At 56.5% G+C, this 69,123-nt stretch overlaps 3 protein-coding genes and 1 long non-coding RNA gene across 4 annotated transcripts; 3 read left to right on the forward strand and 1 right to left on the reverse strand.

Annotated features, from left to right (window-relative positions):
- Positions 1–7,920: 7,920 nt before the first annotated feature.
- On the forward strand, positions 7,921–11,823 carry LOC128834314 (L-gulonolactone oxidase-like). The gene is made up of 3 exons (XM_054022923.1): positions 7,921–8,117; positions 9,204–9,294; positions 11,415–11,823. Exons 1-3 carry the CDS (start codon positions 7,921–7,923, stop codon positions 11,541–11,543), a joined length of 417 nt encoding a protein of 138 aa, XP_053878898.1. The 3' UTR covers positions 11,544–11,823.
- Positions 11,824–14,127: 2,304 nt separating this feature from the next.
- LOC128835056 (uncharacterized) lies at positions 14,128–22,193 on the forward strand. The gene is made up of 3 exons (XR_008444563.1): positions 14,128–14,653; positions 21,260–21,497; positions 21,834–22,193. It is a non-coding gene; the product is annotated as an uncharacterized LOC128835056 (long non-coding RNA).
- Positions 22,194–25,099: 2,906 nt separating this feature from the next.
- Positions 25,100–34,789, forward strand: LOC128834317 (otoferlin-like; the record flags this gene model as incomplete). Its single annotated transcript, XM_054022924.1, has 9 exons — positions 25,100–25,428; positions 26,256–26,426; positions 27,969–28,129; positions 28,579–28,721; positions 29,417–29,505; positions 31,103–31,201; positions 33,162–33,403; positions 33,846–34,018; positions 34,637–34,789. Coding segments are annotated over 9 exons (1,512 nt in total), but the record flags the coding sequence as incomplete, so codon positions are not given.
- A 2,777-nt stretch (positions 34,790–37,566) lies between these two features.
- Positions 37,567–57,039, reverse strand: LOC128834669 (dynein regulatory complex protein 1-like). Its single transcript, XM_054023632.1, has 17 exons — positions 56,900–57,039; positions 55,407–55,494; positions 54,491–54,603; positions 52,920–53,103; positions 51,605–51,742; positions 50,601–50,687; positions 48,234–48,356; positions 46,787–46,926; positions 45,187–45,321; positions 44,584–44,819; positions 43,772–43,917; positions 42,423–42,512; positions 40,964–41,050; positions 40,385–40,581; positions 39,643–39,786; positions 38,729–38,831; positions 37,567–37,754 (listed from the first exon to the last, which is right to left on the reverse strand). Exons 1-17 carry the CDS (start codon positions 57,037–57,039, stop codon positions 37,698–37,700), a joined length of 2,208 nt encoding a protein of 735 aa, XP_053879607.1. The 3' UTR covers positions 37,567–37,697.
- Between the last annotated feature and the right edge of the window lie 12,084 nt (positions 57,040–69,123).

The following is a 69,123-nucleotide window of genomic DNA, read 5'->3' on the forward strand; positions in this document are numbered from 1 at the left end:
AAAACTTCAGAAAAACAAAAGTGTGGAAAGTCCGGGGGAGAGGAGAGGGAAGAGGTGGAAAGAAACCAATGAAGCCGGTCAGGTCAGTTTAAAGTACAGGCTCCCAGCAGCAAATTAAGTAAACGGAGAGAAAGAAGAAGGAAAAGAAGAAAAGGATATAGTTAGCGCTGAACCAAGAGCAGACTCCCCGGGTTGGAACAGTTGGGAACCCTTCCCCCCAGGTTCTCAGCCTGGCTCTGGGAGAAGAGTGGGGGTCGTTACCTGCTCCTGCAAACCCGGCCATTTTTCAGGTTGAAACCTTTTCTTTTTTCCTCCACTTCCCCAGGACCAAGTCCCAGCTCCTGTCTCTAAAGCTGGTCTGTTAACTCTGCTTCTGACTCTAAACCCTGATGGGCCAAATCATCTTTAACCACCCTGTGACAATGCGGTTCTGGCGGAACCCAACTGAGAGTGCCAACTCAGGACAAATTGCTTAAACAGGGCAGTTGCAGCCCAAGGCTGGGGTATTTTCCACCTCTAAGGCAAACCAAACCAGCCAGACTAAGGGAACTTCGGTCTCACCCCACTGGCTAACCGCAAGTCTCTCAAGCAATCTCCTTAGACACTCCAGTTTCCCAGTATAACCACCAGTGCCACTCGTACGGGGACAAATGGTTATAAAAACCAGTACCCAAGTAAAAGAAAAAGGTTCTCCTGATCCCAAAGGACCAAGCCCCAGACCCAGGTCAATATACAAATCAGATCTTTCCCACAAATCACGCTGTTGCCAATCCTTTAGAATCTAAAATCTAAAGGTTTATTTATAAAAGGAAAAAGATAGAGATGAGAGTTAGAATTGGTTAAATGGAATCAATTACGTACAGTAATGGTAAAGTTCTTGGTTCAGGCTTGCAGCAGCGATGGAATAAACTGCAGGTTCAAATCAAGTCTCTGGAATACATCCCCCGCTGGGATGGGTCCTCAGTCCTTTGTTCAGAGCTTCAGTTTGTAGCAAAGTTCCTCCAGAGGTATGAAGCAGGATTGAAGACAAGATGGAGATGAGGCATCCGCCTTATATAGTCTTTTCCAGGTGTCAGAATACCTCTTTGTTCTTACCATGGAAAATTACAGCAAAATGGAGTCTGGAGTCACATGGGCCAGTCCCTGCATACTTTGCTGAGTTACAAGGCGTATCTGCCTTCTCTCAATGGGTCCATTGTATAGCTGATGGTCCTTAATGGGCCATCAAGCAGGCTAGGCAGAGCTAATCTCAGCTTGTCTGGGATGTCACCCAGAAGCATAGCATAAGTTTGCCATACAGACAGTCTAGAGCCAATATTCATAACTTCAACCACAAAACTGATACACACATATAGACACCATAATCATAACCAGTAAACCATAACCTTGTCTTAGACACCCCATTTCACCCCCTTTATACAAGATTTGCGTGCCACTACAGGACCTTGGTTGCAACAATGATCTATACGGTCCCAGTTTATGTCAATAACGTCACACACCCGAACTACTCTACACCCCTTCAGCAGCCCTGGCTGAAACAGCACCAACCTTGAAAGTTTACTGGCAGCTTCCCATAATGCTGCCCTCACTTCAAACCTCTCACAAGTGGGCTGAAGTGCCTCCTTTCCCTGGAGGGCATCCAGTCCCCATGGGCAGGGACCTTCTTCCACTACCCAGATACCAAAGGAGGGGGGCTCCGCAGCCACCCCCATCCCTCTGGGTCCCCTAACACTGCATCCATTTCCTTTTTAATCTCCTCCCAGGCTGACCACTGCTCCTGGTATGGGCCCTGGTTCTTCCTGTGGAAGCAGAGAAAAGAACTGACAGAAGGGAACTGCAATGCATGATGGTTGTTAGCAAGAGTCAGGCTTCGTTAGCAAGAGACAGTCTTTGTTAGCAAGAGTCAAGCTAGCTGTGACCCTGATAACCCTGATAACGCGAGATTTGTAGAAGCGAGGATTGTGTGAGGATTGTGTAAGAATTGTGTGAGACGGGTGAGAAAGAGCTGTGTAAGAAGTCATTGTGACCTCAGTATAGATAAGGTGTAGAAGACCTTGTGTAGATAAGGTATAGAAACTAATTGTATGTAGGCAAGAGTCAAAACAAGTAAGGAAATGAGATATCAAGATGGCCTATGTATAAACAAAATGCAGCTGTCCCTCATTATTTCTGTAATGAAAGGTATAAATGCTTGCTGTAATTAGTTACCAGAGAGAGACCTGCTTGCTCTCTCCTCTGCACATGTGAGAGTTAATAATAAAGCCTCTGACTTGCTGTACCTAAACAAAATAGTGAGAACTCAGTTTTTCTCCGACATTCCTTATCCATTTATCCAAAAAATCCTTTTCCCTGGCTTGCCAGAACCTGCAACTACCATCACGAGAGTTCACTACCCCCTCCAAGCAGAGCTGCGTGGACTGTTTTGGGGGGGGCTTACAGGCTGCCACTCACCTATCCGATGCGATGCATCTGAGTCACGGCACCAAGATGTTAGGGGGCTTATTCCTTCACCCTCTCACTTCCCTGGTCCTTCTCGCATGAACAGAGAGCAACAATACCCGAAGTCCAAAGGTGCAAACAATTCGATGTTTATTGGGGTGAACTTCCAGCAAGCATGATTCCAGTTTCCTTCCTCAGTGTCCCCCTTCCCAGCTCTGACACCACAGAGCCATCCCTGTTCCCATTCACTGTTCCTATTCCCCCCTTTGCAAAACATGATTCCAATTCCCCCACCCCTATTCCCTGTTCCCATTCGGCCCCCCCCCTTACTTCCTGATTGACTGCAGACTATATAGTAAAACTTGAGTTGTGCTTAGCTATACCTTAACCAATCATGTTACTGAAATTTAACTAACCAATTCTAACATACTGTAACATGGTTCTTTAACCAATTATATCCCACCACCTTAACAAACCCAACAAAATTAATTATACAGCAGACAGAAACAATTACAGAACCAAACAGACCATGCAAATAAACATATAAAACAATACAGAAGCAAGAATTTTACACCCCAGCTATTGATAAGTGAGTTCTTGCCAGACAGGATGCTATTAAACGAAGTTTCCTTTTACATCTTCTAGGCTCTTCCCTTTCTCTGGAGGTGACAGGAATATCAGGACAGGATTGGATTCCTAACAGCACCTTATTTCCATGGGACTAGTCTGGGGTGTGAGGATGTGACCGGTCACTTCTCAGCGCAGGGCTGCCTCTGCTGCTTCGCCAAAGGCCTTACTTAGCCTAAGACCAGAGCCTCAGACTGTCCCTTACACCTAAAAAAAAGAATTAAAATCACTTTTTTTATACCTCTAGAACTAGCTAAGTGATCAGAATACACCTAAATTCTTAAAGTATAGGCCTTTGCAGACAGGCCTGAATATCTCTATCCTAACACCCAGCACCCCATGTAGGTACTTAGAGACTGTGACCGAGTCACCCCGTAACCTCCTCTTTATTAAGCGAAAGAGATTGAGCTCGGTGAGTCTCTCACTAAGAGGCAGGGTTTCTAACCTTTGAATCATTCTTGAGGCTTTTTTCTGACTTCTCTTTCATTGAGAACATCCTTCTGGAATAACAAGGAGTCTGGTGGCACCTTAAAGACTAACAGATTTATTTGGGCATAAGCTTTCGTGGGTAAAAACCTCACTTCTTCAACTGCATGGAGTGAAAGTTACAGATGCAGGCATTATATACTGACACATGGAGAGCAGGGAGTTACTTCGCAAGTGGAGAACCAGTGTTGACAGGGCCAATTCAATCAAGGTGGATGTAGTCCACTCCCAATAATAGATGAGGAGGTGTCAATTCCAGGAGAGGAAAAGCTGCTTCTGTAATGAGCCAGCCACTCCCAGTCCCTATTCAAGCCCAGATTAATGGTGTTAAATTTGCAAATGAATTTTAGTTCTGCTGTTTCTCTTTGAAGTCTGTTTCTGAAGTTTTTTTGTTCAATGATAGTGACTTTTAAATCTTTCACTTACTGGCTTATGTATGTTACCATTCCTGATGTCCGCCAGGATTTGGGGGGGGCAGCATTTTGCTGCCTTTGGCGGCAATTGGGGGGGTCCTTCCGCACTCTGGGTTTTCGGCGGCAATTCTGCAGCGGGTCCTTCACTCGCTCCAGGACCCGCCGCCGAAGAGCCCCGAAGACCGGGAGTGCGGAAGGACCCCCTCGCCGCAGAATTGCCGACGACGACCGGGAGCGTGGAAGGACCCCCGACTAGGGCGCCAAAAACCCTGGCGCTGCTCCTGGATGTGGACAAATTGGAGAGAGTCCAGAGGAGAGCAACAAAAACTGATCAAAGCTTTCGAAAACCGGACCTATGAGGAAAGGTTAAAAAAGGGACATGTTTATTTCTAAGAAAAGACGACTGGAGGGGTGGGGGGAATGGATAACAGCCTTCAAATACGTGACTGGCTGCGATAAAGAAGAGAGCGATCAATTGTTCTCCATGTCCATTGGCGGTAGGACAAGAAGTCATGGGCTTAACCTGTGGCAAAGGAGATGTAGGTTAGATATTCGGGAAAGTGTTCGAACTCCAAGGGGAGTGAAGCTCTGGAACTGGCTTCCACGAAAGGTTGTGGAATCCTCGTCAGGAGGTTTTTCAGAACAGCTGGACAAACACCTGTCAGGGCAGGTCTAGGGTTACCTGGCCCTGCCACAACGCAGGGGGCTGGACTTGATGACTTCTCAGGTCCCTTCCAACCCTATGTTGCTATGATTCTACGATAAAAGACGTGACCCCACAGGGGTCAAAAGCAAGGGCCAGGCTCAGTTGTGGCCTGCCTCTGAACTTCCACCAATACAGCTGCAGTGACTCCAGCGGCGTTATTCCTCTCTTACGCTGATGTCAGGAGATCAGAATCAAGGCCATTGTTGCTATTTTTCTCCCAAGTTGTTTCAGTTCCCTCAGAGCGTAAGCCGGTCTTGCACCCTCGCCTCCTTCCCCCGCAGTTCAGTATTGCTTCCATCTGGCTAGTGTCTGCCCCTTCCCTCGCTCCCCCTGGATTGTCTCTTTCCCCGGTGGGTTGCCCTGATGGCCTGCACCCTTTCTGACGCCTGGTTTCTCAGCGGAGGACGAGTCCTGAAAAGGAGCCACGCCAGGGCAGCCGGTATCCCATTGACAGGCTGAATAATTCAGCTTCAGTTGCAGATTGTCTAGTGTACATGACATGGGGGAGGTTAATTTCTCTTTGGCTTGTCTGAGTTATCCTGGAATAGAGTCCCAGAGACAGAGATTCCAAGGGCAGAAGGGACCAGCTGGGAGGGGTTGCAAGTGCTTTGGAGGACAGGATTAAAATTCAAAATGATCTGGACAAACTGGAGAAATGGTCTGAAGTAAATGGGACGAAATTCAATAAGGACAAATGCAAAGTTCTCCATTTAGGAAGGAACAATCAGTTGACCACAGGCCGGGTTGGGCAAAGCAAGCGTGTGAGCAATGCTGCCGTGCCTTTGTGCCTCCGTGTTCTCCTCTTAGCATTTGTCTATCTTGTCTATTTAGATGGTAAGCTTTTGGAGTAGGAACTGTCTCATTAAGTGACTGTGTGGGATAGCCTACCCGTGGGGAAAGTTTCCTCCTGACCTGAGTGAGAGGGTGGCTTATGCCCTGAAGCATGAGGGTTTCCCAGAACTACTGTGTGTCATTACTACAGGTGAAAAAACAGGGAAATGACAAAGCCTGTTAGCAGGCTCCCAGCTGTACTTTGTGGTCTCATTATACTCTTCGCTTTGTTAATCAGTAGGATCCCATGGTAGCTAGCGTGGGGACTTGCACAGCGATTGAGAGTTAAAAGCGCTGAGCTGTGCTGAGCTCCCCAGTGTTGCACAGAAACTCAACAGCATCGCTTCCCTGTTAGCCTGAGGGGCCGTTCTGCAGGGACCAGCTCTGCTGGTGGTGAGAGGCTGGAAGGTGGCTCTGGTCCCGGCTTAGCTCGCAGTATCTTCTCTTTGATAACGACTCCGTACATCAATCGCTCACAAAAGGGAGGGATTTTAATGCCAGCTAGAGCCAAGTATGGTGCAGGCAGCTATGAAAGCTTCCCCGCCCCTCAGCTCTGCCAGCGTGCCCCAGCCCCAACCCGCAGCCCCCCCTGACTCTTCCAGTCCCGCTCCCCCTCAGCTCTGCCAGCCCTCCACAGCCCGCCGGCTATTCCAGCCCTGCTCCCCCTCAGCTCTGCCAGCCCTCCACAGCCCCCCGGCTATTCCAGCCCTGCTCCCCCTCAGCTCTGCCAGCCCTCCACAGCCCCCCGGCTATTCCAGCCCCGCTCCCCCTCAGCTCTGCCAGCCCTCCACAGCCCCCTGGCTATTCCAGCCCTGCTCCCCCTCAGCTCTGCCAGCGTGCCTCAGCCCCAACCCGCAGCCCCCCGGCTATTCCAGCCCTGCTCCCCCTCAGCTCTGCCAGCGTGCCTCAGCCCCAACCCGCAGCCCCCTGGTTATTCCAGCCCTGCTCCCCCTCAGCTCTGCCAGCCCGCCACAGCCCCCTGGCTATTCCAGCCCTGCTCCCCCTCAGCTCTGCCAGCCCGCCACAGCCCCCTGGCTATTCCAGCACTCCCCCTCAGCTCTGCCAGTGTGCCTCAGCCCCAACCCGCAGCCCCCCCTGACTCTTCCAGCCCTGCTCCCCCTCAGCTCTGCCGGCGTGCCTCAGCCCCAACCCGCAGCCCCCCGGCTATTCCAGCCCTGCTCCCCCTCAGCTCTGCCAGCCCTCCACAGCCCGCCGGCTATTCCAGCACTCCCCCTCAGCTCTGCCAGCTCGCCACAGCCCCCCGGCTATTCCAGCCCTGCTCCCCCTCAGCTCTGCCAGCCCGCCACAGTCCGCCGGCTATTCCAGCCCTGCTCCCCCTCAGCTCTGCCAGCCCGCCACAGCCCGCCGGCTATTCCAGCCCTGCTCCCCCTCAGCTCTGCCAGCCCTCCACAGCCCGCCGGCTATTCCAGCACTCCCCCTCAGCTCTGCCAGTGTGCCTCAGCCCCAAACCCGCAGCCCCCCTTGACTCTTCCAGCCCTGCTCCCCCCAGCTATTCTATTCTATCACCTAGAACTGGAAGGGACCTTGAAAGGTCATCAAGTCCAGTCCAGTCCCCTGCCTTCACTAGCAGGACCAAGTACTGATTTTGCCCCAGATCCCTAAGTGGCCCCCTCAAGGATTGAATGCACAACCCTGGGTTTAGCAGACCAATGCTCAAACCACTGAGCTATCCCTCCCCCCAATGCCAATGGGTTTAGCTCTGCCAGTGCCCTTCAGCCCAACCTTCAGCCCCCTGCTATTCCAGCCCTGGGCACCCCCCGCAGAACTCTGCTGATCCCCTCAGTCCGAACCCACAGCTCCCTGCTATCCCAGCCCTGGGCACCAGGGCCGGCTTTAGGAAGTGCGGGGCCCGATTCAAACAGTTTTGACGGGGCCCTGACAGGGATGACTAAAAAAAAAAAAAAAAAAACCACGTTAAAAAAAACACGTGGGGCTTGTACTCACCGGCCCGCGCTCCTAGTCTTTGGTGGCGGGTCCTTCACTCACTCCGGGTCTTCGGCGGCACTGAAGGACCCGCCGCCAAAGTGCCACCAAAGACCCGGAGCGAGTGAAGGACCCGCTGCCAAAGACCTGGAGCGCCGCCGGGTGAGTAAAAATTAAAAAGGTGCCTCTAGCCAAGGAAGGGATTCTCTGCCACTTGCCCCCCACTCTGGGCGACCCTCCGACTGGGCGCGGGGCCCTCTTAAGCGCGGCGCCCGATTCGGGGGAATTGGTGGAATTGGCCTAAAGCCGGCCCTGCTGGGCACCCCCACACAGCTCTGCTGGTGCCCCTCAATCTCGACCCCCAGCCCCTGCCCTTCCAGCGCTAGGGGGAGATGTGGTCAGGCTCTGAGCTCGCCCCACTGTGGGGAAGGGCGGTTTGAGGCCCAGCAGCGAGATGGTGGCTCCAATGCTAACATGCGCTCTGGGGGCGGTTTGCACCTGGGCAGTGAGAAGACGAAGGAGGCCCTGCTGGAGCTGAAGGCCGAGCTGGAGAACAACCCCAAAGTGGTGGCACACTACCCAGTGGAGGTGCGCTTTGCTCGGGGGGACGACATCTTGCTGAGTCCCTGTTTCCAGAGAGACAGCTGCTACATGAACATCATCATGTACAGGTAAAGCGGGGGCTGGGCCGGGAGGAACGGGGCTCTGGCTCTGGCAGGGCCGGGGGCTGCAGCACAAGCCAGAGTTAACCAGCACATTGGAAGCTGGTGTTACCAGACGTCGACGGCTCGGCCGATCCAGATCTCACTGCTCGTGCTCCGCTCGGAGTTGGTGGGCGGCGACCCCAGAGTTCTCTTCACCTGCTGCACGGGGGCAGAAAAACTGTCCAGTGTCTTGAGAGTCCTGACTTATGTTCCCAGCTATGGGACCTTGGGCAGTCAAGTCCCCTCCCCGTGCCTCAGTTTCCCCACATGTCACATGGGGATTACAACACGGGCTGGTTCATGGGGATTTTAAGGGCTGAGTTGATTATTTATTCCCAGCTGGTTGGTTTGATCATGAACATGAGATTAAAAGAGCTGTCGGGTCCTGTCCCACTGGGAATTCTTATTGTTACTTGTTGTTAATTGTTCGTATTGTGGGGATGTCTAGGGGCCCCGTCATGGACCAGGACCCCGTTGTGCTGGACAAACACAGACCCAAAAATGTTCCTCAGCCTGTTCCCCAGGGCCCTGTCCGGTCTGATGTTAAATGTCCCAAGCGATGGGTCTCCAGCCCTTTCCCGGGGGACACTGCACAGCAGAGATCCACCATCTCCCTCCCAAGAAGCTTTTCCTGACATTCACCCCAGGTGCCCGTGGCTTAGTTTTAACCCAGGCTTAGGAGACAGAGCGCATCTAGTCTGAGCTGGAGCAGAGTCTACCGCAGGCCCTACCCAGCTGGGGTTAGTCCTTGAGCTCACGTGGCCGCGGCTGCTGCTTCTAGCGCCGACAGTGCCGGGGTCACACCCCACTGCTGGCCCGAGTAGGGCTGGCTGCAGAACTCAAACTCCAGTAGGTCCCATGAGCATCCCCCAGTGGGGAAATCCATAACCTCTGTGAAGGCGAGGGTAGCTCTGTCTCCCCCAGTGACCAGTCCATGTAAGAGGTGAATGAGTTTGTGTCATGTGCCCCCTTTGTGGTCTTAATGCCAAAGAAACCCCCTGGGAAGGGGGACGGAGGCAGCTGCTAGCCACTGACTCTGCCCTGTACCCTCAGGCCCTACGGGAAGGACGTGCCCCGGCTGGACTATTGGCTGGCCTATGAGAGCGTCATGAAGAAGGCTGGGGGGCGACCGCACTGGGCAAAGGTACCGCTGTAGCCTGGCCCGTGGGCTCAGGGAGGAATCAGAGCGCAGGTCTCTGAACCCAGCCCTTGCTCTTTAACCCTGTGAACTAGACACTGGGACTCACACTCCAGGCTCCGAGGGTAACAAGGAGGGTGGCTGCGGGGGTGGGAGGGTGGAGTAGGGCCGGCCTAGATGCTCGCTGAGGCAGAGTCTTGATCCGACTCATCTGGGAACCTTCTGGCCTGTCCTCTCTGCCATGCCCTATCTCCACTGCTGCAGGTTCCCAGCCCCCTCACTCACTGTGAGGGGCACAGGAGGCCATATACAGGGCAGTGGGGCTAGGGGCCGGGCAGGGGTGGGGTGGCATGAATCAGTCATTGTCCCTCTGGGGGCAGGGAAAGGCCTCATTAGATTCAAGGAGGGGCGGTAGGTGAGGATCGTCCTAGGGCAATGGGGCTGAGGAGAGATGGGGGAAGGGGTGGTATGGCTCAGCTTTCAGTCTAGACCCGTGAGGGCAAACGTGGCCTTTAGAACCTCATGGATGAGCAAAGTGGTCCCTTCAGACATAGAGGGTCTGTCTACACTGCACACGGAGCCCGGGCTCTGGTTCAGGTTTGAGACCAAGTCCCTCTTCCGTCCACACACCAAGCACTCAGAGCCTGGGCCCTAGGACCCTGCTAGGGGGTGGGTCAGAGCCCAGGTTCTGCTGTGAGTCGGGTCCAACCCCTGCCGTTGTGCAGTGGGGACCCAGGACAAGCTGTGGACCGGAGTCAGAAGGTCTATGTTGTGCAGCGTGGACACATTAGCACGACTGGAAGACCCAGACCCAGCAATTGTAAGCCCGGGTTTACCATGCAGTGTGGATTCTCAGGGCTGGGCTTGGAAATGAGCCGCAGACCCGGGTTTACAAAACGGGAGATGTCCCTAAAGGTGTCTGAGGCAGGGGGGTTTCAGGGCAGGTTTCACTGTAAGAACCACACCACCCTGTGCTGCTCCTGTCCAGATGGAGCCAGCCTGATTTGTAGAACCAATGTGAATGAAATTGTTTTTAAGTTATCCACTGTACCATTGTAACTTCTGTTACTACATTGTAACTTTCATTACACTTGTCATTTTGCTACATTGTAACTTCTATTACACTTGCCATTTTGCCTACATTGTAACTTCTGTGCCATATTAAGAAGAACAGGAGTACTTGTGGCACCTTAGAGACTAACAAATTTATTAGAGCATAAGCTTTCGTGGACTACAGCCCACTTCTTCGGATGCATATTGTAATTCAAACCCCATTTTAAAATGCTTACTCCATTTTGTAAGGGCTTGCTGCAACCTTCATTTTTGCAAACCCTGCTGTAACCTTATTAGTCTAGTTAAGATGTGTGAATGAGGGATGTATGGGTGATAGAATCAACCTCCAGCACCAACCCGTCCTGATGAGATAAAAGTTCAAATACCAACGGCTAAAGAACTAGACAACAGCCCTAACTCAAGAAAGAAGCATCCACCTTAAAAAGAAACAACAGAAGGAAGATCAAAGCCAGGTCCCAGGCTGACAGTCACGCCTGCAATTGACGGGTAATCAAGTCAAACCCAGAGGCGGCGTGACACAGCGAGACCTAGAGACTTTGAATCCAAAAACTCCTATAAAAAAGGAAGGGTGAGATGAGAGACTTTGGGTAACGTTCTGCTATCAACATCAAGGAGCATCGGTGCGCGCCCGACAGAGACCCGGCTCCCCCTCGTGCTCAGCTCTCCTGGCCAGTTAGCTGTCACGAGCTACGATCCCAAGCTGCGAACTCAAACTACACTCAGGACTGGTAACTATCCAGCAGCTGCAGAACATTTTGGTGTGTGTGTGTGTGTGTGTGACTGTATGTGTATAAGCATTGAGGTATTTGTTAATAGTTACAGATTAATAATAAATGTGGCATCTTTGCCTTGACCCCTAAAACGATCCTGTATAAGTTTGTGGGACAACAGATTGTAAAGCCTCTGGGGTCGGGACTCTGTTGCTTTGTTTGGCCCCAGGCAGTGAACGCGCCTGTAGATCTCTCCAGACGAACACACAGAGAGCTCATGTCTGCCGTTGTTGCTCAGTGTTCGTGGGCGGAGGGTTCGCTGACACAGTCACTCTCTTGTAGGCTCACACTTGTACCCGGAAGGACTTTGAGAAGATGTATCCCGGCTTCCGGAAGTTCTGCACCATGCGGGAGGAGCTGGATTGCACCGGCATGTTCCTGAACGCGTACCTGGAGAAGGTGTTTTATTGAGGGAGGACGGGACGCAGGAGAAGAGAAATGAAGCTTGCCAGCCCATCTCCCGTGCTCTGTCCTTTAGAGATGGACAATGCTCCTTGTGAGACTTGCTCCTTCCATGATGTCCCCCAGATTAGAACCCAACCATTATCTCTCTCAGCTTCCAGCACGTCCCGTCTCCATCTCTGAGGTTGGAAGCTCTTGAGTCAGGGACTGTCCTCATTTAGTGTCCTGTACAGCTCCGAACGCATTGTTAGAGAGAACACATCAATAAAGAACCAACAGTGAATGGAAACAGTCTGTAGGCTCTGTGCTGTCGGATCATGTGCTGATTCAGGGGGCTTGGCCAGGTGCCGCTCCTGGAGAAAGTGCTGGTCAGGGCGTTATCTGCATGCCAGGAGTTCTGTGGATTCTGGCCCGGGTTTGAAAGGAGACAGCTTTAGCTCTATTATACAGGTGGCTGGTTCTGGTATCTCAGAGCCTGGCTTCCCCAGAGTCCAGGGTGTTCGGATCCAGACCCATCTCTAAGGACAAGGTCACAGGTTCAAGCGTCAGGAGAAAATGGCCAGCATGGGGGAGAGCGAGAGTGATAGTGAGTGTGTTGAAGCACAGGACTCAGAGATCTAGGTTCTATTCCCAGCTTTGGCACAGACCGTCTGTGTGGCTTTGGGCAAGTGGCTTCATCTATGTGTTCCCTAGCTGCAAAATTCCTTCCCCACCTCCCCAAGGATCTGGGAGGCTCAGATCACTACTGGTTGGGTAGCAATTACAAAGCCAAGGTGTTGGGAGATGCAGAGTCTTAAGCATTGAGGGGAAAAGTGGTGGGTGCACATTTTTTCTCTGCATCATATGGCAGGGATTCCTGTACCCCCCTAAGGCTCTGCCACCGATCTGTGAGCCTCTCACCAGTCTATGAATGCAGCTTTCTAACAGTACACTGGCAAGGGGCACCCCAAGCTGGCAGAGGCTGGTACATCGCAATTTAAACCACAAACGGTAAGACAACTCATTGATATTGGCCAGGCTAGCAGTGGATTTGTTACAAGAGCTATTTTCCCCTTCCAGATGTAAAAGCTAATTGGGAAGGTGCTGTGCATGAAAACAAGATGAGAGCCCAAGCAAGTTAGCAGCAATGAAGGGGCCGCTGCTGTATAGTCGGGCAATTAGCCTGCTCGGCGATCGGGCGGCTTCTCAGAGACTGCTGTTGGGTGGCAGCACTTTGCAAGAGGAATCTCAGAGAAACAGCAGGAGAAGCCAGCGAAGGCACATCCCATCCAGAGAGTGGGTGGCACCGTTTCTTTGCCGTCAGAATCTCACCGCTGAGTCTCATGTTCCAGGCTTCTTCAGTAACAACACAAGGTATTTCTGTTCAGGATCAGGGTTGATGCAGAATCTGCCTAGGTACGGCAGTGATTTGCTAGGTACCTGCTCATCCAGAGAGCTGCAGGCACTTTACCACAGTGGCTGAGTGCCACTGTCCTCAGACTAGGGAGGGAAACCGAGGCACAGAAAGATGAGGTGACTTGCCCCAGGTTACACAGTGACTCAGCAGCAGAGCTGGGAACAGACCCCACATCTCCTGAGTGCCAGCCCAGTGCCCTTTCCACTAGACCACACTGCTTCTGTAGCGGAACGAACATTCAGCCTTGCTTTGCCAGAGGGACCATCACCTGTCACTGGCCTGGATGGGAGGGAGAATGTGCAGAGCCTAACGTCTCACAAGAGGGTGGGAGGAACTGGAGGTGGGATTTTAAATATCTCATTTTTTTGGGGGTCCCTCTTCATTGTCCTAAGAGGTGCTAGTGCAGTGCAGCGACCAGTGTCAGGGGATCCGAGTTCCTCTGTTGTAATCAAAGTCTTTGTTTGCTCAACTATAACAGTAAATAATCCGCTTCCCCGGCACAAGTGTTACTGTGTGAGCTAAAGGAGTCGCTCCTTTCGCTGGTAGATCGATCAGGCTGTTATCCTCTTCTGTGGACCAGCCACTAGAGGAAGACCCAACTGAGCCAGTGGGTTCCATTTATAGGCAGGAGAAAGCAGTGCTGCCCACAGCCATGTGCACGTTCAACACAGGGTGTACCCCGGAGCGGGGGCAAAAGGGGCAGGTTGTTCCAGGCCCCCTGGCTGAGAGGCTCCCCAAACCTGAATGGCATTGCAATGTGGCACACAGGGGTGCAGTGCCACTCACTGACCTCTGACCCGGCAGTGACCCTTGACATGAGAGCGGCTCAGCTGGACACGCCATGAGAAAAACATGGGTGGGGGGGACGGAGGTACCCCGGGAGAAGGCTCGCAATGGGGGCTCTGAATGCTGCTAGCTTTTGATTTATTGCTCTTTTCTGAATTGCCTCATTCTTTTCTTCCCGCTGTCAATTTTTATTCCCTTCGCACCTCTCTGACGTCTAGATCTTCCATCATTGTTTCATCCTCACGCATAATCCGTTCCCTGTGATTGATCTTTAAGGCTCAGCCTTTCTCCTCCTTTCTCTGCCTTCTGTGCATTTAGTGATCATTATCTGACCGGATCGCACAATTCTATCCCTCCGCTCTCCTGCTGCGCATTGAGAGTAACGCTCTGTATCGAGCTAAACCAGGCCCTGCTGCCAAGGCAAACTCTGCAGCGGCACGTGGGTACGGTCCAAGCACCTCCCCGGAGAGGTGTCGTAAAGGACGATGCGGTTAGCATTGACATGCCAGTGACCGCTGGCCCGGATCAGAGGGAAGAGAGAATCTCATGGATTTCATGCCGGGCTATTTCTTTACCGTCACGCAGCAAAGAATGGAGCGGAAGCGGCCGTGCACAGAGCAGGAGCTGCAATACGCCTGCTGGCTGAGGAGGCTTTCTCGGGAAATACACCAGGGACGAGAACAAGGTCAGAATGCGGCATCGCAATGATTTTCCTCCTGCAGGAGGCTCAGGGTTACAGACTAACATTTACCCTCCCGTGCAGGTGGGTTTTAAAGCTCTAGGGTGGACGCTGAGTAGCGGCAGCAGCTATTCCTTTGCACCAGAGACGGGTCAGATCCTGGTGGATCATGAAGATTGAACCCTCTCCTGCTCCCTCAGAGTTTGGGTCTAAACACTGTGAACCGTCCAATCTGGATCCAACTCCGGCTACTTCTGTGTAAGGTTCTTCCATAGCCCTTCTATTCCCACGGGATCAGCACGCCTGGCAATCTGCGCTGTGTTCATCCTCTCACCACCCCAGGGAGGCTGGGATCTCCATGGTGCAGACAGGAACTGAGGCACAGACACTCAGTGACCTGTCCAAGCACACACGGCGCCTGTGGTAGAGGAGGGACTCGAACCCAGGTCTCCCCCGCAGCCTCTGCTCGTGCTCTTCCCACTGCACCGTCCTTCCTGCGAGGAGCCAGCCGGTCTCTGCAGCGGTGTAGCCAGCTGTTCCGTGTTACAGGCCGTGTGCCAGGACACGTCTGACGGCTCCCGCTCCTAGCAAGGGCTGGGATTCCTTTAGCTCCAGCAGGGAGGGTCATGCTCTTGGAGCTGCCGAGTCTTGGTTCATGCTCTAGGCACGACCGAAATGCCAGGCATTACACCCACGCTCCCGGCTTCTAGGAAAAAGGGGTGGTTGTGTATCAGTCAGTCCCACCCCCTCTGATCAGTCCAGATGCCGGCACAGCTGGAGGCGCCATCAGCTTCATCCTTTTCTTTCCCTGTTAGTTTTCCATTCCCTAGTCAGGGCGTTGCATAGGCAGAGGGAAGATTCCTTGTCACGTGTATTTACTCCCTGACGTGGGGCTGCCTGGCTCTTGCGTTCCTTAGCAATGCCTGTGCAGCGTGCCACATACGCACCATGCTCTTAGGGATTGGAGAGGGGCAGCGTGGGTAGTTATCTGCCATGTACAATATCTGCCTCGGCCATAAGTATCACGAGACGCTGAAGGTTCAAATGGAGCCTCTCAAGGCTAAGGCAGAACTGGCGGATTTGCTGCACAGGGTTTTTTTCTGGGACATCCCTGGGGGACTCCTGGATACCTAAGACCATCCAAGACCAAACACATGGACCCTGGGAATAAAGCAGGGGGCAGGTTCCTTTAGCCTGGCCTCCCCTTCTGGTACAGGGTAGAATCACTTCTCATGCGCTAAAGCCTCTCTCCTGGCAGACAGAACCGACGTTGGTTGCAGTTGCTGGGTATAGAAGTGGGAGGAGAACTGGCCATCCGGGGGGTGGATCCCCGGGGCTGCCAGAGCCGAAGCCTGACTTGCCAGTGACTCCCAGCTGGGAGACACTGGATCTTGTGAGGAAGAGCAGGAACATTCTCCCTTGCAGGAACAATGCAGGGTCCTGCGATGTGGGTCTTTGTCCCTGCCTTCTGGCTGGCCCGAGGTTAGGGTGTTAGCCTGGGATTCGGGCGACCGGCTCTGCCACGGGTGACCTGGGGACAGTCACTCTCAGGCTGTCTCGGTGCCTTAGTTCCCTGTCTGTGCCGTGGGGATCACAGCACTGCCCTGCCTCGGGGGGCCCCGGGAGGATAAATACAGTAAAGACTCCGAGGTGCTCAAGTACTGCGGTCATGCAGGGGCTGGAGAAGCACCGGAGAGAGGCAGGTACTTGCTTTTTAAACAGGGTCTAACTCTCTGGGGGTCCCTCCGCCCCGCCGCACACGCAGCCACACCTGAGCGAGTTCGGCTGGAGCCGTGTAACGGCGGCGACGCGGGTGGCAGCACCGGCTAGCGCTCCAGTACAGTCGTGCTCAGGGCCCCGGGGACGTACGTGGGCTGCTCGCCCGGGCCGCAGCGGCTACCCCGCTGTTTTTAGCAAGCTAGCTCGGTATGCCGCCCCCTGCTGCCCCGACTGCAGTGCAGACAGAACCTACGATGTGCCACGCCATGAGTCGCCAGCCAGGCCCAGGCAATGGACTTTGCCTGCATTTACTCCATCTCTGTGGGCATAATTATACAATGTGATGCAAAAGAAAGTTGAGTATTTTATACACACAATAGCTGAAGACTTTGCAGAGATAAATAGATAAATAATAGCAGAGGGAGAAATACATAGGTCCAGGCAAGGTAAAATCTATGAAACTAAAATTGTGAGAGAGTGTGTGTGTGTGACTTTTGTGTGTGTGTGTATATAATATGTGCTGTTGTGTGCCTGGGATGTGTAATGTGTGCATGGATGGGCATTGTGTGGCTGGTATGTGTCATATGGGTGTTGTGTGACTGTTTTGAATAATGTGTGGGGCTGGGTGTTTCGCGCCTGCCATGTGTCATGTGTGTTGTGTGACGTGACGTGTGTATGTGAATGAGGGATGTGTGACTTTGTGATGTGTACCATATTCATGTGCGAGAGGCAGAGATTTGACGTACACGCATCTAGCTATACATATGGAAACGTTCCCTAAGGACACCGGTACATTTACCGAACTGAGTAATTCTGCACATCGCATCATTCGCTTTATCGTCTAGGAATTCCAGCTGAACTGTGCGTAATAAATCAGTACGTACCGTTTAGCCGCACGCCCTGCAGAGATCCTTTTCTTCACGGCTCGCCTTTAACAGCCAGGTTCCATTTCTCTTGTGTCCCTTGTGAGCAGGAACATTTGAGGATGCTTTCTCTGGACACTCGTCTCCTTTCCAGGCAACAACTCCTTGTCTTACGCAGCCACCTTGAAGCTTCCCAAACGCTCACAGTCTGGGGCCATTCTGCTTCACCTATAAATTAAGAGCCACATTTCTTTAGTCACTTACCTGTTCGTCTACCGGGTGTTTTATCCTAGGAGGGACAGGCTAATCATGGAGCTGGTTAGTTGTTGGATAATTTCTTTGATGACTTTAATAACATTCAACAACATCAATTGTTCAGTTTGAATAGTGCGCCCGTCTCTACTTCAGACAGGTTTCAGAGCGTGTGTGCATGTGTGTGCGTGTGTGCGTCTGCACAGAAATATGTACCATGAAGGGCTGTGAGCAGATGTGTATTTCAAGTGCTCCAGTGTAAATCTTATGAATGAAAACGGTACGATCGTGCGTGCTTCCTTTCTGCTAAAGATGAGCTCAAAGGCCACCACAGTACAGAAGAATAGCTAGGCTGGACAGTGAAGCAGATAGTTTGCTTCATTGGATATATCCATGTCTTTCGTGTCTGGATTTCAAAGGCGGCTGTAGGAGGGTTTTAAAAGGAACTTCACGCACCAGCAAGAAAACTTCCAGTCCCTTTGCTCTCCTCATCACTGAGTTTGCTGGCGAAGCTTTGCTCTGCTGCCCTTGTGCTGTTAAGCACATGCATATCACCTCCCTGGGCGTGCTCTTGTGAAAACAGCTTTCTCCTAGCGAACCTGCCAAGAGCAGAAAGAGACCCCTTCCCTGTCGGACGAAGCGCGGGGAGGAGGAAGCGTTGGGCTGGCTAAGGAAGATGCCAGCTGGAGCCCTGCTCAGTGTTGTCCAACCAAAGTTCCTTCGTGCAATCAGAACTGAAAGCCTCCCGCTCTGTCCACAGCCCCACCGCTCCCCCACCGCGCAGCAGGGGCTGATCAACACCCCTGTGAGCAGAATCACAGGCTCCGGAGCAAACTGATCTATTCTCCCCTTCTCCTCCTCTCTCCAGCTTCACTGACCAGTGCTCCAGGAACGAAGTGGTCCTAGCTGGGATCTCTCCAGTCCAGGCGGTTTCACGCCTTGGCTGAGTGGCCGCCTTGCTCAGGGATGCTGCATCTCAGCCAGCGCTGGCCAAAGTGATGAAGATCTCCCCAGCGCTCACACTAGACCCTGACGCCATGAAGGGAGTAGGGGGAGGAGGCACCGGCGGAATCATCCAGTTAGCGTTGGCTGCAGTGGGGGGCTCGGGGAGAGAGCCTGGGGGGAGGAGGGAAGGGAAGCAAATGTCCTGGGGACTTAAAATAAAGGGGAAGGGGCTACAATGCATGTACACACACACACACACACACACACACACGCACTGACACATACAGATGCAATCTCTCCCTGTGGGGACACACACTGACACACACACAAATACAATCTGTCCCTGGACACACACACACACACACACACACACACACACACATATAATCTCTCCCTCTGGACAGATTCCATTTGTCATCGTGGGAGTGAATTCCCTAAGGCTTGGGAGTCCGTCCTGTCCCTCATGACGGTCAGTGGTGTTATTATTTCATGTTTGTATTCAGTGGCTCCCAGCCAGGAATGGGGCTCCCGTTCTTTGCGCTAGGAGCTGTACACACACATCTAAAGAGACGGCCCCTGCTTCTGTCCCAAGGCGACCGGCCCACACTAAGCCTGTGCATGAAAGAGACAGAATCATGCTCCTCATGGGGGACAAACAGCCACAGGGGGCCGTCCCCCAAGCAGCTGGGGGCACGAATCTCCCCCTACTCACTCTGGTTTCATCGTCAGCATCGGGGGGGGGGTCACTTTTGATTTGTGCTCAGGGTCCGTGCGAGGAGAAATCAGGCTGGGTGCGCGGCGGCCCACTGCTGGGCAGATGGTACCTGTCTCTCTCAGCCCCCAGGGCGGGAGAAGTCTGTCTCTTGTACACTTCGGCAGCCCTGGCCAGCTTGCCATGGCCACAAGGGGTGTGAGGATGTGTGAGATGTCAGCATCAGATCTATATGGGGGCAGATGATGTAGGGTTCCCAGGGGCCTGGTTTTCGACCAGAAAGTCCGGTCAAAAGGGGACCGGGCAGTGTCTGGTCAGATGTACTGACCGGACACCAAGAGTCCGGTTACTGCGGGCAGGGGTCTGGGAGGTGCCGGGTCATCAACCCGTGTGAGCCCCTGCTCAGCCGGTTCCAGCGCCTGCCTGCATCTCATGGCCAGGCAGGCTCCGTGTCATGGGCTGCAGCTCCCGGCCAGCCCCAGGGCAGGGGGAGCCCAGCTGGTGGGGGGCGGGAGGTGGAGCGGATCCAGTTATGGGGAAGCAGGAAGGAGAGAGTGGGGGGCAGGGCCTGGAGGAAGTGGGGGAGCAGGAGACGGGGCCTTGGGGAAGAGGCGGAGCAAGGGGCGGGGCCTCGAGGGACAAGACAGAGCAGGGGGCAGGGCAGGGGGGCTGGTTGTCAACATTTAGAAAGTTGGTGGGTGACCCTAATTATCCCCCATCTGCTGCCGCAGGGTTTCTTACATCTTCCTCTGAGAGATCTGGGGCCGGCCAGTGTCCGAGACGGGCTACTGGGCTGGATGGACCCTGGTTCTGATCCAGCATGGGAATTCGTACGTTCCTCTGTGTGCGCGCAGGCCCTGGTCATGTTCTGAAGTTGCTTGGTGGGGATGAGGTTGAAAATTGCAAAGAAATAGCAGAAGCTTGTCCTGGGGGTGGGGGGGATGGGTCGTTAGATCTGATGTTTTAGGACATTTGCGCTTGTTGTAGCAAAGCTGAAGCTACCACAGCCGGGGCACGGGGAGGGAATGTGCATCGACCACTAGGGGACGCATGAGTCACCCGAAAAGCCGGCCTTGGTTCAGGGAAGGACCAGAGCTCACAAGCCGTCCCACATTCGGTAGAGCCGGGAATCGCGATTCGTCTTTCTGGGGCCATCCGCGCACAAAGGAGGACACAGGAGGGACTGGAAACCAACCCTGAGCCAGTGAGGCCATGGGGAGTTAGTTTAAAAAACTGCAGTTCATTTTAGAGCTGTAAGAAACGACTGATTTCTGGCAGGGTCGGAGCTCGAAGGGCTGGATACAGAATTCCAGGGGAGTGGTGAAATGTACAGGGGTGTGTATGTGTGTGTGTGTGTGTGTGTATGAGTGTGGGGGGGGCAAGAGGGGGCGCTCTTTCCGCTGACACCGGGAGCTTTCCTAGCAGGGTTTTGACTGACACTGCAACTTCTGTGTCCTTCAAAAACGACCCTCGCGCCCGCTTGTGCCGCGGGAATCCAAGGCTGGCAACTCGAGGCAGGTCTAAAGAACCATGGGAGGGGAATTCACCCCTGGGCAGAGGGACAGGAATAGCCCTAGGCACTCCCGGTCCATCTAACGGTCCGATGGGTCCCTCAGGCCTGCCTCCATCGCCAGCGTGTTACGTTTTCCAACGAGCACCTTCCTGCTTTCTCCCCCGGTCGTCCACAGAGCTACCTCCTTCCCCTGCTTCGGGCCCTGCTTCAAACTCTCCATGCAGGCAGAGCCTTGTGCCCTCACAGAGCCCTGGCACCTCCTGCTGGGGCTGTCATCAGCCTTCTCCTGCTTGCCTGGCCCCCGGCCCACTGCCTCTTGGGGCATGTTTACACTGCAAAAACCGAACCACCCACAGCGGCAAGTCTGAGTCCAGGGCTGCAGACTCGGGCTCAAACTCAAGAACCCGGGTAGATTTTGGGAGGAGGATCGGAGGGAATGAAAAGGCCACTAAAAAAAGGTTAAAAAAATGACAGACTTTTGCTTGGGCTGTCCACTGGGGTGGAATGGGAGGGTGTACGGAGCCTCCCCCCCCCCGCGTTCTTACACGTCTGGGTGAGGAGGATATGGAACATGGGGAGGGGGGAGGGGGGTTATACAGGGGCTGTAGCGGCACTCTGTTATCCTGCTGCCGTTCCTGAAGCGCCGGAGCATGTCTGTTTGCTCACACAGCAGCCCCAGCATTGCATCCTGCCTCCTCTGATCTTCCTGCCGCCACCTCTCATCTCGAGCATCCCTCCTGTCCTCACATTGGTCCCTCCTGTCCTCACGTTGGTCCCTCCTGTCCTCACGTTCACTGGCTTCTTTCCTATACTTTGAAACCGTGTCCTTCCACTCATTCAGATGCGCCTTTTCACTGCAGGTGGATTCCATGATTTCTGCGAACATCTCGTCTCGTGTCTTCTTTTTCCGACGCCTTATCTGAGATAGCCTTCGGGACGGAGGAGGGAAGCTTGAAGAATTTGCAGCTGCTGGAGGGAGGGAAAAAAGGAGAGAATTTTTTAAAAAGATACATTTTGCAGAATAATGCTTATACTCTTTCACGGTAGAGATCACAGACGCAGGTCCTGGCAACAGAATTCGGCTTGCATGCGGCCATGGTAAGCCATTGTCTTTCGGCTTCTGCGCCCTCCTTTCCCACATACCAAGCAAAGCCCATTGAGTGCTGCGGTTTTCCTGTTAACCTTCAGCAGCAGAAAACAAACTACTCCCGCCCCATCCAATTCTCTGGATGATCGCTTTATCCCTCCCCCCACCGCGTGGCTGGTATCAGGGAAGATCCCTGCTAGCCAAACACGAAAAGCTCTGGGCCAATTCCCCCCGCCCCACCAACGCTTGGCTAACTGCAGGGAAGGATTTCTTTTCGGCCACAGGCAAACAGCCCAGTAGGAACGGCCACCTCTGTCCCCTTAATTAAATTCCCGTATTTCAGCCAGGTTACCATGAGCGATATCACTCTCCTGAGGATTACACAACAAGATAAAGAACGGATGTTGCTTGAATGCCAGCAAACACCGGGACCATACGCTGCCAGGCTTTGTCAGGCAATGATACCAGATTACTTGCTGCAAGCATGGCGTGGTCAAGTGTCCTACCATGGAGGAGGGAATAAGGATGCACTGCCCAGAAACCTTGTGGCAAGGCTTTCGGAGTACCTCCAGGAGAGCTTCATGGAGATGTCCCTGGAGGATTTCCGCTCCGTCCCCAGACACGTTAACAGACTTTTCCAGTAGCTGTACTGGCTGCGAATGCATCCCAAGTCCTCAGGGCAAAGTAATCATTAAAAAACGCTTGCTTTTAAAACAAGTTTTATATTTTAAAAGGTAAACTCACCTGAGGTCCCTTCCATGGGGTCGTGGTCTTGGATACTGGCTTGGGAGGGTGGGGAGGGTACTTCAGTCAGGCTGAGAAAAAGATCCTGGCTGTTGGGGAGAACGGAGTGCTGGGTGCTCTCCGCAAGCTCGTCCTCCTCCTCCTCCTCCTCCTTCTCCTCTTCCCCATCCGCAGAATCCTCAGGTGTAGCTGATGAGATTATCCCCGACCTGGAATCCACGGTCAGAGGTGGGGTAGTGGTGGCGGCCCCCCCTAGAACTGCATGCAGCTCGGCATAGAAGCGGCATGTCCGCGGCTCTGACCCGGAGCGACCGTTTGCCTCTTTTGTTTTTTGATTTTGGCGCTACTCTGCTCGTCAGGGTGGAGTACAGAAATCGATTTTAAGAGCCCTTTATTTCAAAATAAATGGCTTCATTGTGTGGACGGGTGCAGGGTTAATTCGATTTAACGCTGCTAAATCCGAATTAAAGTCATAGTGTAGACCAGGCCGAAAACTAGGCTGATATACCACAAATGGGACACATTAAATGGATCAAAACCTGTGACCTGATAAGACTCAAAATGTAACTGTAAATGGGGAATCATCACGGAGCGGGTGTGTTTCTAGGGGGTCCCCACATGACAGTGCCCACGGTTGTGGGGCACCTCACCACCACCTGCCCTTAAACATGAGGCAGCCTTGCCTGTGAATCAGCTCCCTGAATTCTCCAGCCTCTGGCAACACAAGCCCTGCTCTCTAGCCCGCTGCAGGTCTCGCTGTCTGTGTGCACACGCCAAGCCCCGGCCCGCTCTGAGCGTTCCCAGTCATGTCCAGCACCCTCTCCACTGGTCACACAGAGAACTAGCAGGGCTGCCCTCCCCAAAGGAACAGGCCAGCTTGAACGATTCAGCTCAGCCAGCTCGCTGCTGAACACCACAGCTCTGAGATACATTGAGAGTGACACAAGAATACGTTTATTACCAAAGACTAGAGATTCAGGGGATAGTGAGTGAGGAGATTGGAAACAAAGGGTTACATAGCAAATAAAAGCACAACACGCTTTCTAGAGACTAAACTACCAGGTTACCCTCCTGTCTAAAGAAGTTTCTCTCACCCAAAGTCTCCTGCAGCCAAGGTTGGCTGAGATCTGTTTTTCATTAATGTAAACACACCGTCCATTTCCTTCCTAGGTGCGGGATGAGGGCGGGGGTCTTCTTTGCCTCTCAGTGTACCCCCAACATTTCATTGTCTTTCCTCACAGACAGGATAACCACCTGTGACTTGTTTTTCCTGTGTGCCGCTTTCCCTGTTGACGTCACATCTCTTGGTTAACGTTTGACTGTGTATGTAAAATGAGCAACTGTTGTGTTAGATCACGCTGCTTAATCTACATCCCAACAGAGAAATACACATTTCTTACTTCCTGTCGTATGGAAAACCCGTTCTTCGTCTTTGCTGGTGACTGATACCTTGATGCAGACTTTAGAACATATGTCCTGTATATATTCAAATTCCTCGCATAGTATATCTATATACATCTCTAACTGATGACGAGGACAGGTCTGTTCTGCTCTAGATTGCTTGGTAAGCTGGGTGCAAACAAACAATGTGCGTTTTAATACGGCTAAATGTAAATGTAACCATCTAGAAACAAAGACGGAGGCCGTACTTCCAGGATGAAATCAATGACTCGGAAAAAGATTTGGGGGAGGGGGATGGAACCAGCTGAAGCTGAGCTCCCAGTGTGACCCAGGGGCCAAAAGAGCTCATGTGATCCTGGGATGCATAAAACAGGAGAATCTCTAGCAGGAGCAGAGAGGTTATTTTCTCTCTGTATTTGGCACTGGTGCGACTGCTGCTGGAATCCTGCGTCCAGTGCTGTGCCCACCGTTCAAGAAGGAGGTTGATACATTAAAGAGGGTTCAGAGAAGAGCCACGAGACTCATTAAAGGGTTAGAAACCTGCCCTACAGTGATAGACTCAAAGAGCTTAATCCCCGGGGAACAAATATCTGACAATGGGCTCTTCAGTGTAGCAGACAAAGGTCTAACAGGATCCAATGGCTGGAAGTTGAAGCTAGACCGATTCAGACTGGAAATAAGACGTACATTTTTTACATGGTGGATAATTACCCATTGGAACAATTTCCCAAGGACCGTGGTGGATTCGCCATCACTGACCATTTTTAAATCAAGACTGGCTGTTGCTCTAGTTCAAACAGGAATTCTTTGGGGGAAGGTCTGTGCTATCCAGGAGGTCAGACGAGATGATCACTTTGGTCTCTTTGCCCTTGGGATCTGCGAATCGCCGAGAGCGTGGTCGTACTGTGAGGGGAAGAGCCAGAGGAGAGCCAGAGGTTACGAAGAAGAGAAGGGTGGGGATGAGGGTGGGCGCGAGGGAGCTCAGGAGATGAGATGGGATGGGCTCACTGGGGCAAGTGGCGGTGTTATAGGAGGAGAGTGGATGAAAAATTTCTGCATCTGTCCCAGGAGAAGGAAGCGAGAGTTGTAGGAGAACCGATGGGTCAACCAATGAAATGAATAGGCAGCAGATTTAAACCAAACATAGGGAAGTATTTCTCACACAACGCACAGTCGGCCTGTGGAACTCATTGCCAAGGGACATTGTGAAGGCCAAAAGTACACTGGGTTCAAAAAAGATGCTTTAGGCACAACAAATCCTGCCTCTTGGTGGGGGCGTTAGACTAGATGACCCTTGCGGTCCCTTCTTACCCTCTGGTCCTATGATTCTAAGAATTAGATATATTCCTGGAGGACAGGTCCAATGGTTATTAGCCAAGATGGTCAGGGATGCAACTGCATGCTCTGGGTGTCCCTTGCCTCTGACAGCCAGAGGGAGAATACTGGTCTAGATGGCCCATTGGGCTGACCCAGCTACGTTCTTCCGAGGGGCGGAGGGAAGTCAAGTTGCAGTTTGTCAGTTTTCTCTTGGAAGAAATGGAGGGAGGGGAGGTTTGAACAGCAAGAGACTTGCAGCCATGCTGCAGAAAGCGAACGTGTGGCTGGTGTGGGCCACGTGTGCCCAGGGCAACCACGCGGGGACACAGGGGGTCTCGTATCTTCCTCACAGGCCACTGACCTGCACCCAGCCGACATCAACGGGAAAGCCGATCCCTATATCGCCATCAAGCTGGGCAAGACGGACATCAAAGACAAGGAGAACTACATCTCCAAGCAGCTCAACCCCATCTTCGGGAAGTAAGGCACTGCAGCGTTATTGTGGCACTCAGTGGCCACAGCTGAGATTGCTGGGCGAGGGGTAGTTCGGACACATAGTGGGAGACAGTCCCTGCCCTGAAGAGAGCAAGCAGGGGCAGGAAGAGAGCCCAGGACACCTGAGCGCTAGCCCAGTGCTCTAGCACTGGCCCATCCTGCCAGATTGTCTCCAGTCCTGGCCAGCGCCTTCAGAGGGAGGCAGAGAACCGGGTCTTGGCAGCCAGGGAGGCTGGAGTATAAAGCCTAGGTAGAAGAGGAGCAGGAGCGCAGAAGCACTGAGAAGGTCGCTGCGGTCAGCTGCTGGGGGACGCTGAGGGATGGGAGATTTCCAGTCCTGCGGCACGGACCCAATGGAGATCAAGGCCCTGTTGTGCTCGGTGCTAGCCAAAGCCAAAGTGAGAGACAATCCCTTTGCAAAGGAGCTTGTGATCGAAACAAGCAGAGGGACAAAGGCAGGCTTGGCGTCCCCATTTCGTCCAGCGCTGGGTTTACAATGGTGCCGCTGACGCTGGGCCCACACTCAGAAGGGGCACCAGTGCCCAGACTGTAGCCCTGCCCCCACTCAGCCTCTCCGCCCCCTCCCTGCCTTGCCCCCCCGCTCGCTCCTCTCCTCCCCGCCTTGCCCCCCCGCTCGCTCCTCTCCTCCCCGCCTTGCTCCCCCGCTCGCTCCTCTCCTCCCCGCCTTGCCCCCCGCTCGCTCCTCTCCTCCCCGCCTTGCCCCCCCGCTCGCTCCTCCCCTCCCCGCCTTGCCCCCCCGCTCGCTCCTCTCCTCCCCCGCTCTTCTGTTCTCTGTCCTCCCCGTTCCCCAGGTCGTTCGACATTGAGGCCACCTGCCCCATGGAGTCCCTGCTGACGGTGGCCGCGTACGACTGGGACCTGGTGGGCTCTGACGACCTGATCGCGGAGACCAAGATCGACCTGGAGAAACGATACTACAGCAAGCACCGGGCCACCTGTGGCATCTCACAGACCTCCTCCCCGTACGGAAACACCTCCCGCCCCAGTGCCCCGACTGCGTGGGAATGAACCTGCCCCCGGGCCTATACCCGCCCCCCAGCCCAGCAGGGCACGTGGAAACGCTGTGTGCCACTTACCCCCGGGCCTGTCTGCGCCTGTGTGGGGCACCCCACGTGGAATAGCAGGAATGCAGGGCAGGATCAGGGGCATCAGCAGAGGGTGCATAGGCACTCCATGAGGGGACACGTAAGGCCAGGCCTGAGGGGCATTGGCCAGAACTTGATGGGGAAGCCCAGGACTGGGGCGCAGGGGGCCGTGGGTCAGGACTGAGGGGCACCAGCAGAGCTACGTGTGGGGAACCCAGGGCAGGGACCGCAAGGGGCGCAGTTCGGGATTGAGGGGCACCAGCAGAGCTACGTGTGGGGAACCCAGGGCAGGGACCGCAAGGGGCGCAGTTCGGGACTGAGGGGCACCGGCAGAGCTACGTGTGGGGAACCCAGGGCAGGGACCGCAAGGGGCGCAGTTCGGGACTGAGGGGCACCGGCAGAGCTACGTGTGGGGAACCCAGGGCAGGGACCGCAAGGGGCGCAGTTCGGGATTGAGGGGCACCGGCAGAGCTACGTGTGGGGAACCCAGGGCAGGGACCGCAAGGGGCGCAGTTCGGGATTGAGGGGCACCGGCAGAGCTACGTGTGGGGAACCCAGGGCAGGGACCGCAAGGGGCGCAGTTCGGGATTGAGGGGCACCGGCAGAGCTACGTGTGGGGAACCCAGGGCAGGGACCGCAAGGGGCGCAGTTCGGGATTGAGGGGCACCGGCAGAGCTACGTGTGGGGAACCCAGGGCAGGGACCGCAAGGGGCGCAGTTCGGGATTGAGGGGCACCGGCAGAGCTACGTGTGGGGAACCCAGGGCAGGGACCGCAAGGGGCGCAGTTCGGGATTGAGGGGCACCGGCAGAGCTACGTGTGGGGAACCCAGGGCAGGGATCGCAAGGGGCGCAGTTCGGGATTGAGGGGCACCGGCAGAGCTACGTGTGGGGAACCCAGGGCAGGGATCGCAAGGGGCGCAGTTCGGGATTGAGGGGCACCGGCAGAGCTACGTGTGGGGAACCCAGGGCAGGGATCGCAAGGGGCGCAGTTCGGGATTGAGGGGCACCGGCAGAGCTACGTGTGGGGAACCCAGGGCAGGGATCGCAAGGGGCGCAGTTCGGGATTGAGGGGCACCGGCAGAGCTACGTGTGGGGAACCCAGGGCAGGGATCGCAAGGGGCGCAGTTCGGGACTGAGGGGCACCGGCAGAGCTAAGTGTGGGGAACCCAGGGCAGGGACCGCAAGGGGCGCAGTTCGGGATTGAGGGGCACCAGCAGATCCATGTGTGGGGAGCTCAGGGCTGGGAGAGCGGGGGACATTGGTCTGCACAGTCCCTTCCCATATGATTCCCGGCTCCAGCCGCTGTGATTCCACCTTCCTCCCAGCCCCGGGGGAGCGGGGCCGGCCCCTTCTCCCTGGGCGAGTTGGAATCAGTGGGATCCGCAGCGGCTGTCCCTGACCCCAGCCCTTTCTTCACAGCCACGGCTACAACCTGTGGCGAGACCCCGGGAGGCCCACACAGATCCTCGCCAAGCTGTGCAGAGACGGCAAGGTGGACAGGCCCCACTACGGCCCCGGAGGGCGGGTGAAAGTCGCCAACCGGGTCTTCACCGGCCCCAGGGAGATGGAGGATGAAAACGGTAATGGGGCCGAGGGTGCGGCCCTCCCCCTGCTGCCCGTCAGCTGGCTGGAACTGGCTATGTGGAAAGTAGCCGCAGTGTCTGATCTGGGGCAGCAGCGCGGCTGGTCCTGTGCCGGGGGGTTTCTCTGCAGCTACCCCCTGGCCGGTCCTTGCAGACACCTACGCACACCTCCCCCGCTATGGGCACCCCACACACACATCAGGCCAGGCAAGGAGCGTGCCAGCAAATCGAGCGCCTGCTTTGCAATGGGGAGACGGAGGGTGTGGGTCGGCCTGCTCTGGCCGGGCAGGGGGCACTGGGAGGGGCCTGACCCAAAGCCCCCTGAAGTCAATGGAGGTGAGACAGCCCATGCTCCTTGGCCCTGCCCAGCGGGGGGTTGGTGTTCTCCTGCCTCGGGCTGGCAGCGGGGAGCGTGGCCCAGCTCAGCGCTCGCTCTGCGCACACAGGTCAGAAGAAGCAGACGGACGAGCACCTGGCCCTGGCAGTGCTGCGCCACTGGGAGGAGATCCCCCGTGTGGGCTGCAAACTCGTCCCGGAGCACGTGGAGACGCGGCCGCTGCTGAATCCCGAGAAGCCTGGCATCGAACAGGTACCGCCCGCCCGCCTGGCATCGGGGTCACCGGCTCGGTGCTGGGGGGGATGGCGAGGTGAACGCAGCACCCCTGTCTGGCCCTCGGGACCGCCAGCTCTGCTGAGCCTCATGGGTTCCCACGTGCAAGGCAGATCCAAGGCCATATGGACCGGCCCCATCCCATCCCCCCAGGTGGAGAATCCTGCAGGGGAAGCCCCTTCCCACAAAAAATCACCCCTGGGGAGCAATAATAGCAATGATCTCTGCCTCCCAGGTCCCCTCCCCCTTTCCATACTTCCCCACGTCCCCGTTCCCTTGGGCTCCCCAAGCCCACAGCTGTAGGTCTGTGGCTGCCTTTGTCATGCCTGGACCCTGTTCTCTACCCTCATGCGCTTGTTTCCCCTCCAGCTCCACCCTGCATCCCCGCCCCGTGGCCACGCCTCTCCCCGCCCTTCCCACCGTACCCCACGTCTCCTCGGTACCCCATCTATTGCCTCTCATCTACTCCCCGGGCAGGCGACACTCTGTGGGGGGCTGGGGGGCAGCTGAGCCCCCGAGCTGGCAACGTTCTCTGCCAACACGGCCTGCCACGGCCTTGTCGCTGTGCAACTGTCACCTTCAGGCTGCTGCTGCCAGGCGGGAGGGGAAGGACCCCAGGAAAGGGAGGGGAGGACACAGCAGGGGGAGCTAACTCGGTCTCCCCAACGTTGCAGGACCGGCTGGAGATGTGGGTGGACATGTTCCCCATGGATATGCCGGCACCTGGCCCCGCCATCGACATCTCTCCCAGGAAGCTGAAGAGGTAATGAACCGAGTGGTCGCCTGGGACCAGCCCACACCCCACATCGGTCGCCCCTCATGCTGCCCCTAATGGGAGGTTTCCGGGTCTGCCTTAGCACTCCTAAGCAGCCTGCTGGTTTGGGCTGAGATCTATAGGAAACCCTCGGCTGGATGGAGCCCTCCCCTGCCCCGCGAGGAGCGATCCCTCCAGCCCATGCTCCTGGCCCCTTGATTTGGGCGGTGGCTGGGAGTCGGGGTGTGACGTCCTCCGTCTCCTGCTCCCGCCGGCTGCCCACAGGGAGGCAGCGCACAGGGTCCCAACCAGGCACCGAGGCGGAGTTAGCGCCTGCAGGGCCTTGAACTTCCGTGGTCGCAGAGATAAGGGCCTGATCTGAAGCCCAGTGAAATCAATGAGGCTCCTTCCACTGGCACTGGGCCAGGTCTACCAGGGGAGCAGGAGAGATCAGGACCAGGGCGTGATCCGGCCGCGGGAGGGGACAGAGAGGCTGGGCAGGGAGGGCGATGGAGGAACCGGCGCTCAGCAGCACGCCGGGAACCGGTGCTGGGCCCTTCTCGCCATGGCCGGGGCAGGGAAGGTGTTCAACAGCTTCCAGCACCAAAGCGCCTTCTGCTCGCCCGATGCCGGGGCCCTGCCGTCTGTTCCCGATCGCGACTAGTGGCCAGGGCCAGACCGGAGTGATGGGAAACACCTGGCAAAGCCCCCGCCCTCTCTGTGCCCGCATGTGGGGGTGAATGTGCCCGGCCTGCACGTGAGCCAGAGATTGCGGCTCGAGCCAGGCCAGCGTTTTAACAACCCCGCGAGCCCCCGTCCATCAGCGACGAGGCTGCAGCCCTGGGGGCGTCGCAGCCCAGGGCGTGATGCGTATTATCATCAGCTGGGGTGGGTCAGCATCCCTGGCAGGGAACCGTGGCAAGGAGCCACCCCAGGTCACACCTGCTGGAGCCCTAAACTATTCGTTATGAATCTGTTACTCAGCAGCGTGCTGGGGCCTCGGCTGGGCCCTGCCCGAATGCGCCTACAGGAGAGGGGGCTCCCTAGGTAGGAAACCCACAGCCCGACCTAGGGGACATGGGCGCTGGCTGCTCCCAGCTCCCCGGACCCCAGCTGGGCCCTGGGGCAGGGCTGTGCTGGAACATCTGGGCTGCCGGGACGCTGGTTTGAGCAGAGAGGGGAAATTCTGCTCCCATTGGCCCCGGGGCAGCCCCAGGGACTTCACCTGAATTCTGCGCCGGTGAATTTTGTGGGCCCAGGTGCCAGCAGCTATTGCAGCAACCGGCTGCCCTGCTCCAGCCCCCAAGCTGGGAGCAAGCTGACCAAGGCCAGGAGCGGGCTGTTTGCCCAGGTCCCCCGGCCGGCGGCCAGCGGGACGTCAGATTAGCTGACCCTAACGGCTCCTTCTGGTCTGAAACAGCCTAGAGGCCCAGGACTGGGCTGCCACGAAGCTCACGGCTGAGCCCTCCTCTTGGGCCAGCACCGTGGCTCCCCCCAGGAGAGGGGTTCTGTCCCGGGGAGCCGATCCCAGCGCCCCACCGGCTCTGTGCCGTTCTGCCCCGGCTTTCCCCGCCGGCCTCGCCTCACCTCCTTGTCTCCCTTCCAGATATGAGCTTCGAGTGATAATGTGGAACACGGATGAGGTAATCCTGGAGGACGATGAGTTCTTCACTGGGGAGAAATCCAGTGACATTTTTGTCAGGGGGTAGGTACAGCGCGGCGCCGGCACCTCGCTCCGGGATCCTGCTGGCGCTTGGTGTGGGGGCCGTGGGGCTGACTAACAGACATTCTGCTTCTTCGTTTTGCCTCTGTGTGTGTCTCCCCCCCACACCCCCTTTGCCGTGTCTGTTCCACGCCCGGTGTGGCTGTCCCTGTGTTCCCGCCCCGCCGGTCGCCGAGCTATGAGCTGCGGGTGGTGATCTGGGACACAAACGAGGTGCTGCTGGAGGATGATGCGTTCATGAGAGGAGAGAAGATGTCTGACATCTATGTCAGGGGGTAACGGACGAGGCCCCCCTCCCCTGCGGGCCGTGCAGAGGGACACACGCGCCCGCTCAACCTGTCCCGAGTGTTGCTGGTGTTCCTCGCTGCCCCTCGGGAGCACCCCACCCAAACCCAGAGCGTGGGGATCTGGGGGGATCAGCCTGGCCCGTGGCGTGCACGTGGAGCTCAGGCTACGGGGCTGTTTAATTGGGGTGTAGCTGATCCACCAGGCTCTGGGACCCCACGAGCGGGCAGCATGTGTCACCACAGATCAGGGCAGTGCAAGCTTAGAATTGCCTTGGGATGGGGCTTCCCAGGGCGTTCTCCATCATTCTCCATCGCACTCACACAGGCCCGGGGGCGAGGGGTTGTTGCTGTTAGCTTCAAGCCAGGCAAATAGTTAGTGTGTAGATTTCTTTTCCCATCTTTGAATGGGGAATGCCCCCCATCCCGGCCACCGCTCTGCATGGACCCCTCCCCGCTGAGCCCTCTGCACGGGGCTGGGCTTTCACGCCACTAGTCTGCAGGGAGGGGTCCCCGGGATAATGGGGACACGTGGCATTGGGCAGGGGCGTGGGGGCTGGGTACAGATTTTGCAAGGGCTGCTGATGGGTGCAGGGCAGAAGGGGCCGCTTGGGTCGCTGAGAAAGTTTTGGGGGGTCGTGGTGGCTAATCAGCTGAGATGCTGAGGCCAAAGCCCTAACGCACGCCCGGGCTGCAGAACTGGGGACTCTGGAGTAGGAGCCGAGAGGTGATTTTGTGTCTGTGTTTGGCACCGGTGGAACCACGGCTGGAATCCTGGGTCCAGTGCTGGTGGATTCGCTGGTCAAGGAGGATGTTGATACATTGGAGAGGGGCAGAGAAGAGCCACGGGAATGATTAAAGGATTCGAGAACCTGCCTGATCGTAACAGACTCAAGGAGCTCGATCTCTTTAGCTTAACCAAGCGAAGGTTACGGGGTGCCGTGAGCCCAGCCGCTACCCGGGAGCACAGATTGAATCACGGGCGCTTTAGTCCAGCCGAGAAAGGGCTAACAGGAGCCCATGGCTGCAAGCTACAGCTAGGCAAAGTCAGACAGGAACTCAGGCGTCGGTTTTCAGTCATGAGGGTAATTAACCATGGGAACAATTGCCCGAGGCGCGTGGTGGATTCTCCAGCCCTGGCGAGTTTTAAGTCACGGTTGGATGTTTCTAAAGGAGCCGCTGCAGTTAGCCAGGAGGTCAAATGAGATGATCACACTGGGCCCCTGGGCCCAGTGACTCTGCAAACCCGCCCTGCCCACAGCCCCCTGGTGCCCCTCTGGGCCAAGCAGGCAGTCCACACACACACACACACACACACACACCTTCCTCAATCCCATCCCCCTCCTCCTCGTCATGTCCCATTGGATCACCCAGCTTCTCCCATCCCTCCTGGGTGTGTGGACCCTGCTGGCCCTTCCAGAGAGGCATTGGGGCCCTGCCCTTATTGGTCACCTGGTGAGCTCCACGCAATCTGCCCATTAGTCGAGTCTCCCAACCCACTGCTGCGGTCGTTGCTCCCCTGTTTTGTGTGTGTCTCTCTGGCCCGCATGCTGCAGCTGAGGGTCTGTCTCGGCACGGGGGAAGGGGGGAGTGTCTGGTTGTCCCGTTGCTCCCCGTGAGCAGCCCCGTCCCACTGCCCGACTGCCTGGTCCCTGCAGGTGGCTGAAGGGCCAGCAAGAGGACAAGCAGGACACGGACGTGCACTACCACTCGCTCACGGGCGAGGGCAACTTCAACTGGCGCTACGTCTTCCCCTTCGACTACCTGATGGCGGAGGAGAAGATCGTCATCTCCAAGAAGGAGTCCATGTTCTCCTGGGACGAGACCGAGTACAAGATCCCGGCTCGCCTCACCCTGCAAGTCTGGGACGCCGACCACTTCTCTGCTGACGACTTCCTTGGTGCGTAGGTGAAGGGGGCAAGGGGGTGACGCACTGCCAGGCCTGGGCACGAGGCTGCGGTGGGGCAGGGAGAGCCACCCAGGCGTGCAGCACCAGGTTGGCATCTGGGGATCCACTCTGGGTGCTGTCCACGGCCGGGGAGGCAAGGCTGGCGGGAGAGGGCGAGAGGATAGAGAGAAGGGGGGCGGCCCCAGGTGAGAACCTGGTGGTCAGGGAGGGAGAAGAAGCCACCAGAGGAGATGCTGATCTATCAAGGCAGGGGAGACCCCCAGGAGCTCAGAGGGGAGGGAGAGCAGGAGATGAGAGGTCCAAGGGACCGGCTGGCTCAAGCTCCTCTGGCACTTTCCATGAGGCTCAGGGTGTTGGCCCTGGAGCGGCAGCTCCGTGCACCCGGCGGCAGTGCCAGCACGCTGGGACGGCTGCTGTTGTTTCTCCCTGGCAGGGGCGATCGAGCTGGACCTGAACCCGCGCGGCGCCAAGACGGCGAAGCAGTGCAGCATGGACATGGTGACCAACGAGGGCGACCTGCCCCTGGTCTCCATCTTCAAGCAGAAGAGGGTGAAGGGCTGGTGGCCCTTCGTGGCCCGGAATGAGAACGACGAGCCGGAGCTCACGGTGAGGATGCCGGGGCGAGGGGCACTGCTGAATACAGCACCGCAGTGTGGGCCCGGCCTCAGTCACCAGCAGGAAGGGCACTGGCAGAGCTGGGCGTGGGGGGCCCAGGACCAGGCCAGCAGGGGGGCTGCAGGACAGAAGTGATGGGTGACTCATTCCCATCAGAGGTTGGGCTCCACAGGGCTGGAGACTTTGGGCTCCTTCTCTGACCATGCGGCTCTCGGGGCTGGGTGCTCTGCCCAGCCGGGTGGCAGGTGCAGGCGGAGCAGCCGATCAGACGCTGCCGGTCCCAGCTGTAGCCGGGAAGTGCAGAGCCAGGTGGAGCTGAGGGAGATCGGAGAGAACCAGAGGGAGCCCGACCCGCACTGCCTGGCCCTGGGCACACCCCTGGCTCCGTTCTCTGGCGCTGGTAGATCCTGGGAGCGGTGAGACCGTTCCTCAGGGTGGGGGGGTTACGGTCACCCCCGCCAGCTCAGGTGATGTGCGCTGGGAGGATTCGGCAGCTTTCCAGCCGTAGGCCCCAGGACGTCATCCCAGGCTGCAGGATGATCCCCAGCCCTGGGGGAGTTCTCAGCCAGGGCAGTCCCGAGCCCCAGCGCGACTCTCTGCTCCCCACAGGGCAAGGTGGAGGCCGAGCTGCACCTGCTGACAGCGGAGGAGGAGGAGAAATCCCCCGCGGGGCTGGCCTGCAACGAGCCCGACCCGCTGGAGAAACCCAAGTAAGTGACGGGGCGGCGAGGGGACCGACAAACGTCACGCCTGAGCCTGCGGGGGCCGGGGGGAGGCTGAGGATGTGGGGTAGGCAGTGGGGATGAAGGCTGGGTGGAGGGGGGGGGGTTAGCTGCGTGGACCTGTTGCTACAGGGCAGGGAGGGGGCTGGGCAGCTGGTGGGGGCACCCCATGATACGGGCTGTTCCCCCCCCCCATGCACGTCCAGTTCTCTGTGTCTGTGTCAACCTTTCTTTCCTGCCTTTCTTCACCTCTTCCCCGTCACTCTGGCCGCCCCCCTGCATCCCCCCAGCTGCCCCGACACTAGCTTCACCTGGTTCCTGAACCCCCTGAAATCCATCCGTTACTTCATCTGGCACACGTACCGCTGGTTCCTCCTGAAACTCCTCCTCCTCCTCCTCGTGCTCCTCCTGGTCGGCCTCTTCCTCTACTCCATGCCGGGCTACCTGGTCAAGAAGCTGCTGGGAGCGTGAGGCCGCCCGGGCCCGGGGCCACGCACCCGCTCGCCAGGCTGGAGCGGCGCCGGGACTGGCTTTGGGGAACGGCCTGCGGCTTCTCCTTGTTTGCGTTTTCTTCTTCGCGGCTCCCTGTGGTGTGTTTCTCTCCTGAGGCCGGAGGGAAGGAAGAGTTGGGCCTGGGGCGCCGGGCTCCCGTAGCGCTTTCCGTGGGTGAATGCAGCTGACCAGGTGGGCGAATACAGGGCGTCCGAGCTGGCTCTAAGATTACACCCCCCACAGCTAAGAGCCTCTTAGCCGTGCCCCGGTTCTGGCTTCCAGAGCCCCAGGAGGCCAGTCGCCCACGCTCACGGCCGGCGTGGCAGGGAGGGGGAATGCGCGGCTCTGGTTTGTTCCACTCCCTCCTTCCTCCACGGCCAGCGCCGCCCTGGGGAGCAGGTGCCAGGGAGAACAGGGGCGTTGCACACCGAGAGGTCACCTCAGAGAGTCTGAGGAGAGGAGCCATGGGGCTCTCCAGAAAAGCAGCCCCCTCTGCTTGAGTCCCCCGCCCCACGGGCCCACGCTGGCTCGGAGGCTGCCCATGACCAAGGCACTGGCTCTCCTGCCCCCAGGCGGGGGGCGACAGTCACCCCGGCGGCTGTGGAGAGAGCAGCAGCCCAGCAGAGCCGGGGAAACATGCCCAGGCTGTGAGGAGAGGCAGTTCTCCAGGCTGCCCACCGTCATTGTGTGGGGTGGGCCGAGACCCAACCTGGGCCCGTTTTCCAGCCCCCCCAGCACCTCAGCTGCTCTGTTTAGGCCGGTGCATGGCTTGCGTGGGAATCCCTTCGGTGCTGGCTGGACGGAGGGGAGGAGCCCTGCACAATGGTGCTGGTGGGTCTGACACCCCCCCCCCCCCCCCCGATCATTGCAGCAGCTCCATGTTTACATGGCGGGGGATCAGTGAGCAGCACATGACCCTGCCCTGAACCGTGGCCCCTACAGCAGGCATCGGGCCCTGGCCTGTTGGCGAATGGGAACGGTTTCGGAGCAGGGCCCTGGGCGGGCCCTGCCCCAGCTGCACTGCGGGTGGAGAGCTGGCTCCGCACCGGGCGCTGCTGGAGCAGCCTACGGCCTGGGCACCAGTAACCCGTCCGGGCGCCGTAGCCACCTTGCTCAGGGGCGTGGGGAAAACGCCAGCCCAGATGGACGTTTGTGCCAAGCTAACCCCCCTGGAGCCAGCCCTAGGGTGAGAGACGGAGGCTGCCACCCAGGGCAGTGGGTTACCTGTGGGGACCGGAGACCTCCTGTCAGCGTAGGGAGAGTCTGTGCTGAAGCACCACAGCCGTCAGGGTGAATCCAAAGTTCCCCCCAGCCCCTCAGATCGCAGAGAGCCAGACGGCTGTTTAGCCAGGAATTCACAAGTCACGGGGCTCACGCAGTTAATGGCCAAACTAGGCCCATGTGCCTGGGCCCCAGGCTGAGGCCTGCACGTCGCCCCACCCCACTTTGTACCGGTGTAACTGTAGCATATGGGGGGGGACGCCCCCGGCGGGGACACAGCTTTATACATGAAGGTGCCTCGCAGCGGTAGAGGTTAGGTCCAGCGATACCAGTCGGCTCGAACGACCTGCACCCCCCGCGTAGGCAGCGGGGGTGAAGGGGTGTACCAGTCCCACTTGAGCAGCCCCCGTTAACCAGCACAGCGCCGGGTGGCTTAGCAAAGCAGGCAGGCCCGGGCTTTGGGAAGAGGGGCCGCCAGCAGGTCTTTGGTTAAAGGGCCGGGCGAGTTTAGCACTTACACCCAGCCAGGGCTCTGCTGCTGCCCTGGCGCGTGAGCTTGGACCAGTCACAAACACTCAGTGCCTCAGTTTCCCCAGCATAGGCCCACCCCCACACACTGCCCTGCCCCGTGGCCATTGCTGTAGGTGGCCCTTTCAGCTTGTGTGGGGGAAGGGGCCCCCGCGGGACTGAGCCGTGTCAGTTAGTGAAGCAGGGATGTGCTCCCCCCAGCCGTGCAATGCACGTGCGTCGTGTCCTGCCTGCAGAGGTGGGCCTCGCTTTGCACAGCACATGCCCAGGCCATGCCGGGCACCATGTGTGTCTCCAGGCTGCGGCTGTTACTTCATGCGGGGGGGGGGAGTGAGGAGTGTTGTCTGCACACTGTTCCTACGTGCCCTTTGGACTCCACTGCACTGCCACCACTCAGGCTAACGGTCTCTAATTAACCCGCCCCCCAGAGCATGGCCACCTCCCAGCCCCACTGAGGGAGACCAGGGCTGACCCCAGGTTGGGCGGGAGAGGGGAGGTTCATGGTGCACGGGGGGCAGGGCTGATCAAGAGGCAGAGCAGTGTGTCTCCTCAGCAGTCACACCCCCGCAGCCCGGCTGTTTTAAAGGGGGGTTTATTCCAGTCGCTGCCCTCCAGGGAATGCCCCGGATCCAGCACCGAGGGCTCGTGGATAGGGACGTACGGCAACGGCCTCCTGCTGCCTGCCGGGGCTCCCGGCCCCCTACCGGTCACGGCGGCGTCAACTCGATCACGTGGGTGGGTGGAATCAGCAGCTCCTCGTTCACCTGCGCAGGACAAGCCGAGGCCACAGTGAGGGTGAGGGGGCTCTCGGGGGGCACACCACACCCACTGGCTTGGAAGAGTCCCCGGGGCCCTCACTCTGGGCGGGGACGCGGTGCCACTACTCTCTGCCTGCTGGCATTATACTCCGGTTCCCAGCCGCGGGAGGGAGAAGAGCTGCTCTATTCCCCTGCCGGGTCCAGGCGGACTCTAGTACTGGGGTTCCCCATTCCCATGGGAGGTGACTGCCGCTCAGCAGGGCTCAGGGACAGTGAGCATCCCCTGCTCATCCCCACCTGTCCTCTCCGTGTACAGCGCGTGCTGCGTCTGGGAAGGCGCCCGATTCCCAGCCCTGAATACTCACGTCGTGGAACAATAAGACACGTACTGCATGTGCCCCCCGTCCCCCAACCTGGCACCTTCGCTAACCCTGCACGCCGGGGACCTAGGACCTTTGCCCATCTCAGTCCAAACACTGCAGGGTTGGTTTCTCTCTCCTGCTCTGCTCATCTGTCCCAACGGCATCCTCTCTCTGCACTTACACGATCACTTCACCCCCTGGAGAGGTGTCTGCTGGGCCCACCCCACTACACAACCCTCTGCTGGCCTTCAGAGCCCCTCCTGGCCCTCTGCCCATCCCCCTGGCATCTCTCCATCCCTCCACTTGCCCACCTTGGCTGGCAGAGGATGCACGGGTAGGCCCTGGCTGCAGTCCTAAGGACCAGCCTGTTCCACCTCCCACCGCTCAGAAACCACCTCTTCTGCTTGCCTGCAGCCCGCGAGGTGTCAGCCGGGCCGGCTATACGCTGCATCACCTCCCCTCACCCTTGCTCACTGCCACAGGGCCATGGGGGCAGCTGCCATGCAGGGCCTCTGGCACCCTTAGCAATGAGCCCTCCCGTAGCGCTCCAATGGCCAGTGAGGGACACTCCCAGAGCCCGGGCCCTTGTCCCAGCGAGGTACCAGCTCTCCCACTCACCTTGGAGGTGACGTACTGATGCAGCAGCATGTGCAGCTCCGTGTTCTGCTGCTGGAGCCCGTCAAGATCGGTGAGCAGCTTCGCCCGCTGGCTCAGCACGGAGCTTCACAAAGAAGGGACATGGGTGAAACCTCCCGACGGCAAAGCCTCTTCCTCAGGGGCCTGGGGGCTTTTAATGCCCCCTTTGCATTTCACACGTACAGCTGTGGCCCCGCTTTTCTCAAGAGCAGGGGGTGAGCGGTGCCCCCGCCTGGCTAAACCGATTGTGTCGCCCACAAATTGCCCCTGGCGTTTCAGTTGGATCCTGTGTTCTTCCCAGCTCGCCCTCCATGGCTGAGTGTACCCCGGAGAACGCCACTGACAGCACGGTCCCCCCTGACTGCAGGAGGCCCAGGGACTGGGAAGCTCAGCTGGGGAGAGGGTTCTGTCTGCTCGAGCGACTGATGCTGTGAATGTCACTGGTGGAAAACCTCCATCAAAGGAGACGGCGCTGCAGAGTCACGCTCTGGTCATTTACAGAGCACTCGAAGATGGGAAAGAGCCAAACATGAATCATCCACATACAAGAAACTGATCTTCTACTATCCCACCACCAGGGGTCACCCTACCACCAGCCACCGCCCAGCAAGGGGTCTTGGTCCAGAAACCAGCGCTTCCCCACTGGGAGCTGGACTCCACCGGAGTTAATGAATGGCCAGTGAACCCTTTGTACAGACAGTGTCTGCAGGTTCCCCCAAGCTGAGCCCACGTGAAGACAAGCCCCCCAGGTGTGCACTGGCAGCTTGGGGGGCAAGGAGCCCAGAGGGCTGGTGTCTGCAGCACGTCTCTAACGACAAGCCCCTTCAGCACTGCCAGGCCTGGTGCCCTCACACCCGAGGGTAGGGTGGTTGGGGGCCCCTGGCTGGGGCACTTACTAGTATTTCTCCAACGCTGCCTCCAGCGCATCCCAAACTTTCAGCTTTGGCTCTGGAATGACGTGAGCCAGGGCCTCCCAATACTCAGAGTCCTTGGAGTTGTCCCGTTCCTCCATCACCTTCTTCACCTGCGGCCGCTTGTCCCTACAGGGGCAGAGAGAGGAGCCCTGGGCTCAGGGCACCGCTCTGCCCATCCTTTCAGTCACCCCGCCAGGTCTGAAAGGAGGGGCCATTGCTTGGGGCAGAGCCGGCATAAGCCTCACAGCTCCCTGCGGGCAGTGACTGGCTTCTCTCCTCCACAACTGTTCATTCACGTTTGCCTGCCCCACCACGTTCACCCCACCCGATCCAACCTGCTCCCCACCGCACAGCTCTCCCGTGCCGAGTGAACCCCACTCGCTGTGGGGAACCCACCCTGCCCCACCTCTTGTCAACGTCGCCTACAGAAACCAGTTGTGCCTGGGGGAGACGGCGGGGACCTTTCCACTGCTGAGCAGACCAGCCCAACCTCTATACCCCAGCACACCCGCCCACTGCATTGGCAGCCAATCCCCAGCCTAGATGCCCCTCTTCCACTCTCCCCAGCCTCACTCCCGCGGTTCCCGGGCCTTGCCCCTCCCCCAGCTCACACGCTCAGATCAAGGGGCTACTCCTGCAGCCCATTCTCTCCTACCCCTCATATTCCCAACCAGCTCCCCGCCCCATTCCCAGCTAACGAGCTCCGCGCACGGCCCAACCTCACCTCGGCTTCTGGAAGTCCCGGACAAATGCTTTGAGGGCCTTGAGGACGTCATCGGGATGGAAGAGCAAAGAGGACGGTGACGTCGCCGAGCTCTGATGGGCCGTGCCTTCCTCCTTCAGGGCGGCCGATCCCTCGTCGTTGTCTGCTGAATCCACAGCGAGTTCTTCAGGGCCCTGCTCCTCTGCCCACTCCTTACTCTGCCCGACAGCCACACGCACCGGGAGTGAATTCCAGCCACACAAGGCTCCAACTACAGCTAACTCGTTAACGCTCCCCCCAGCCCACAGCACCTCTACCCTAAACTGCAAACCCGGGAGGCTTCCAGCCATCCGGAGCCCTGCTTTAGTGACATCTGTATTTAGTGGGCACAAAACATAGGGGCATGGGAGCCAAATTCAGCACTGGTGGAAACAGCTTAGACTTCGCCCATTTCAATGGCGGCATGGCTGCAGCCGCTGGACGACGCCGGTTCTCTTGATAAGAGCGACACCAACTCCCTCCCCCAGTGCGGGACTTTACAAGCCCCATCTCCTCCCAGGGCTGCTGGGTCTCATCCCACGATGCCCACGTTCATCGTACCTGGCTGGAGACGACCTGCTGGGCTTTGAACTTCAAGAAGAAATCCACCAGCGTATACACGTCGTCTTCATTGTCAATTTCGAGGGCCTGGAGAAAGGCAGAGAAACGGCAGGTCAGGTGGCAGCTGGGACTCCGAGATGTTGCTCTGTGTCACCGAGTATGGGGGACTCAGGGCCCTGTAGCCCCGGCTTCCTGCGATTTACCATGACTCTCAGCCAGCCAGTAAAGCAGAAGGTTTATTTAGACAACAGGAACACAGTCCAAGACAGGTCTTGCAGGCACAGACAACAGAATCCCCCTCAGTTAGGTCCATCTTGGGGTCCCCGGGCACCCCAGCCCCCTTGGGAGGTCAGAGCCCCATCTGCCTCCCAGCCATATCACCAGCCAGCTCCTGAAAAACTCTCTCTTCAGCGACCCCTCCCACAGCCTTTGTTCAGTTTCCCTGGCAATGGTGTCACCTGGCCTCTAACCCCTTCCTGGGTTCTCATGTTACATGCTCAGGTATTCTCCGTTGGTCAGTCTCCCATCCCCCAAGGCAGACCATCCTAGCCACACTCCCCTGTCAGCATTCACAGACCACAGTAAGAACAGTCCCCATTCGTCACACTCTGGTCCCTTCCCAGGGGCCTAAGCTAAATTCACAGCCCTTCCCTTCCCAATGCAAAGGGGGCTGGCGCGGGACCAGCAGGAGTGCTCAGCAGGGGCAAGTCAAAGACCAGGTTCAAGTCAAGCTCTTGGTCTCTCTCAGTGAGATGTCAGACACCGGGAGCCCTGCAGCAGCACATGCTTCCCCAGGGAAAGAGTACGTCACACAACTCCAAACCCATCCCTCTTCCCAAAGAAGGGGAGAGGAGCCCTGCTCTCTTCGGGCAAAAGGGTGGTGGCCACAAAGGACCTCAAGAGGGTAGGCCCGGTGGGAAGGGGATGTGAGAAGTGGAGTCTTAGGGGGAGTGGCAGGGATATCTGCATGGGGGGAAAGGAGGGCAGGGTGTGAGCCGGAAGGCCTAGGAGTGTATTAGGGATGGGGGATCAGTGGGAGCGAGGCAGGAGTGCCAGGGGAGTGGGAGCTGATGGCACTAGGGGTGGCAAAGGGAGGAACTGGCTTCAGGTACATCCCCTCTCTCTTATTCCTTCTGCCTTTCACTCCCCCTTGGGAAGGGAGCCTCCCCCCCGCCCCTTCCCCAGCTAAACTCCCGGACCAGAGCACACGAGATCGCCCCGCTGAGTCCTATGGGAAGTTACATGTGCACAGGACTTGCCCCTCCTCCCTTCCCCCCCTTGCAGGTGACAAGCTTCTAACGGCAGCATCTCAGCAGCTCCGCCCCTGTGGAGCTGCATCATCCACCAGCAGCTCTCAGCCCGCAGGCGCCGTACTCCTTCCCCAGCACACCCTGCTGGTTCTGGGGTGTGTTCCTGCAGCGCCCCTACCCATGCGCTTTGTGCGAGACACCCAACTAACCGCAAAGATTGCATCCAGCCTCATCAGGGAGCGCTCGTGCCTCTCAAGGGGCTGCAGGAGTCCCAGCAGTTTGGTCTCTATCAGGAAGCCCTTGGAAGGAAATCACAGGAAGACGTCGAGTTCACAGGAGCGAGTGTTTCAATTCACACTAGGATCCCAAAGCCGCTAACTCACCCAGAGCCAGCCACAGCCCAGTTACTCTGTGCTAACCTCCATGCTCAAATAACAGGGACTCAAGTGATCCAGAGGGATGGGAACATTTCTCCTCCAGGTCTATAATGTAGCACAGCTCACAGCTCTGAACCTCCTGCCCTGGGCGTACTAAGAGAGGTTTTTAAATAACATTTGCAATGGGGATTCGAATCCCACTGCACATGCCCTAACCTGCCGCAGACTGGGGTGTGGAAAAGCCCAATCTCATGGGGGGTTAGCATTCACACAACAGCAGGATAAGGGTGGGGCAGTGGGCTTGGTTACCTCGGAAATCACATCCCCTTGTGCACTTGGAGATCACTGTCTAGTGCGTCTGATGGGCATCAGCTGGGACAGGATGTATGGGAATGCCAAACTGAATTATACCGTTCAGCCAGTAGGTGGCACCAGGTATAACCCTCTTCACCGGAGCTGGTGACAGCCACAGCGGGCAGTGTATTAAAAATCCGTGTATCCCTCTGGGGTGGACCCTCTACGCAGGCCACATCTGGTACGTGACAGCTGTGACACCCTGTCCACCAGCTGTTTGATGTGGAAGGTGTCACTGACACAGAGGCCCGAGCCGTCTCCAGCAGGGCTCGCGCTCACTGAGTCGCTGTTGGACAACTGGCAGAGCGGAGGGCGCTGGGCTGCGAGTTCCTGCAGGGCTGTGTTTACCCTGGCAGGGGGATCTCCCGGGGCCCGTGCCATGGCGTGACAGCTGTCTGACCCTGCCGATCCATAGGACACTCCCCGGAAGGACAGTTTTAGATCCCTACAAGCTGTTGCGAACGCAGCTTAGCTAATTGCTATTTCGATGTATCCTCTATTGCACCAGCTCCGTTCTACCCCCTCCCCCAAGGTGTGGCAGGCAGGTGGCACCAAACACGTCAGCATCTCCCTTCACACACACATTCTGCAGCAAGAGATGCTGCCCGGGCAGTGGAAGCTCACGGTCGCACTGTGCCGGGTGCTGCTGTAGAAAGCACGGGGACCTGTCCCTGGACCGGATGACATTTGAACCCATTGGAAGCCAGAGTGGGGGATCAGGAAAAGAAGACAATCCTCAGATCCAAGAAGCTGTTCTGAGAAGGACCGGCCCGGCGAAGGGCCGACACAGAGCCTTCTGCGGTCGGAGCTGGCAAGGACGGACTCACCGACTCGTCGCACAGGAGCTCCAGGATGTGTTTGACAGACTTCACCGAGATGTGCCGGGGAGGTTTAACCTCCTCTCCAGCCTCCGCTGCTGCCTCTTTTCTTCCTCCCTCCACACCCTCCTCCTCCTCTTCTTGCTGGCTGCTTTCTGAAGCACAAGGGAAGAGGGAAGCTCAGAAGACCCGTCACCTGGCACAGGTAACCACCCCCGGGGAATCAGCACAGGAATCTATTCAGAGGGCTGTTGGATGGAGAGCCATGAAAGGGGAGATGCTGGGAGGCCTGTCTGGAAGCAGTGCCAGCCATCTCATGTGGTTACCACTTCAGCAGCTGATGCAAACCTCAGCAAGCAGTTCACAGCAGCAGGGGCGGCTGTCATTGCACTGGCCTTGGGGAGCTGGAGACAATGAGGAGCAGGGGGGTGCGGGGTGGTTGGGAGCAGAGGAGTTTCCATTTTAAAACAGGATTTGCAGAAAAGGTGCAGGGCTGGCTGTGGTGCCACCCCAGCCTCGGCCAGAGGTGCATGTCATTAGAAAGAGATCTGGTCTGGCTGTCCCAGGGGATTTACAATGACGACAGGTCCCTTCACTTTCTTTCCACACCCCGGAGAGGCAAAGCAGAGCAGGGCACTGAGATTTGGGGTCAGGGGGTTTATCCCCGCCTCGAAAGGGCTCACTGAGCCCTCCTGGAAAGTCGCTGAACCCCTCTGGGCCTCAGCCTCCTCCTCCGGGATGGGGTGCAGGGAGGGGTCACCAATCAGCACATGGGAAGGGCTTTGAGATCCTGGGGGAATTACAGACGCCACGTGTCCCACCTGTTAACGCCATCACCTCCTGGGCCAGCTTGCTGGCAGATCTGATTGCCTTGCGGTGCACGATGGGGCCCACGTTGTCCAGGAACCAGGAGTCAGGCTCCACCCAGGGGAGCCCCAGCTGCTGGGTGTGAATGATGCGATCGGCCTCGAGAGCTTTCCACACCAGCCCTTTGGCTTCCTCCTCGTTCATCAGCCAGAGCTCCAGGAACTTCTGGGCATCGATGACGGCAAAGTGTCTGCAGGGAGGGGAAAGGCCCTGCCGGTGACTGGCTTGTCCCGTGCAGCGTTCCATGCCCTGGACACTGGGGTCCCCCTGTGGGTCAGTCGCCCCTGACATGCTCAGTCCCAGGCTTCGGAGATTAACCTCTCCCCACAGCTGCCCGTCGAGTGCCACAACAGGGCTGCAGCTGCCTTTAACTTGAAGACAGTGGAGCAGATCACAGAGACTACAGGCCACCCAGCAAAGCTCTACTTTGAGCCAAGCAGCCAGGGGAGGGTGGCTGCTCTCTGCTGAGGCCCTGGGGGTCCTGGCAAGTTGCTCTCAAGTGCCCACGCGAATTCTCCCCGCGCAAAGAGAGGACGCGTCTCTGGGGCACACCATACCTCATCGTTCTCTGCAGATCCTTGTACTGCTCCACGATGCGCTTGTAGTCGGCCGTCAGGGTCTGGTTCTCCTCCTGGAATTGCTTTATCTGTTTGGCCAGTTTCATTCTCAAGGCATTGAGCACGTCATGCAGCCTGAGGAGGAGGGCAGGCTGTTAACAACAACAAATTACTCCCCAGGGCATTCGGTGCCAAAACATTACAAATTCTGCGCCAAAAAGTTAAAATTCTGCACCCAGTATTTTCAAATTCTATTTGTCAAATAAATGTGGGGGCTCCAGCCTGGCAGTGGGGAGCACAGGCCACTGGCTGCACAGAGGTGGGAGATCACCCTGCAGCTCCACCCCGCATCCCGGGGCACAGACTCAGCGGTGAGACTGCACCCAACCCTGACACAGCACAAGGACTGGGCCTGCCCCAGAAACAGCCCAGAGCCCTGCCCCGCTGTGCCAGGTGCACCAGGTGTGGGCAGGCAGGCTCCACAAGGCAAGATCCAAGTCTGGAGGGGCTTAGTGTGGGGGACCCAGGTGTGGGTTGAGAGGGTTCTGTGTGGGGCAATCCAGGTGTGAGCAGCTCAGTGGGGGATCTGGAGGGGGAGGGATCTGGATGCATTGGGGCTTGTTGGGGGGTTCTGGGTGCAACGGTAATGGGACTCTGCAGGGTGGTCCAGGTAAAGGTGGGGGGCTCTGTGGGGGGTCCAGATACTGGGGGAGTGGGGATCCAGGAGCAGCGGTTGGGGCTTGGTGGGGCGGGGATCCGGATGCAGATGACTTGGGGTGGTCCAGGTGCAGGGCTGTGGGGCTCATCGGAGGGGTTCTGAGTGCAGGGGGGAGGTGAGGCTTGGCAGGAGGGTCTGGGGATGAGGGGGTCTGGATGCATGAGAGTTGGGCAGATGGGGGAGCAGCTCCCTGTACAGGGGTCCCTCCCCTTGCAGCTGAGGAGTGATGGGTGCAGGAAGTGGGGTGGGAGGGGAGTTTGCAGAGCTACCTGCAGCCGGGGGAGAAATCTGGGGGTGGGTCTGACCCAGCCCTGGATGCCGTGCAGGGGAAGAGGAAACCCCGTCCTCCCCAGCCCAGCCGGGGCTAGCAGCTAAGCCCAGCGCAGGGTAGGAGCCACCAGCTGGGTCTTCCCCATTCCTGCCCCCGCCCCACAGTGATTTACCTCTCTGCCGGCTGCCCTGGGCACCTGAAACATACTGCTGGGGAGGGGCGCATGACCGCTCTTGTGGCTTCCTTTTGCTTCCCCATCAGAAAGTCATTTTTCTGTGGGGAAGCAAAGATATCTGTGGGGGACGTACATTCTGTACCCGTGCAGAATTCCCCCGGGAGTAAATAAATCCATACATACAGCCAGAGCCGGACATACAAGGGCGAGCATGTCCTAGCGCCTGAACATGGGCCACTCCTCACCCCTGTCCCAGCCCAGTGGCTGCAGCACCCCCAGAGGGGGAAGGACTCTGCTCACAGAGCCCCTGTGCAATCTTTGTGGGGGGAGGGAGAGGGCTGTGGGATGCAGTGAGAACATGGACAGTGACCCAGAGAGTGCTGAATATGGCTGCAGGAGTTGCCCCAGCACCACACGAACTGGGCTGATCTTTTACCGGTTGAGTTTCCTTTTCTGCTGGGATTTTATGATGGTGTTTTCCTCATCCCGTTTCTTTAGCACCTGGAAGTTGTATTCCAGCTTCTCCTGGTTCAGCTGGTAAATGGCTTTCATTTGCTGCAGCTGCTGCTCCAGGATCTGAGATTCCAAACAAAATAAAAAGCCATCCTCTCTTGTTGACAGGGGAAGGTTTGCAAATCCAGAGCCCCTCCCTGCCATCGCATGGCTGGCCCTGGGGCTCTAGAAAGAGGGTGCCTAGAACGGACTCCCCAGGTTCTAGCGGACAGTGCAGAAGTCTTACAATGAAGCTCCTTCTCTAAAGGACGAGCCCTGTATGAAGCCCTCCTTGATACAAAGGTGCTACAGACATTCCCTGTATTGCCATGCTATCGAACCCCTCATTTAGCCTGTCACCCACCAACTCAGTGCCATGCACAGAGAGTGCACCAGCTTCCTCGCCCCCATGCCAACCCCTCAGGCAGCAGCATGGGCAGCCATGCACCAGGTCCTGTTCCATTGGCTGGCAAGGGGAGTCACCGGCTCAGAACTCCCTGCCAGCAGCCCCCAGTCAAGCGATGTCAGCGCGAGTGTTAAGGGGCCCTCAGCTGTCATGGCAGCACACGGGCGAGAGGCAGCATCTACTGTCCGAGCTAAAGCCGCACAATCCAGGTGCAGGTGTGAGAATCTCTCTGCCTCCCTCCTGTCGGACAGGTTGTCATTCAAGCACTTGAAGACGCATCGGTAGGAAGAGGGTTATTTTACTTCTCAGTCACAAGGTCTGCAATATGAATGGTGGTTACTTAGGAAGACAGAAATTGCCGTGCCGGGCAGACCAGGGATCCGGCTAGTTCAGTCTCTCGGCTGAGTGGCCAGTACCAGTGGCTACACAGGAAGCCACAATCACGGATAATTCTGGAATAGTCTCTCCAGAGGGAAGTGCCTTCTGAGCCTAGTCCGATAAAAGTAACATGCATGAAGGTTTCTATCCTTGTAACAGGGGGGCAGTGTTTGCCTGAAACACCCCCCCTCCACCCCTCCCGCCAAGAGCAGGTGCTGATCGCAAGTAAGCACGGCTAACTCACAAATACATGAGGCTCACTACTCCCTCTGGATAGAAGAGAGCTGGAAGTGACTGTCTGAGAGGATCTAGGGGGCATGTTGAGCAATCACGAGGGAGGAACCCTAGGGGTACCCCAGCTGGGGGGGGGGTTGCTACTGTTAACTTTTTGTACACGGAAGCCAAGCCCAGAAAGGCTGAGAGTTTGATTCTGCTGCCCTTCTCTCCCGTCTCAGTACAAGCGGTGCAGTTTGCGGAAATGTAGCCATTTAGCTTAGCCCTGCTAAAAAGAAAGAGTCCCTTCCCCATGACAGCCACCGAGCGGTTGCTGTGTTCTCCTTGTGGGCCCTATGCACTCAGTGAGGTCCTGTGTCTCTGCTCCCCACACCTGTACGTCGTTCTCCAGCTGGATTTTGATGGTAGTGTACTCCTCGGCATCCTGCACCCGCAGCTGGTTCAGCTGCTTCTCGTACTCCTCCACTTTCTGCATGCGGGTGATCAGGTTCTCCAGCTGAGGGCAGGAGACCAGAGGAGAGTCAAACGACTGCAGAGAATCGCCACGGTTCTGATCGGCTGCTCAGCCTTCCCAATCCCAGCTGCCCCGGCAAGTCCAAAGCAAGGAGGGATATGGAACATTCCCAGGCAGCAGCCCAGTGGGGACAAGGGACCCTGGGCTATCACCGAACCAGGCAGGAGTGTCACTCCCTGTGCCCAACACCGGACAGTCTTTACTTCAGACACTAACACTATGTCTTTCCCTTACACACAGTGCATATGGGGTGTAGCGTGAGTGTGACTGGAATAGGCGGTACAGAGCCAGCCATCTGCTCTAGTCCCTGAACGCCTGCCCACCCGGTATGTGCTGCTAGCCAGGCTAATCGGGTGCCCATCCGTCCCTTTCCTTTCAGGCCCCTGAAGTGACGCCGGCTGTTCCTGCTCCAGGCACATCACAGCCACCAAGGAGCCGCAGTGCAGCAAGGAGTCCAAGTACAAAGCCGGGGCCAGAGCTCAGCTGGTGTGAATTTGCATTGCTCCGCTGAAGTCCGGGGGAGCTCGGCAGATCTACACCAGCTGCAGATGTGGCCCAACAGTCAATCAAACAAAAAGACCAACCACCTATGGGATCCCCTGTCTATTCATTCAATGCCAGTCTGCCCGTCACTGAGGTATCCCGGGGCCCTCTGCACGGACTCCAAGCTCCAAGGTGCTGGCCTCCGTCATAAGAGCAAAGCAACCAGCCCTGGCTGAAGGGGCAGTAGTGACTGGGGCAGGGCAGAAGGAAGTGGGAATCCTGTGTGTCCTAGCACAACGGAGTCCAGTACTCCCCCCACTCTGAGGTATATTTCATCCTACCTCAGCGTGGGGGGCTGGACTAGAAGCCCTCTTGATCTCCCTTCCAGCCCTACCTTTCTGAGGTTATAGAATCACAAAGTCATAGCAACGTAGGCCTGGAAAGGACCTCGAGAGGTGGTCTAGTCCAGCCCCCTGCGCTGAGGCAGGACCAAGTGAACCTACAGCACCCAGTGGCGTATTATCGCCTAGGCCAACAAGGCCTAGGCCTAGGCCAACAAGGCCTAGGCCTAGGCCGGCAAATTTATAATAGCAGCATTTTTGTAATCGGGACATCAGTGACGCCGCGATTCTACCAATCATAGCGCGTCTTGAACCCACCAATGACGGTGTAATGCCATTTAATAAACATACTAGCGAGACTCCTAAATGTTAATAATATGACTGGAAGGAAGAAATGAAGCGGTTCTCAGTTTTGGATCCATGCGTGGTCCCGCGCTATAAGTGAAATCGCGCTATACAGACGTGTGTTCAAGCAAGGGTCCGCTGTACTTGTAATTTTATTTATAATAAAACTTGTAAATGTTCAATTATTTTAATGATATTTAGATTCATTTTAGTTCAAACGAGTTTGTAAAAAAACTAAAACAAGTTCATATGGGACTGGGAACGGCAATTATTTCAGGGCCTGGGGGCGGCAAAATCATTAATCCGCCACTGAGACAACCCCTGACAGGGGTTTGTCCAGCCTGTTCCTACAAATCTCAGGTAATGGGGATTGCACAACCTCCCTGGGAAGCCTGTTCCAGAGCTTCACTCCCCTGAGAGTTGGAGAGTTTTCCCCTATAACTAACATGAATCTCCTGCAGATAAAGCCCATCACTTCTGTCCTTCCCTCAGCGGACATGGAGAACAATGGATCCCCGTCCTCTTTAGAACAGCCCTTCACAGATTTGAGGACTGTTATCAGGTCCCCCCCTCAGTCTTCTTTTCTTAAGACTAAACAGGCCCGGTTTTATTAACCTTTCCCTATAGGTCAGGGTTTCTAACCCTTTTATCAGTTCTGTCTCTCTCCCTGGACTCTCTCCAGTTTGCCCACAGCTTTCCAAACGTGTGGCGCCCAGTGGACACAGTGCTCCAGCTGACGTCTCCCCAGCGTCCCGTGTCTTCTTCAAGGTACAGAGCGCTAAGGACAGGGAGCGCAGGGCAGCCTGATCCTGCATTGCTGGGCTGCCGAGTTACACCTGCCCTGTAGGGCTGATGCCTGCTACAAGAGGAGAGCAGAGTGAAGCATTCATTACCCTGCCAAGGGCTGGGCTTCGGCCTACCTGTTCTCTGCCCACACCTGGCCCCTTCTGACCCCAGGCTCTTCAATGTCAAGAGCGGGCCCAGGGCCTGAGACATGGTGCTGCTCAGTGCCTAGGAGCCTTCCTTCGCTGATCACAATTCCCCTTAGGGCCCTTACCTCCTGTGCGTTGTGGGCCTGCATGGCCTGCTCCCATTTCTTCTTGTTACTGCTCAGCAGCTCTCGCCGTTCCAGCTCGAAAGCTTTCTGAGGAGGAGACAGTGCTGTGAGCGGGTCGCCGTGCACACTGCAAGGCCCGCTCCCGGCTTGCTGCCAGCGCTGGACAAGCCTTGTGTACCGGGCCAAGCTCCGGGAGCAGTGGCAAGAGGCTTCCGCGACAGAAGCCAGCTCCAGATCGCCGCCAGGTGCTACCCAGGCACAAGCACGGCATCCTCTCCTTGTGCCCGAGGTCACAGCAGGGTTCAGAGGCAGGGCTGGAAAGAGAACCAGTCCTCGGGATTCCAAGTGCGCTGCTCTAACCGTGAGACAACACGCTCTCCCTATTGCCCCCACAGCACCCCAGACCCAGCAGCTGCCAGGTACAAAAGCTGGTGTTACTGGGTCTGGGGATAAGCGGGCTGTTGGCTCTCTCGGTTTGTAGGAAGATGTCTGTGAACAGTGTAGCGTGGGTGCGAGGATGAAATCCAGTTCACACAACAAACCACTAAATTAAACTGAAAGATACGGTTAGCTCAACCAAAACGTATGGGCCATTGGGTGAAATTCTCTGGCCTGCATTCTACAGGAGGTCGGACTAGATAATCAGAATGGTCCCTTCTGGCCTTACACATCTGGGAATGAACAGTCATCACACAGAAGCAACTTTCAGTCTCTACTGGCCTGGGCTCCACTGGATCCCCAGTAACTTAGAGAGGGAAAGACCCAGAATCACATAACCAGAACCGCAGCGCTCCGTTCATCTCCAGTTTTACTTCTACCTGGCAAAGTGAGAGCTCTGGTCCACAGAAACATCTGAAGCCAGAACCCAGCTTTATTGAAATGCCAGTGTAATGAGCAAGAGACCCCTTTGCCGGAGATAATTCCATTAAAGAGAACTCCCTGGTGGATTTATTGTGAGAATAATTCACTGCTTGCTCCCATCCTGCTATGAAGCCATTTGCTACCTCAATCTGCGCGAGTTCCCGACGGTACGTTTTCATTAGGTTTCTGATCTGCTCCTCCATTCTCTCCACCAGCAGGTTAATGTCGTCTGACTGCTTCTTGAGATCCTTCACATACTGGTCATCTTTGCTTTTCAGCTCCTGCAGGAGAAGAGCAGACACTGAACTGAGAAACACTGCTCTGCAGAGCTTCAGCACAAGCCAGAGAACCTAACAATCAATATCCTGCATCTGCCCCTTCAGACATTATGGAAAGTGACGAGGGAAGAGAACTGAGGAACAGAACAGTGGTTAGGAGAGAGAAGAGATGATGGGAAGATCTACTACACTTGCTAGCAAGGAGGAGGAAGCCCCAATTCCTGGGCTATTTAACCCTTGTCTGGACTAAGGGGGGCAGGACTAGAAAGCCCCAAGAGTAAATTACAGGAACAATCAAGCATTGGCAGGGAGATTACTCCTGGGGGAATTCTGTAAAAAAAAAAAAAAAAAAAAAAAAAAAAAAAAATCACAATTCTGCAACAAAAAATTTAAAATTCTGCACACATTTTAAAATTCTGCATATTTTATTTGTCAAAAGTCACACCAGTTTCAAAAAAAAGAACAGGAGTACTTGTGGCACCTTAGAGACTAACAAATTTATTAGAGCATAAGCTTTCGTGGGCTACAGCCCACTTCTTCGGATGCATAAATTTGTTAGTCTCTAAGGTGCCATAAGTACTCCTGTTCTTTTTGCAGATACAGACTAACACGGCTGCTACTCTGACACCAGTTTCAATTATTTTTGGTCAGTTATTTCAAAATACCTGTCAGCAAGTATGTCTAGCAAGACAGACAACAAAAAAGATTCAGGAAATATTTTTTGACAAACAGATTCCTTACTAGGCATATCAATACAGAGCTCTGAGTAGTAATTCATTTAAACTACAATACAGAACCGTATTTCCCACACCCCTAAGCAGCAGCACAAAAGCTTGGAGAAATCAGGGGTAATGGAAGAGCTGAGGGAGAGGAAAGTAAATTGCTGGGAAGAACCCTGGGTGTGAACTTGGAGGGTTGTTGGGTATGGGTGGGAAAAGTATGGAACAGGTTTCTTGGGTCCTGGTCTGTTACTGCCAGGACAGGAGTGTATGCGGAGTCTGTGTATATGGATTTGTTATTGTAGGGGAGCACAGTACCCTGGCCTAAGAGAAGAGTCAGGCAGTTCTGGGTCACTTACTCTTGGACAGTGTCCTTCTAACATTAACATGCTCCAGCAAGACCCTCTGTGCCCCACAGCTGTCTCCACACACCCCCGGCACTCCTGGCTCCGGCAATCTACCTGCTGCAGTTCGCTGATGAGCTTGTTCTTCTCTTCGATGAGCAGAGCACACTGCTGCTGCTGCAGGTTGAGCACGTCCCACAGGTCCTGCGGGATGGTTTTCTCTTTGGCCGAGCCCCATTTCGAGGTGATCTCTTCAAACTTGTCCTGATTAGTCTTGGATTCGTTCTCCAGTTTCTCGAGCCTGCAGAGAGCAGCCAGCACAAGGCAGATAACGCAACTGGGGCTGGTGGAGGGTTCGGCGGCTACCCTTGGCCCCGTCCACATTGAGATTTCCAGCCGTGTTAGTGTCTTCCTGGACACCAGCTTTAGGGACTAAATCAGTTTCAAACCAAAGGGTAGACGAGATCTTAGTGGGGCAATAAGCTTTTCTGTAGACCTAACGATAGGCTCCCTCTCCCGATCTGAAAAGGCTCCATGCACTAAGAGAGACGACTCTGCAGCCAGTATGTAGAGGACACGACAAACATGGCTGCAGGACTGGTCTCTGGCCCAGAGCCCTGGGAATGCACTGGATTCAAAGGGAGCACATTACACAAGCAGAAATTGGTCAGAACAAACTGGCTGTGGAAACGCTCGTCTGGCTAGCTGGGTCTGCCGGGAGGCCAGCGTTGCAGACCCCCTGCACCATTCCCACTGCTGCCAGTGGGCTTGGCCAAGGAAGCCCAGCTCCAGCAGCAAGCACCGACCCAGTAAGGTTCGCATTAGCAGAAGGGGCTGGATCTGCAGCACGAGGGACCCAAGGCCTCCATTCATCCATGGAGCAGGTCCAGTGCCCGCAGCAGCAGCACACGCTTCCCTCACACACATGCCCTGCCAGTGGGCCATCGCCAGGGACTGAGGGGGTTTGTCTTTCCTAGGGAGACTTCCAGCGAGGCTGCCAGCCGAGAGATGGACACAGGTCACCTAAGAACTAGCCCAGGACAAAACCCTCCCAAAGTGACCCACAAGTGAAAGGCTCACGATTTCCTATCAGTCCCCTGGCTCTCCGGTCCCAGCAGGTTTCTGGGGAGTGCCATGAAAATGACTGGGGGCTCTTAGGAGGCACAGGTCCATTCAGCAACGTTGGACTTGTTTGCCCGTGATAACGGGTAAATCCCGCAGCAGGGAGACGGGGGCTGAACAACCAGGCTTCTCTACTGCAATCCCAAAGAGGAGAGGCCAGTGTTGGCTCCTCTAAACCAGGGGTGGTGGCTAAATGAGAACCTGCAGGCCACACAGTTCTCACAAGTAATCACCATCACCTTCCATGCCCGAGTGCGGGCTGGGGAAGCTACACACACCAGCATGCAATGCTCCATCCAGATCCAATCAGGCAGGCTGCACTGCATGAAGGGACCTGCAGCTTCTCCATGCCACCTCTGCATATTACAGATGAGGGTGGCTGCCATTTCCTCCTTGATGTAAATTAAACCCAGTTCTCGCCTGCCAGTGAGTTGCCAAAGCGGCCCCAGTTGATTGGCATGTGGGTGGCCCTGCTCCGAGCTGGTGCTGTCAGGGGATGCGTAGGGCCTAGCAGGGGAGCAAAGATCTTCCTGCCAGTGACACAGCAGAGCTGCGGGATCTCTTACCTCTGTCGCTTGAGTTCGTCCTCCTCAGCCCTCCTCTGGGTCTCCCTGGCGTCTGCAGCCACCTGGATATTGGTCACTAGCTGCGTGCCGTCATTGAGCAGTTTAGCTAGCCTCTGTGAACACAGCAAAACGACAGAGCAACCCACGTAGGCAAAGAGGCCCAATCCCGCTGCAATGGAGGATGACTTGGCTAGCATTTTTCAAGCCAGGGTGTCTAAAGTCTGGCTCCTACATCCATATTTAGGTACCTAAATACAAGTAGTCTGTGCACCTGCTGCTTCCACTGAAGAAGAAAAAAAGTTTCATTTCCCCTGGTGACTGTGGGTCTTCGAGATGACTCCCAGCATGGACCCACATGCCCCACCCTCCTCCCTCACTAGGTCAGAGCCTCACAACAGATTCTTGATCTACAGGAAGGAACCGAATGCGCCCGAGGCATGTGTGTCACCTGCAGGGCAGCTCTACACAGGCAATCATCTCGAAGAATCATTGTTACCACCATGAGGCCCAGTTCTTCACAGTGGGTTCTAGCTTCGCTACACCCTTAGTGCGATGAGCGAGTACCACACACCATGGTTGGTACTTGGAAGCTCAGTATAGTGGGAGTTTGCCTGGCTTTAGCTGCAGAGTTGGAAGTAGGAGGCTGTTTCCAGGAACTCCTAAAGGTGAATAGGTAGAAGAAGCTGGTGCTTCAGAAGCAACATTTTTCAGGAGCTTATGGTTGTAGATCTGCCTGGCACATGGACATGTTTTTCAAACATTAGTTCTCGCTATGTCAAAACACACAGGTCCATTGGTTTACTCTGGGCTGTGACATCACTGGCTGCCCGACTAGGAGTCCAGAGCCAGACGTGGGATTCAGGGGCCCTAAGCAACTTGCCCGTGTTGATCTCTATTGCCATAGCTGAGTTCTAACCTGTCTGCTTTCTTCTATCTGCTGGTGGCTCCGGCTCAGCTCTTCTGACTCAGCCTTCTTCGCATCTGGATCTTCTCCGAGGGCCTCCCTGTGTGAGGACATGGGGAAGAGAAACACTTCAGTAACACGTCATCTTCCATAGCTTAAAGAGCTCCCTGGAGCCATAGCACCTGGTTCTGTGATCCTGTAAGATCCCACAAGGGCGAATCAGCGCAGCGCTCGATGGAAGAGGGACCCAGACGCTCTCAGACGCTGACGGGAGATCACGGGGTCCCCCCAGCGTGGCGTGAGAGCTTAGCACTGACTACGGGGTTACTGCCATGGTGCAGCACGTCAGTGTCCGGTGGGGAGGCTCCTGCCTAGTCAGTTCCAGTGGATTGCTCTGTGTTTGGTTCCACATCTCGTTGGCAAGGCGGTTGGCAGGGATTGCAGAGGCGCACCGGCCCGTTGGGCCCAATGCAGAGAAGGCGGCTGGTCTTCTATTGGCCCCGTCCCCGAACTCTAAGGCTGCTGCTCCCACAGCCCGTGTCCCACGGACCGAGCAGTAACTTGGCTACAGGAGACACCAGCCCAGCGACGGGGAAGCATCAGTCCCAGGGACAGGCCGGTCGGGCATCCAAGACCCACAGTTGGGCCCCCAGGCTGCCCCCGTCCAACCCACTGACTTTCACACTGTTGGGGGGCGGTTGGCGGGCCCGGTTCAGCCCTGTTCAGGGGGGCGGTTGGGGTCACCCAGTTCGGCCTGGTTCAGGGTTCGGAGGGGCAGTTGGGGGGGCCCAGTTCAGGGTTCGGGGGCCCAGTTCAGGGGGGCGGTTGGGAGGGCTGTTGGGGGGGCCCGGTTCGGGGGTCAGGGGGCAGTTCGGGGGGCGGTCGGGGGGGCCCGGTTCGGGGTCCGGGGGGCGGCTCGGGGGGCGGTCGGGGGGGCCCAGTTCAGGGGGGCGGTTGGGGGGGCGGTCGGGGGGGGCCCGGTTCGGGGGCCGGGGGGCGGTCGGGGGGGCCCGGTTCGGGGGCCGGGGGGCCCGGCTCGGGGGGGGGCGGTCGGGGGGGGCCCGGCTCGGGGAGGCCCGGCTCGGGGAGGCCCGGCTCGGGGGACGGGGGGCGGTCGGGGGGGCCCGGCTCGGGGGGGCCCGGTTCGGGGGGGCGGTCGGGGGGGCCCGGCTCGGGGGGGCCCGGCTCGGGGGGGGCGGTCGGGGGGGCCCGGCTCGGGGGGGCCCGGCTCGGGGGGCGGTCGGGGGGGCCCGGCTCGGGGGGGCCCGGCTCGGGGGCCGGGGGGCGGTCGGGGGGCGGTCGGGGGGGCCCGGTTCGGGGTCCGGGGGGGCGGTTGGGGGGGCGGTCGGGGGGGCCCGGTTCGGGGTCCGGGGGGGCGGTTGGGGGGGCGGTCGGGGGGGCCCGGTTCGGGGTCCGGGGGGGCGGTCGGGGGGGGCCGGTTCGGGGGCCGGGGGGGGCGGTTCAGGGTTCAGGGTTCGGGGGGGTCCCGGCCCCCCCGCTCTCACCGGCGCTTGGCCTCCAGCCGGGCCGCGATGCGGAGGCGCCGGGCCGCGATCCGCTCCTCCGGCTCCTCCGAGCTCAGCGACGGGCGCCGCAGCTCCCGCGGCCCCTCGGGCTCCGCCTCGCCCAGCGCCGCCCGGCTCATGCCGCCCCCAGCCCGGCCCCGCCCGGCCCCGGCGTCGCTAAGCAACGCGGCGCGCGGCGTCGGGGGCGGAGTGCGAGCTCCGGCGGGGAGTGCGCTCGGGCCCCGCCCCGCGCAAAGCCTCGCGCTCCGGCCCCGCCCCCTTTGAACCCGCGCTCCGGCCCCGCCCCTTTCGAACCCTCGCTCCGCCCGCCCCGCAAACCGCTCCCGGCCTCGCTGCAGCTCCGGGGCGATGCCCCCCCCGCGCTCCTTGCACCCCCGCCCCCCCGTGCTCCTTGCGACCCCCCGCGCTCCTTGCACCCGCCCCGCCCGCGCTCCTTGCACCCCCCCCGGGCTCCTTGCACCTGCCCCGCCCCCCCCGCGCTCCTTGCACCCCCGCCCCCCCCCCGCGCTCCTTGCACCTGCCCCGTCCCCCCCGCGCTCCTTGCACCCCCCCCCGCGCTCCTTGCACCTGCCCCGCCCCCCCCGCGCTCCTTGCACCCCCGCCCCCCCCGCGCTCCTTGCACCTGCCCCGCCCCCCCGCGCTCCTTGCACCCCCCAGCGCTCCTTGCACCCCCGCCCCCCGCCCCGCGCTCCTTGCACCTCCCCCGCCCCCCCGCGCTCCTTGCACCCGCCCCCCCCGCCCCCCCCGCGCTCCTTGTATCCGCACCCCCCGCCCTCCTTGTGCACCCGCCCCACTCCCCCCGCGCTCCTTGCACCCCCGCCCCCCGCCCCCCCCGCGCTCCTTGCACCCCCGCACGCCCCGCGCTCCTTACACCCCCCCGCTCCTTGTACCCGCACCCCCCGCGCTCCTTGCACCCCCCCGCGCTCCTTACACCCCCGCCCCCCCGTGCTCCTTGCGACCCCCCGCGCTCCTTGCACCCGCCCCGCCCGCGCTCCTTGCACCCCCCCCGGGCTCCTTGCACCCGCACCCCCCGCGCTCCTTGCACCCGCACCCCCCGCGCTCCTTGCACCCCCCCGCGCTCCTTGCACCCCCCCCGCGCTCCTTGCACCCCCCCCGCGCTCCTTGCACCCCCCCCGCGCTCCTTGCACCTGCCCCGCCACCCCCGCGCTCCTTGCACCCCCCCGCGCTCCTTGCGCCCCCACCCCCCCGCGCTCCTTGCACCCGCACCCCCCGCGCTCCTTGCACCCCCGCCCCCCCGCGCTCCTTGCACCCCCCCGCGCTCCTTGCACCCCTGCCCCCCCGCCCCCCGCGCTCCTTGCACCCCCGCCCCCCTGTGCTCCTTGCGCCCCCCCGCGCTCCTTGCACCCCCGCACCCCCGTGCTCCTTGCGCCCCCCGCGCTCCTTGCACCCCCGCCCCGTGCTCCTTGCACCCCCGCCCCCCCGCGCTCCTTGCACCCCCGCCCCCCGCGCGCTCTTTGTGCACCCGCCCCGCTCCCCCCGCGCTCCTTGCACCCCCGCCCCCCCGCGCTCCTTGCACCCCTGCCCCCCCGCGCTCCTTGTGCACCCGCCCCGCTCCCCCCGCACTCCTTGCACCCCCCCAGCGCTCCTTGCACCCCCCCACCGTGCCCCGCGCTCCTTGCACCCCCGCCCCGCCCTCCTCCGGGCACCAGCCTCCTGCGTCTCCCTGCACCTGCCCTAGGGGTCCAGGGTCCTGCCCTGCCCCCCCCCCCCCACCCATAGGCTCCCTGCACAGCCCCAGGCTCCCTGTCCTACCCACCCCGCTGCAGCTCCCTGCCCTTCCCTCTACCCCTGCTCTGGGCACCAGCCTCCCTGCACCTGCCCTGGGGGTCCAGGTTCCACATCGCTGCCCTGCCCAGTGCCCGCCCAGCTTCGCTGCTCAATCAACCCCTCTCCATCCTGCTTCCAGCCTCAGCGTTTTTCTGGTGTCTACCGGGACCACCTGCTATTTTACGTCTACCCAGAAGCCCTGTGGGGGGGGGGTGTGTCCTTACACTGGCCCCTACCTGGTTTGTCGTGAGGGTCAGGCTGTATTCAGAGTCCCCAGGCGAGGTTCACATCTGTTCTCTCCAGCAGGCTCCAGCCCCTTCCGTCTGGCCTCCCCAGAACCGCACGTCAGCCGGTGGCCCAACCGAGTCCCAGTTAACTCTCGCCATCTCCCCACCCAGTCCCTGCTCCCTCCTCCCCACATCACCCAGCCCCTCCTCTTGCTCCGCTCCCTCCCACCTGACATCCCCCTGCTCCTCAACACACCCCTTCTCTCGGCCTCTCCATCAACATCCTGCTTTATCCTCAGGATCCCACCTCTCCCTCTAAGGCACCGCGTCCCAGCAGGGCCTGTGTGCGCGCATGTGCAAAGTGAAGCGGAGCAGAGAGAGCTGCTTGGCTCCTGCTCCTTCTTCACTTCCTGCCCCTTCAGACTTGCCAGGGTCCATGGCAAAGGCCGCTTGGCCTCCAGCCAGGCTGCGATGCAGAGGCTCCAGGCCCTGATCCGCTCCTCCTGCTCCTCCGAGCTCCTGGACAGGCCCTTCTGCTGCCCCTCCATCTGAGAGTCCAGCAGGAGGGGGAGTCACAGATTCCAAGGCATCGGGGCACTGGTCCATGCTGCCCTGGGTGACTCTCCGCACTCTGGTGAGCTGGCACTCAGCTTCCTCTCTGCCCCGCTCGCCACAACTGGTGCTCACCAGGGTATGGGGGAACTGCGTTCACATGAGTGCAGAGCACCTGAGTGCTACAGCACAAGCCTTCAATGGCACAGCCAATGCTCCAGGGAGTCTGTGGAGCTCCTTAGTGGGGTCAGCAAGGCAGCTGCTGTCTCTGACCAAAACGTGCATTGCCCTCTTGGCCACGGCATCTACTCATGAAACCTCTGTTCAGCCCATTCCTGCTCTGGTGGTGGCATCACCATAATCCCCAGTTGCTGCACAACTGCAAACTTCCCCTAACCCAGCAACTCATCAAAATGGCCAGACTGGGTCAGACCAAAGGTCCATCTAGCCCAGTATCCTGTCCTCAGACAGTGGCCAGTGCCAGGTGCCCCAGAGGGAATGAACAGAACAGGGAATCCTCAAGTGATCCATCCCCAGTTGCCCATTCCCAGATCCTGGCAAACTGAGGCTAGGGACACCATCCCTGTCCATCCTGGCTAATAGCCACTGATCGACCTATCCTCCATGAATTTATCTAGATCTTTTTTTGAACCCTGTTACAGTCTTGGCCTTCACAACATCCTCTGGCAAGAAGTTCCACAGTTTGACTTTACATTGTGTGAAAAATACTTCCTTCTGTTTGTTTTAAACCTGCTGCCCATTTATTTCATATGGTGACCCCTAGTTCTTGTGTTATGGGGAGTAAATAACACTTCCTTATTTACTGTCTCCACACCAGTCGTCTCTTTTCCAAACTGAAAAGTCCCAGTTTTATTAATCTCGCCTCATACAGAAGCCATTCCATACCTCTAATCATTTTTGTTGCCCTTTTCTGAATCTTTTCCAAGTCCACTATATCTTTTTTGAGATGGGGCGATCACAGCTGCACGCAGTATTCAAGATGTAGGTGTACCATGGATTTATAGAGAGGCAATATGATATTTTCTGTCTTATTATTTATCCCTTTCTTAATGATGCCCAACATTCTGTTTGCTTTTTTGACGGCCGCTGCACATTGAGTGGATGTTTCCAGAGACCTATCCACAATGACTCCAAGATTTCTTTCTTTAGTGGTAACAGCTAATTTAGACCCCATCAGTTTCTAGATATAGTTGGGATTAGGTTTTCCAATGTGCATTACTTTGCATTTATCAACATTGAATTTCATCTGCCATTTTCTGGCCCAGTCACGCAGTTTCGAGAGATCCTTTTGTAGCTCTTCACAGTCTGCCTGGGACTTAACTATCTTGAGTAGTTTTGTATCATCTGGGTCAGTTCCTCAGATCTGTCACCTAAAAAGAATGGCTTACTGAGGATGTGAGGGAATCTCCCTCACACCCTCAGTCATGAAGACCAATGCAAAGAATTCATTTAGTTTCTCCGCAATGACCTTATCGTCCTTGAGTGCTCCTTTCGCATCTCCATCATCCAGTTGGCCCCACTGATAGTTTAGCAGCCGTCCTGCTTCTGATGGACTTAAACATTTCTTGCTATTACTTTTGAGTCTTTGGCTAGCTGTTCTTCAAATTCTTTTTTGACCTTCCTAATTATTTTTTTACACTTCATTTGCCAGAGTTTATGCTTCTTTCTATGTTCCTCTCTAGGATTTAACTTCCCCTTTTTAAAGGATGCCCTTTTGCCTCTCACTGCTTCTTTTCCTTTGTTGTTTCGCCACAGTGCACCCCGCCCTCGCCAGCAGTGGGAGAGCCTACCTCCCACGCCCTTGGCACCAAGGTATCCTGCGGGCAGGGGGAACCCTGGCTGCAAACCATCAAGGGATCAGGTAACTGGGAGGCCAGCCGTGAGCACCCTTTGTCTCTCTCTGGTCTCCCAAATGAGCAGATAAAAGTTCTTTATCATCACAGGTGAACAGCCTGCTTTTCCCAAACCAACCCTCTTTCCTCCCAACAGGGATCTTTGTCATAGGTCCCGCAGTCAGCCTCACCAGCACTGGCTGGGTCCCAGGAACTAACCCCGTCCAGCATCTGTTCACCCTTCAGCCCTGGTATGCTCCCTCCCTTCTGCAGGGGGGTGGAGTTCCCTGCAGGGCCTCTAACCCATCCCAGACTACCCCATGTAGTAAGTGAAGGCCCTGATAAAGGCCCAGCACGAGGCCTGAGGCCCGAACTAGAGTAATGGTCAAGACTTCGCTAACATAAAGCAAAGGTAAGCTGTGAGCCAGAGGCAGGCCCTGCTCACAGAAGCTGGCAAGGAAAGGGCTGATGTTGCATAAATATATATTCACCTAGAAAAGTTAAAGTATAAACATGGTACCAAGACATACTATACGGGAACATTCCACAGATAACATGGAACAGGCTGACCCATCCCAATGACAGGGGCAAAAGGGTAAAATGATGGATAGAGTTGTTTTGATCGAACCAACATGTACAAGGTGAGAGGCGGCACCTTACTACGTAGAAGGGTTGTACCTTGCTGCGTGGAGGGGTTGCACCTCAATACGTCAGAAGTGATGTGTAACTTCTTTGTACCTGTGTATAAGAATGTATCCCCGGGGTGGTGTCTTTGTCCGGCCAAGGGGGCAGTGGAAAGTCCCACCACTGACTGAGCCGGGTCCATTGCCAAGAGGTACTTTCTCGTAGTATGCCCGGTAGACTAAGTAATCTACGGGGAACTGCAACTGTGTCCGAGGTCGCAATAAACCTGGTCGACGTGACTTTGCATCTTACTAGACTCAGTGGTCATTGGGGGTTCTCTTTGGGTTTGCTGTGTCAGCTATTTGCGCAAAGTTGGGCAGCACACAGAGGGAACAGACGCACGCAGTCGAGTGATATCAACATAGGAGAAAGCAGAGCACCACACCGGTAGCATCTGACAACACCCTAGTCATTGCCAAATTGCGCAAATAGAGTAAAAAAATGATACTGATTTGGTTTCCTATAGACTGGCTCCATGTTGCAGGGAGATCCTTGAATAATGTAATGCCTCCAACTGGCTAAACCATCATGTAAGAGCTGGAGTCAATTATCCGGGCTACATGTCTTGGAAACTAACAAAAACAGAAATGAGATTTTCAGTATCTGTGCTGAGTGCCCTTGTTAGTCTGGCAATTGAGACATTCAGTGAATACAAGCTAAAGGGGCCAGAATTTTGACAATTCTTGTAACAGCAGAAGCACATTTCAGATCACCAAATTCTGAGAAGGATTTGTCTGTCTGGAGCCTTTGACACCCGTTAACTCCCAACAATACTAAAAAAAGCCAGAGTTCTCAGAAAGTTAAGTGCCAAGAAACAAAAATAGAGGGCTTTGGGAGTTTGTTTTGTTTGCTTAAGGACCTTGAACCTTCTGAACACTGCTAAAACTGTTAAATATCTTTGTCTTGAAACCATATGGAATCGGAGTATTCCCTCTTTTGTAGCACATTCTTTCAATGCATATTTCCAGTATGAAGCCTGATTAACTTTTAACTGAAACCAATCATCTGATTAATAGCAGGAAAGATAGGAAATGAACATAACATGGAGCTGAATTTAACAGTGTGATCATGAGAAGATGTTTTACAAATCTCTGACAGCAAGGCATACTCCCAGTTTTACACACAGGAATGTCCTGAATCTCATATGTCGTTCATTCCTGGCAAAGTCTGTCCTTTGTCTACATATACTTCATATTCCCCCCCCCCCCCCCCCCAAATAGATCAGCAGTCAGTTATATAAGTGCTGGTCTAATTTGTGCCAGGTTTAACTACTGTATACAATAACTTTTAATGAAGCATTTCATCTTCCTATCTGAACAGGGGCTAGATGAGCAACTTAATCATACTACAATTACATCTGAAGTGTCACAACACACAAACTATTTTAAAGTAATGCAAGACCAAATTTGCCCATGCAGATCTTTCTTTAGTTTAATAAAATGTCTTGACTCAGAGGAACTTTCATACCAGGGCAAATGTGAAAGCGAGAACATTTTCTACAGCAAGCAAGCAATCCTTTTACAGTCCTTGGCCTGAAACTTGCTAAATCCCCAGTTTCTACCGTTTTAAATGATCTAGGCTCCATCCTTGAAAATCACTGGGAGTTTTGGGTGCCCAAGGACTGCAGCATCACCCCTTTTAACTATTATGAACTCTTTCTGCTTTTCAGCCTCGCTCCTCTTTCTGCTTAATTCTGCAGTGAAGTCATCATGAAATTCACAAAAAGAACAGGAGTACTTGTGGCACCTTAGAGACTAACAAATTTATTAGAGCATAAGCTTCCGTGGACTACAGCCCACTTCTTTGGATGGGCTGTAGTCCACGAAAGCTTATGCTCTAATAAATTTGTTAGTCTCTAAGGTGCCACAAGTACTCCTGTTCTTCTTTTTGCGGATACAGACTAACACGGCTGCTACTCTGAAACATGAAATTCACAGTCTGTTGCTGTAGAAGCAATGGTGATGTCACAAATTCAGCACTGCACTGTAGAAATATGGAGAAGATAGTGTTACCAGATGTGCCCATTACTTTGGGGTATGCTCATTTATTCAGGTTACTCTTCTGGGGAAGGGGATTCTGTAATCCTATCAATGTACTGCTTGTGTCACTTGTATTTTCATATGGAGCTCTACTTCTCCCTTCTGCAAGTACCCTCCCAATGAAGCTATCCTGCAGGACCTAGGTTCCCTAGGGCTGGGTTACTGTAGCCCCAGAATCAGATAAACACCCACCCACCCACACATACATTAACAGAGCAAGTCTGAGCAGACCGGGTCCATCAGCACTGTCAAGCTGACCCCTTATATGTCTCTGGACTCACTGGGCTGGAGGAAGCAGCACTTTGAAGCTGCCTCTCCTTATATGCCCCTGGGCTCCATGGACTGGGTCAAGCAGCACTTTCAAGCTGTTACCCTTATGTGTCCCAGATTCAGCACGTCCCTATCCCCAATCTCACAACACAATTGTACTGGCAGTAACCTACTTGATGAGCAAACCCCACAATATTTTGGGCGCTGCAGGGATCTTTAGCATAGGTAAAAGAAGCTTTGCTGTAGAGTGAATGGGGGAAGCTAAAAATACAAAAGAGTAAAGTTCAGCAAGAGAGAAAGAAGCAACCAACTTAACCATAAAAGTTATTTATTGAATAATAGTGATAACTACACAAGGAGGGCTAAACCAACATAACCATACATTATTAAAGGTTAACACCTAAGGTAGAAAGGAAAACAGAGAGAGAGAGAAAGAGGGGGGATCTCACCCACTCCATGAGGCTTGAACTGGTCAGGGTTCCCAGATGATGGTGGTAGCTGAGGGTCCCGAATGCTGGAGACAGGCAGAGCCCCCAGCACGATCAGTCAGGAGAAGATGGAGTTCCAGTGGAACTGATGCATAGTTTGGATCTAAGCATCAGAACCCTGACTAGAGGGTGAGTAGGGATTTTTGTAGAGAAAATACAATTGTTCAAGGGAGAACACTAGATTTGTTTATAGGTAAGCTGATGACTCAAGGGTTTTCTTTAGACTAGACAATAGGAGCTGATCCCTCTTGGCTATGGGTGGTGTTTTCTTCCAGGGAGCTCACAGTGCAACTAGGCTGCTTCAGTATTTGGATATCAATTAAGGATTCATTACTAGAATTGGTCTGATAATTGCTGAGCTGGGTGTGTGCAGACATAGGTTCATTAGCATCTGGAGCAGAGATTCCCAGGATGCAGTGCTTCCCTGCTTTTTCTGGTCCTAGAATTCAGTGTGGTTCTCTGTTCTCCATTCTGTACGTAAACTGAGATGACTTCCTGTCCCATCTTCCATGCAGATGAGGCTAGGGGAGTTGTCTCTGCTCTCCATTCTGTATGCTAATGGAGATGTCTTAATTTTGTCACCCTTGTCAGGAGGCGTCTAGGTGTGTCTCCCAACGCCCTTCACTGCTCTCTGCAAGTTTTGTCCTCTGATATGTTTTGGTTTATGCAGAGGATGGAGGGGCGGGGGTCTTTCATGAGTCAGGCTGGATACTGCACCCTGGTTCCCCAAGAACACAGAGGTGTCTGGTATCAAGTCCCCCCGTTGATGGGGTGCTTGCGCTGAGCGAGTATCCCCATCACATCCTTCCTCCGTGGTACCAGGTCTGATCCTCCATCCATTGCAGCCGCCGCATCAGTTCTTGTATCCAACAAACCAGCAGAACCAGACCAATTGCTAGTATAATTTGGAAACCGATGATCACCACAATGGGGTGAAGCATGAAATTTAAAAAACCTGTTGCTCTGGGGCTCCACCCAAGCAAAGTCTCCCACCAAGAGTGACGGCCTGTGTTTTTACCTTAATGGCAATGAGACCCATTCCCAGTGACATGGGGGAAACCTCCTTGTTGAGCTCAGGATCGGCATTGAAATGTTGTACAGTCCATATAGGCACAGAAAACTTAACATCACAACTAACAATGGTGGGTTACATTATAGAAACCGCGATTAACGTAAGGCACCATAGGTGGACCCAATGTCCATTAATTAATACAATATTACATCTTGTCCTTACACACACACATGCTTTACCAATATAGACAATAACAGACCCCTCTTCCTGGATAACATCTAAGGAACGTTGAGACTTATTCCCAGGTTACCCATTCATCCCAACCCTTATGGCTAGTTCCAATCAGGGGAGCACATGCAGGTGCAATGTGAATTTAAACCAAATTGCTGGCACGAGCTCATCACCATGTGTGCCCTTTAATGGAATTACCCAGTCTGGGGGACCTTGCTGAATCAAGTCATGTCCAGCTAAAGTCCAGTTCAGCAGTTCCCAGTTCACAACGAATTGTGTGATATTCTTGCCTGCTGGCGTGATGAGAAACAGCTGCAGTTCCTCTCCAGGTAACGGAGGTGTCTGAGTTCCAATGACAATGATGACAGGTAGGGGCATGGTTGTTCCCCAAACAGCGGAGGAAACCAGGGTTACCCTGCACGTTCCGCCACCCCGGAGGCTGTCACTGGGTGTGTTTGATGGTGTACGTCCCGTTCGAGACCACAACGGCTTACAGAAGGATGGGATGGAGTCGGGGGTGGTCTTAGTTTCATAACAAAACTTGAGTGACTCTCTGGTGGCACTCTGCGTGCAATTGGCAACGTTTTCCCAGGGGCAACCCGAGGAGTTGCCAACAGCGTAGAACTGGTAGCGACGCTGCAGGGCCAGGGGGTTGCTCACATTCCCATAGAATCCATGCATGTGGCACAGCAGGTTGCCTTCCTGGGCTCCAGCTGGCAAGCACCTCCCGAGGTTCAGAGGGATCACAGATACAGCATAGAGCCTGGACAACATCAGACTCCAGACACTTACGAACAGCAGGGTGCTGGTGCACCGGTGGGATGTCATGGCTTGTGTACGGGACCTGTGAGGGGGCAGAGAAGAGAGAAAAACTTCCCACACTCCCCCCGTATATACTGGGAGAGACTGGGACCAATATTACAGGGTGAATATGAAGCAGTGACCTATGTGAGGGTGGCCATAATAAGTTAAGGACTTTTCTGGCCTTTTCCTGTCTTAACATCGGGGTAGGCACTGACCAGCCCACTCAATGCGTATTTTTCAACGGCTCAAAGCCCTTCCTTCTTGCTGGCCAAGAAGGGTGGCCGACAGGATGGAGAAGACAGTTTTGAGGGTCAGGTGGTTTGTCCTTCCATTCTTTGAGCTGTGAAGAATGAAAACATTTCCGCCAGGGTTTTCCATTTCTCCCATTCAGGATTTCTATCTGATAAACACTGGGGCTGGACCGATTCACAATAGACGGGATGGACTCCGTACCGGGGCAGTGGGTTGTGGGGGAGCTCCCTGCATTTACTCCGTTTTCCGCATGATCTGAGACAAAGCATTAATCAGGATGCTGAGGGGCTGGCGATCATATTTTCCCATATCCTCCCCTAAATTCACCAGCTCCTTCCAAATCATGTTCCTAAGGGTCTGCTTGGGTCAGCGCTGGCCAGGGTTGTGGGAGGTAGGGGAATTAAGTTTGGGAGGGTGCCTGGCGGAGTGAGGACCATTATTTGTAAATGTGATAGCTTGCACGGGCTCTGAGGTAGTCTTTTTGCTGACTTGTCTTTTCAAGATACCAGTTTCTCGCAGCAAATCTCCTGCCTGTTTGATTTTTGCCACTAGTTCACTCCAGGTTAGGTGTTCTAAATCCCCAGCCCCCCTCTCCCGACCCGACCCTAGGAAGGGGCCAGAGGGACTGGGAGGGACCTGCCTGCTGGATGCTTCCTGGGAGCCGCTCCAGGTAAGCACTGCTGGGCTCACCTGGCCCCCTGGGAGGTCCCTCTGGGGGGGCTCCCCTCAGACCCACTGCCCTGAGCCCCCACCCTGACCCTGTTCCCTCAGCCTCCCCCGCAGTCCCCCCTGTACCTCCCACCCCAAACCCACTGCCCTCAGCCCCCGCCCTGACCCTGTTCCCTCAGCCTCCCCCACAGTCCTCCCTGTACCTCCCACCCCAAACCCACTGCCCTCAGCCCCCGCCCTGACCCTGTTCCCTCAGCCTCCCCTGCAGTCCCCCCTGTACCTCCCACCCCAAACCCACTGCCCTCAGCCCCCGCCCTGACCCTGTTCCCTCAGCCTCCCCTGCAGTCCCCTCTGTACCTCCCACCCCAAACCCACTGCCCTCAGCCCCCGCCCTGACCCTGTTACCTCAGCCTTCCCTGCAGTCCCCCTGTACCTCCCACCCCAAACCCACTGCCCTCAGTCCCTGCCCCACCCCAAATCTCTTCTTCAGCCTCTCCCATCATCCCACCCCATCACTCCCCCTGCTGTCCCACCCCCTCAACTTCCCCCCCATTCCAGTCCTGCTCCCCTCCGTCTCATCCCCTCCAGACCCTGTCCCTCTCCCCACCCCGTCCCACTCTACACAGCTCTCTACCCTGTGCCATTCATGCTCCCCTCAGCCCCTACCCTGCTCCCCCCATCCCAGTCCTGTCCCATCCCCCTCAGCCCCCCTGACTCTCCCAGTCCAGTCCCCCTCAGTTCCTCCACCCTGCTTCCCCTGGTCCATCCCCACACACCCACCGACTTCCACGACCTCCCTCCCCCCAATCCCACTGCCTGGACTCACCCCCGTGCCATTCAGGACATGCAGGAAAAAGAAGCAATGGGCTTAAATTGTAGCAAGGGAGATTTAGGTTAGACATTAGGAAAAACTTCCTAACTGTAGAGGTGGTTAAGCACTGGACAAATTACCTAGAGAGGTTATGGAATAGCAGTCACTGGAGTTTAAGAGGTTAGACAAACACCTGTCAAGGATGGTCTAGTGTTGTTGTTACTCAGTCCTGCCTCAGTGCAGGGGTTTGACTAGATGACCTGTTGATGTCCCTTCCAGTCCTACATTGCTGTGATTCACACTGAATTGCCTTGTGCCACTGTCTCGTAGTAGTGGCACACAGTTCTCTGACATGCAGGTTTATAACATTGTAGTTAATATACACTTTAGAGCAGAGCAATTTTAAAGCTCTGCCTGTTCAGACCAACTGAGCTGAAAATTGTGATCTATAGTATTCAAAACTATTCAGATGTGGCTGAAATAAAATCCGCCTGAATTGCTCAACGATATCAATGGAATCAGC

This window comes from Malaclemys terrapin, chromosome 3 (assembly GCF_027887155.1).
Source record: "Malaclemys terrapin pileata isolate rMalTer1 chromosome 3, rMalTer1.hap1, whole genome shotgun sequence".
Classification (NCBI taxonomy): domain Eukaryota; kingdom Metazoa; phylum Chordata; order Testudines; family Emydidae; genus Malaclemys; species Malaclemys terrapin.

Excerpts from the sequence above, each read along its gene's own strand:
- LOC128834314 (XM_054022923.1), top strand. The coding sequence starts at position 7,921 with ATGCGCTCTGGGGGCGGTTTGCACCTGGGCAGTGAGAAGACGAAGGAG. Across the intron at positions 8,118-9,203 it reads ATGAACATCATCATGTACAG|GCCCTACGGGAAGGACGTGC; the intron begins GTAAAGCGGGGG and ends CTGTACCCTCAG. Across the intron at positions 9,295-11,414 it reads GGCGACCGCACTGGGCAAAG|GCTCACACTTGTACCCGGAA; the intron begins GTACCGCTGTAG and ends ACTCTCTTGTAG.
- LOC128834669 (XM_054023632.1), bottom strand. The coding sequence starts at position 57,039 with ATGAGCCGGGCGGCGCTGGGCGAGGCGGAGCCCGAGGGGCCGCGGGAG. Across the intron at positions 51,743-52,919 it reads TCATCAGCGAACTGCAGCAG|GAGCTGAAAAGCAAAGATGA; the intron begins GTAGATTGCCGG and ends CTTCTCCTGCAG. Across the intron at positions 41,051-42,422 it reads GGCTGGATGCAATCTTTGCG|GCCCTCGAAATTGACAATGA; the intron begins GTTAGTTGGGTG and ends GCCTTTCTCCAG.